This window comes from Zea mays, chromosome 2 (assembly GCF_902167145.1).
Source record: "Zea mays cultivar B73 chromosome 2, Zm-B73-REFERENCE-NAM-5.0, whole genome shotgun sequence".
Classification (NCBI taxonomy): domain Eukaryota; kingdom Viridiplantae; phylum Streptophyta; class Magnoliopsida; order Poales; family Poaceae; genus Zea; species Zea mays.
The window spans coordinates 61,761,692-61,833,780 of NC_050097.1; the positions used below are offsets into that span (position 1 = coordinate 61,761,692).

Below are 72,089 nucleotides of genomic sequence, written 5' to 3' on the forward strand. Positions count from 1 at the left end.
TTATCATTTTTATGTGGGGACTTGATATTATATTTGAATAGAATGTTTATTTATTTGGTAAGTTTTTTTTTGCAATTTTGGGTCAAAACTAGTTTATTTTATGAATTTTAATTATATTTTGATGATTTTATGTAGAAAGAAATTAATAATATACAAATAACTTCAGAAATCCATGAAATTATATGAAGGTACAACATATGACCACATATAGTCATAAAAAATAATGGGACCATAAAATCCACATGATGTCAATGTTTCTTCTATTTTATTTCCACTTATTGCGTGAGTTACACGAGAAATCATTTTATGTATCGAAGTTTCAAAATAATCAATATTTCACTTATCATTTTTATGTGGGGACTTGATATTATATTTGAATAGAATGTTTATTTATTTGGTAAGCTTTTTGCAATTTTGGGTCAAAACTAGTTTATTTTATGAATTTTAATTATATTTTGATGATTTTATGTAGAAAGAAATTAATAATGTACAAATAACTTCAGAAATTCATGAAATTATACGAAGGTACAACAAATGGTCACATATAGTCATAAAAAATAATGAGACCATAAAATCCACATGGTGTCAATGTTTCTTATATTTTATTTCCACTTATTGCGTGAGTTACACGAGAAATCACTCTAAGTATTCAAGTTTCAACATAATCAATACTTCACGTTACCATTTTTATGCGGGAACTTGAGATTATCTTCTATTAAATGTTTATTAGTATTGATAATTTACTTGCAATTTCGTGGTCGAACAAGAATATTTTACGATAACCAATTAATGCATTATCCGACAAGTATCTGATATTCGATAAAATAATATCTGTATCCGTCACTTATCCGCCCGGATAAATATCCGGTCCATATATCCGTATCCGTTCCGTTTCAACTATCCGTATCCGATCTCGAATCCGTTTTAAATACATTAGGGTAGGATACATGATAAATTACTATCCGTCCATATCCACCAGTTTTCACCCCTAACACGTATATCGTAGCATTTTCGGCCTACTGCCTTTGAAAAAACATTTGCGCGCCAGCCGGGCTTCGGAGGAAACAATCCGGAGCTGAATCCCAAAATAATGGCCGCCACTTCGCAGCTCTCACAACCCGACAATGGCCTTGCCCTATGAGACCGAGGGGCATCTGAACACAGAGATGCCCGTCGACAGAACAATGACATCGCCCGTCTTACTTGCTTAGCATCTGCTGCACTGCTGTATAAAAATATCAACTACTCCCAACAAAGTTGCTCCAGGCCGGTGTGCAAGGAAGTCGTAGAAACTAGACCCTCGTCTTCGCAGCAGAGCAGACTCCAGAGGGTAGAGCCATGGCAGACAGCTCCGATCAAGTTCCTCCCGCTGCAAGAAAGTAAGAAACACTGCTAGTTACCTCCCGTATTATCCTGTCATAGGGCTAGTTCGGAAACACCATTTTTTAAGGGATTTCAATTTTTCAAGAAAAAATAGTTTACTTTTCTTTAGAAAAATAGAACTCCCTTAAAAAAAGAGTTCTCAAACTAGTACATACTGATTCAATCATCTGACTATTTTTCTTTCCAATCTGTAAGCTAGACCCTTATGTGACTACCGAAAAAAATAAAAAATAATAATACCATAATAATTGAAGTTTGGACCAATATTATACTGTTACCAAAACATGATACTTGTGAGTGTACATTCACAATGTTTCATTTGTAGCCAATCATCAATATTGAAGCGTGAATAATTACTTGTCAAAGGGGCGATATTATATGCAACAAGGTGTACACAAACAGAGAAATCCAACACATCACTTGTCAAAAAAAAAAATAAGAACCATCCATTATAGTAGTCTCCAGCTGGAATGCCAACCATAATGGATAAGCGGCTAAGGGCAACTCCACGTCTCCATCAACCTTAATCGGAGTTCAAATGATACAAGTGCCAATCTTCCAAACAAGGAAACAACTGAGAATCTAATAATCACCATTAAACTCTGGTGACACACATACGTAAGCTAGTAAATGGAATCCCCAAACTTCTTGCGCTACTCCTGTACTCCACAGTAATTCATCATTCTAGGGAAATATCAGTGCCTTATCCTGGACAAGGTCCTTGAACAACCTCTTCGTGGTAATATGATAGAAACACAAAAAGTACTAAACAAAGTCAATAATATTTCATTTAGCTAGTGGCTGAGCAACGAGCCAAACATCAACAAAGAACTGAGAGGAGAAAGAACAAGAGCTTGTTTGGATTCCCTCCCTTAAACTTTAGAGCTCTAAAATTATTTTAGCTCCGTTTTAAGGTCAAAAGCTCTAACGTGAGGTTGGCTAAAATTTAGAGCTAACTTTAGACAACACATGTCTAAAAACTTTAGCTCTAAAGTATAGAGAAGGAGATCCAAACAGGTCCTGTTAATATACACCTTGCATCTTACAATCAAAAGAAACATGGGGCATCTATAAGGAGATTGTATTGATGCAAGCCAAATAATCAGCCTGACCTGATGATCTTGCTGTTGTACCTGCAAAGCTCCAGTTAACCAGGATCAAACAGCATAGAGGCATAAAGCAGCACAGCAAGGGGGGCTGCCGCAGCCCACCTGAAAGTAGCAGTTCTGATCATAAGAAAACAGACGAAGCTAACATGGCTCTTCTGGAAACGCAAGAGATCGTTAAGAAAACACATGAAGAAGGGAAAAAATGTCTCAGGGAAAGCATACTCAAAAGAATCTACACACCAATGAGCACACGAACTAGAATCTCTAAGAACCAAGAAGGTAAGCTAATTTACCACAGATTTTGGAAAGTCGGAAGCATGATACCTTTTGACACTAGATGGATATGTGGTCTAGTGCCGATTTCCACAAGAGCAAAAAGTGAAAAAACAAATGCCAGTCAACAAGTAACTGGTGTGATTAGCTTGAGAAATTGCTAAAACTTTCTCACATCCCCAAATCATAAGCAAATCAAAACCTTTCTTCAGATATTTAAACACCAACTAACAGAGTAGAAAAAAAAAAACAGGAAGGCCAGTCCATCAATAAGTGCAGCACATTTGCATTCAAATTTTCAAACTAAACTTGTCGGACAGAAAAATCAACCCACTAAAATCATTATTGCACCAGCCACAAGTAACTATTTTCAAAACTCGATGCTGAAGTGTCAAAAGGCTGCTTATCATTTTGCTTGTAATAAAGCGCAATCTATCAGAAGAGGAACTTCTCACTTCGCTACCAGGAACCGTGTCCTCTCCAGATAGAAAGATGCCAAAAAAGTACTTATTATTGATTGAATGTCATTAGCTAACGACCATGCTTATGCAATTCACAAACAATTTGCAGCTCTATGTGGTCACAAACATTGCAAAAAGTCATTAGTGTTATATTCAACTGGAGTGAACATTTAATTAGATCATGCTGCTCAACCATGGGTTAACAAAGTAGGTCAACCATCGAATCGAAGCTTATACATGTCAAATTCTAGAGTATTATTCCATCCGTTTTTTTTATTTGTCGCGGTTTAGTTAAAAAATGAACTAGTGGACGACAAATATTCGAGAACGGAGGTAGTATGATGTTATACACTTTTCTACCAAATATAATACATTTTTTGTAGGAATATTACATGTTTGCCTTATAATATATGCTAGAGACCTTTTGACATAAATTTAACCAGTAGCAGTAATAAAAAATAGGAGACTCTGAACCATGCAGATAAAAGGGGAGCAGATAAAAATCATCATTTCACTATAATACATATGTTGCTACCAGTGTTCTGTTTTACTTGTTTCAGATTTGAGCTGTGTCTAAAAGATGCAGGGAAAATGCATGTACAATTGGACATTATGAGGCTGTCTCCAGCAACGTCCCCTAAATTCTATCCCCTAAAGGAATATTCTCTGTCCTTTACAGAACTCTCTAAAAAGTTTCGTCCTCTATATCTTCGCCAACTCCAGCAACGTCCTCTAAATTCGGTACTCTATATCTACAGTGATAACAGAATTCATATACTCATTTTTAATACTCATTTTTTGATATTAATACAATTTGAACTTATGTGCGTAATGGAAAAATAAAGTTATTTATTTCTAGAAATTTTATAAAAATGAATTAGGAACTAATTATAATAATTACATTTTGCAACCGACATTACTAATCGTTTTTTATAACGTCGTCTACGTACATATCTATATATATATTGGACATAAACTGATAATACTAATCTAATATTCCCAATTAGCAAAAATCCTGCTACTATTAGGTTTACACGCAAAAAAAATAATAGAATTAATCGGCCAGCGGAGGTAGCTGTAGACGAATGACCACATTGAAGAGCGGGCCCAGTGCTGACCAGGCGGATAGCGCACGCAAAGACTCCTCTATGTTTAGAGTTCACCGTACGTCCTCTATATTTTAGAGTTTCTTTTAGAGTTTCTTGTTGGACGGTGTAGAGAACGTTTCGTACTCTAAATTTAGAGTACATAACTATTTAGGGTGTATTGCTGGAGGCAGTCTGACAAAACAGCGTTACCAGCAACAAAACCGCTTGACACGTCAAAGGCATGGGATCATTAAACTTAACAAAATAATTAAAAACTGAAGCAAAACTGTAGTCAATTCCCATCAGATTAAGGAACATGATATAAATATTAACATTCAGGCATCAAGAGAAACCTTTCTATTTCATACATGTGGGTGCTGGAGGGTAGTGCAGAGCTATAGACGCCTCGCGGTGACGCTAAAATTCATACATGTGGGTGCTGGAGAGGTTGTGGGAGAGCCGACGAAATTGGGGGAGGGTGTGGTGGAGCGGAAGAATGAAAGAGAGGCGACGTTGGTTCATGGATGGGGGAGAGGAGAAGCGGCGGCGGCAGTCTAGGGATGGAAAGAGGAGGCACGTGAAGGCTGGGTTGGGCCGCCGAATCTTTGCCCGGTCTCACCTGTCGGCGCGGTGTTTTGGTTGCAGGAGCAGTCGAGCGGGGCGTGTTTGATCTGCCGGGCGCAGCGACTGCGGGGGAACGATTGCTTTAGAGATGTTTTAGTTGTATAGGTTACACGACGGCTGGTCAATTTCTTACCAACGGGTTTACGCGCGCAGGCTGGACGGCAAGGTAGCGCTGATCACCGGCGGCGCCAGCGGCATCGGGGAGTGCACGGCGCGGCTCTTCGTGAAGCACGGCGCGCGCGTCGTTGTGGCGGACATCCAGGACGAGCCTGGCTCCCGCCTCTGCGCCGAGCTGGGAGCCGACGCCGCCAGCTACGTGCACTGCGACGTCACCGTCGAGGACGACGTCGCGGCGGCCGTGGACCATGCCGTGGCCCGGTTCGGTGCGCTGGACATCATGTTCAACAACGCCGGCATCGGCGGAGCGGCGTGCCACAACATCCGAGAGAACACCAAGGAGGACTTCGAGCGCGTGCTGTCCGTCAACCTCGTCGGCCCGTTCCTGGGCACCAAGCACGCGGCGCGGGTCATGGTGCCCGCCGGCCGCGGTGGCTGCATCATCGGCACGTCCAGCCTGGCATCCGCGGTGGCCGGCGCCGCGTCGCACGCGTACACGTGCGCCAAGCGCGCGCTCGTGGCGCTCACGGAGAACGCCGCGGCGGAGCTGGGGCGCCATGGGATCCGGGTCAACTGCGTCTCACCCGCCGCGGCCGCCACACCCCTCGCCACGGGGTATGTGGGACTGGAGGGGGAATCGTTCGAGCAAGCCATGGAGGCCGTTGCCAACCTCAAGGGTGTGCGCCTGCGGGTGGCGGACATTTCAGCCGCCGTGCTCTACCTCGCCAGCGACGACGCACGGTACATTAGCGGACACAACCTGCTCCTCGACGGGGGTTTCTCCATCGTCAACCCGTCCTTTGGGATCTTCAAAGACTGAGCTCGAGCGGTGGACAGAGTCACAGATATCTCTGTGATTGCTTGGCAGTGTGTGTTTGCTCTGTGATTGATCGGCAGAGATCTGCTCCAGTTCCATGCTTTCGTACAGAGCTATTGATTGTGACGGCCTCAATTTTAGTTTTTATTCGGACTATGGTTATTACGTACTACCTCACTCGCTCCGTTCACAAATGTATAACACCGTAATTATTTTTCGAGAACTCTATCACTCGTTTATTTAAAATATTTATTCATAAATATAAAATTTTAAATCAGACACAAACTAGCTTTAGTGATAAAATAAATCAAAAAATGACAATTCATTAATTTTTGAATAAGATGAGTGATTAAAGTTTTTTTAAAAAGTAACGGTGTCATATATTTATAAACAGATATATTTATAAACAGAGTGAGTATATTTTATATTGTTATGATTTTGGTAACTATAAGCTGTTAGTTTTTCTGAAAATAAAAATCTGTTAGATAAAATTATAAATCCAATGAAATCTTTGCGTTGTAAAAACATGAATTATAAATATTTCTATAATCAGTTAAGAATAAATTTAATATGCCACGGCATAAAAATAATAAATTATAAAAATAACAATTTATTTATACTAGTTAGTGTTATAAAAGTATTATCTAAAATTATTTTAAATTTCAGCCACCTCAAAAATAAAAAGATAAAAAGACAGGCGAAGCAATTATCGATTTGTATCCGTGAGCTCCCTGTATCGCATGATGCAGAAGCCTGATGTATTTGGTCCTATTCTATATTGCTCACGCTTTGCGTAAATCGTTCACGTATATATGTAGGAGGAATAATATATATATATATATATATATATATATATATATATATATATATATATATATATATATTAATATTAGGTGAGTGCCCGTACATTGTAACGAATACATATAATTATCACGATAACTTATGTATACGGGCATGTTCCCATTTTTCATTCCCTTAGCAGGATTCAGAATCTCCAATGCAAACAATCTGCACAACTCATATTTATCCTACTACTACATATTCCCTCTGTCCTAAAATAAATACACATCTCGTTTCTTCAAAAAAAAAAAAAACTATACACAACAACTGAAGTCTAGTTGCATTTGTCCTTGTTGTCTGCAGTCTTAGCAGGTCGGCTGAGCGCAAGGATCATGCACCCAGAGAAGAGGATGGCGTGCCAACTGCGACCCTGTGTGTTGAATGCGTCGAACACTACGAGAGGAGGGAAGCATCGGACGTGAGAGCGAAAGCAGCAGGCACCAATCTCACGCTGACGTTCTTCCCTGGCTGGCCGCATGCGGACGAGCCCCAGACGTCGCACAAGGTACAACAATGATAAACAGGATTACAAAAATTCCAGTCGAGGTTTTTGCTGGCCAGATCTACCTATGGAATGTGAGTCGATCAGCAGCCCATTCGTAACGCTAAAAAGGTCTAGCCCACCCGACTATCAGCAGCCCATTCGTGACGCTAAAAAGGTCTAGCCGTCATCTGTTTCCTCCAATTGCTAAGGGCTAAAAAAGTCGACAAAATTACCAAGGCGCGCGTCGCGGGACTTGCTTAGTATGACATGCGGGCCCGAAGCCGCTACTGGCTGTGAGGAAGGGGGCGAGGGCATGGTGTAGGGGTGTACACGCCCACACTATACCGTCATATAATAGTAGAGATTTGATATCACCAAATTGTTGAGTAAACATTTCTTGTGATTAGCTTGAAATCCTAACAAACGATTTGAGAAACTGATTCCAATTCAGCACAAGAAACATTTCTAAGAAACTGAACCCAAAATGTTTGTGAGAGAATATGGATTCATCACAAGAAACGTTTCTATAAATATCACATAGACAGACATTATGGCTTGTCGCATCAGCTCATTTGAGAAATTGATTCCGATTCAGCACAAGAAACATTTCTAATATATCTATTTTTCATGGGAAAAACTCGTCTAGGAAAATACACATCATATAGAAAGTTTCTGGTACAAGTGGAAGCATAGGAACGGACACTGAGATATGCCGTGTTACGACAATAAACTTACCCTGTCCTTTGAAAATAATGGCTCTAGAATCTCCAACATGTGCAACAAGCAAACTAATAGCTGCTGAGGCAGATGAACGTGTGTATCGAGTTTGACTGCTATCTGCTTTTAGAAAGCTTCACCACGATAGACGGTGGGCTCTTTTTCATAACATTTCTTGTTGAGCTAGGCCTACTGGATGTAAGGTTGCTTCCCTTCACCTGCTCTGAACACTACTTGGAAAGGTTGCTTGTATCTAACAGGATATCCATGAGCTGATGAGAAACCACATTAAGTATACAAAAGATATCGTCATGAAAAATATAATAAGAATATGATTGTAATTTACACGGAAAACTTCACATAGAAAATACACTTACCAGAAGTCACCTTATGTGCAAGTTCTGAAGCAGGCTATATGCATCCTTGCAAGAGGTATGGGTCAGGGTTGTTCAAACTGAACCCACCTAGAAGACCAAATCAAACATGCTTATGAAGTAAATGCTGATGTCATATACATTAACCTATGGAGACACTTGAAAAGTACAAGTACATATTATTACCTTAGCTTTTGATTTGAAAACATCTTGCCCGACCACAAGCAAGCTAACTTGCTGGTCCATTATTAGTCCATCCATGTCAACTTGATTAAGATTCTCAAAATCAGAATCATATATTTTTTTATAGACAGAGAGAATATTTTTTCCAGAAAGGTGGAACATTTTAAAACAAATAAGTTACGAACTATACATACCACATACACATATTGGTACATCTAAAAATGACCCTGTTTTCTTTGACACCGACTATAGAATGCAGACGCATTCACCATGTCCACGTGAGTTTCAAGGATCTACTAAGCATGTAGCACATTTGTTTCTTCGCATCCAGTAAATGTAAAAAATAGAATATCAATGCTTGTAAGTGGGTGGGGTTTTGTTACTCGCCAGACATATATTCTATTCACATATCGTGAATGTATCCGCCTCCATCTGCCAAGAAACCATAGAAACATAAACGAAAAATATTCTATTCACATATCCAAATGTGCTACCACACATCTCACGATTCTATCAAACTCAGTCATAAGAATGAGATGACGCGAAGAACATTAAACAGAAGAGGAAGCGTGCATAGACGGAGAGGTCGTGGTGGTGGCATTGCTTACCAGGAAGTTATGGTAGACGACTGCACGTCGCGCTCTCCCAGCCCCTCCCTGCTTGCAACCAACCAACCAGCCCGGTGGCAATTAGGATCAGCAACAGATGGTGCAAATTTTAAGGAGCGATAGTAGGTGGGGTAGGAAATGTGGGGACCCAACAAAGAGGAAGAATCACATCCTTCATCTGCGAGGAAACCACAGAAAAAGAAACGGCAATATTCTATTCACAGATCTAACAGATCCAAATGTACAGACAGAGAGACAGTGTGTGGCGTGACTGCCGGATCTAGGCGAGGAGGACGATGCTCGAAGAGGAAGGGAGAGAAGGTGAAACGTGGAGGGAGAACTGAGAGGAGGAGCGGAGTCGGGAGCCATCGCCGGTGAGACAACTCCTAGAAGGGAGCTATAGACGGTGCGCGAGGCCGGCGCCGAGATGGACGTCGCTGCGGACGTGTGCTGCGGCATGGCGAGAGGACAACGCCGAGGCAAGATGGAGATGTGCGTGGATGTCGGAGCCAGGCAGGAGTATGCCTCGACGACTCGGGCATGTGGGGTGGGACGTCTTGGGGAGGAGGAAATATCTGCGTGACGGACACGACGGTGGGGGCGTCTTGGGGAGGAGGAAATCTCTGCGTGTGGTGGGGGAGTCTCGGAGAGTAGGAAATCTCTGCGTGACGGATGGGGGCGGGGACGGGTGGCACGGCGATCATACCATTTATAGATTCTGAATACTAAATCCAATAATAGTGGGAATTCTTGTGGTTGAATGTGATAATCAACTCTTCCAAGTTTTGCTGATGGTGTAATGCAAAGTGTCAACACAGTAAATACTAAATAATAACAAGTGTAGACATCTCAAACAATTGTAATCATAACAGTAAGTAATAGCCATTTCAAATTTGAGAAAGTATATAGATGTAGTTCTTATAATTCCCTCATCAAAGATTAAAAACAACTGATCTCATATCTTTGCTCATCGTTGTTCCATTCAAACATTGAAAATTTGTCACCCAAAGAACTGAATGTGCATACTGACAAAATATAGAAAATGGAAAGGTAAATGTTAGGAGTATGAAGCACAAACAGAATCATCATAAATAAATAGTGAATGATGGCAAAGAACAACATTTCATCGATGTGTCATGAGCAATGGACAAAGGATATCAACAACATGGATTCCTCAATTTGTGACTCTGTATATGCGCTCTAGCTATATTCTGGTTAGCTAATGATTGTTTACCCACTCGCTCACCTTGCCGTCGCTGTCGCAGGTGAGGATAGAGAGGACTCCGTTCACGGCGGGTCGCTCGAGCAGCCGCTGGATCTAGATTTAAGGGGAACTACTGCCGATGGCCCACATGTCCGGCAGGGAGGTGAGCCGGTCCAAGCCACCGCGGTGCCCCCTCCATGGCGCTGGCGTCGAGGGCTCGAGCCCATCACCGGTCGCCTCAGTCGTGGCCCCCGTGGTGTTCCTCGCCAAGGCCGCCCGCCCGCCCTGGACTGCCCCACCTGCTCCCGTCGTCCCACACTGGAACCACCTGCACGACCTCCGGTCAGATCATCTGTCACGTCCTCGAGTTTTCGGCCGACAGGCACGCCTTCCCGCACCTTACGCTCCTCCGCCTTCAATGGCACCCTCCCGCCCTAGAACCACCAGCAGAGCAAGTCGATGATGCGCATGTCCGCGCCGAGGCGGGCGAGCAGGGTAGTGTGAAGAGGAGGCTAGGGTTTGCGCGAGGAGGAGCGAGCGTCGCGAGGGGGAGGGAGGTGCAGGGGTGGCAGTTGGGGGAGTATGCGCACGGCGGCAGGGATGGGGAGGGGTGCGGTGGCATGGGCGGGATCTGCGTCGGAGCTTGGATGGCGGTTGCATGGGCGTGTGGTCGGAGGGGAGGGGGACCTCGGCTGTGGCGATGGGGGATGCAGGCACGGGCATGGATGAGGACGGGTGGCTGAGGGGTGCGGTGGCACGGGCGTTGCTGGAGCGGGGACTGCGGGCGAGGACGGCGGCGGGGACTGCGGGCGCGAGCGAGGACGGCGGCGGCGACTGCGGGCGTGGGGAGGGGAATCGGACGTGATGGCAGAACCAACAACTGTGGACGCCTACACTAAAGACATAAGGAGTAGTAGATATATATATACTAGGAACGTGCCCGTGCGATGCCACGGAACACAAATTGCGACCCTTTAATGGACTTAGGGCCCTGGCGACGGGCGGCGTGAGTACAATAGTGACGGCAAAATATGTGATTATTAAATATAGATACAGAACGTTATAAATATGTCTACCCAAATAGATTAAAATGGAATCACACAAATAATTTCTAAAGAGTAAATATATAATGCTTAATCATAAGTAAATATGTTGACACCTTGTACACTAATCTAATCTTTTTTAACAATATTGTTAACTCTCTGTTGTATATTTGCTGGGATGGCATATCTGCACGAATTTTCCTCGTAACTTAACAGTTCGATAATAAAGTTCCTCCGAAGAATCTTTGCATTCTACACATAAGACATATAAGAGAACAAAAACGTCAATTTTTTATTATGTAACTGGAATGTATGTTTGAATATGAAAGGAACGTACTCCACTCACCCTAACAAATTTCATTCGATTATCATTGCCCCACATGGCCATAGCTTGTAGGATAAGGTAGCTGGTGTTAAGCCTATAGAATAATGTTTTGCCAACTAAGTTATATACAATAGAAATCGTAGAAAAAATTGAAATTGCTAAGAAGATGGTACGGAGAAAATACTCTTTTAAGTCAATTGGAACACCAGGTTGAATTGTATGTTTCCACTTAAAATATCCTTTGTCCATCCAGTACGTTTCTTGCTATAGGCAATCTTATATTTCTTTGAGGCGATGATAATCGCTTCTGCGAACCTCTTGTATGGCATGTGCTTACACCAATCTTAAATCCAAGCCAAAGCCTTGTACGACAGAGGTAGATTGATTTGATGAGTGTCTCATGCAGTTCATAGCAGTCAAACCAAACCGAGCGCTTCAACCTACATGATGTACTCCGTAGCTGACAACACCGATACAACATTCGGAGACGATCCAGTTCCCCACAAATTGATACACTATACTCATTCCAACAACAAAGTATCATTACATGATACAAGCCAAAGTATTAACAACTGCTGCACCGTGTCGCAATTCTAGATATGGCACTGGACGATTGTATAACTCGTCTCTGACTTACAGATGAACAAATTCAAGTGCAGTGTCAAAGCAAACACAAGTCTCAGAACTAGCAGGGGCAGAACATAACTTCGCCTTTTGACGAATGCATGCCTAGGCTATACTCCCTAACAAACTCTAGTTATTGCAATTGATTCGACGAGTTATTATACATTAATACCACCTTCCTGTGGCATGACCGCATGACTCTCCCAGTCAAGAAGCAACTTGACAGAACGAGCCCATGCCTACTGGAGCTAGAAACCCTCGTCCCTTTGGAACAGTATGGAGCCGATCATAACTGCTATTCCAGTGACGGCGATTGTGAAGAGGAGCCGCTTGTGTGGTGAAGCGTGGGCACGACGTGATGGTCGCGCCTATCGCACTGGCGGCGGCGACGATCATTGTTCTCTCTCTGGAATTGCTCTGGCACTTGAAAGACATCGATCCGATTAGCTCTGAACTTGGTTCAAAATACTAAATGACAACATGATTTCTAAAAACACTAAGAAGCGAAATCATTGATTGAAATTTGGTACAGATCAAATGCCAGCTTCTTTTTTATTTAGGCAGCCATGTGTATATAATCTGCAAACAATACGAATAAATAAAAACTCAATGAAATTATTGAGCAAAAATATATTGTTGCAAAATGCATATCGCAAATAACACATTTTGAAAATAGAAAAATTAAACTTGAGCTCAAATCAACTTACAGATAGGGGTCGTCAGCTTTAGAGTTCGGAAGCAAATGTCAAAAAGTGCTTCGTTGTCAAGAACCATGCATTCGTCAGCGTTCTCAACCAGTTGATGGACAGACAGGGTTGCATTGTATGGCTCAACAACAGTGTCTGACACCTTGGGCGAGGGAAAGACAGATAATGTTAGCATCATCTGATCAGGGTACTCCTCTCTGATCTTTGAAATGAGAAGCGTGCCCATTCCAGATCCAGTGCCTCCTCCAAGGGAATGACAGACTTGGAAGCCTGATTACAGCAAGTTAAGAAAATTAGTGAGACTAAGGACACCTGAATGTTACCATCATAGTAAACATGTGCACAAACCAAATAGAGACAACCTAAATGTGTTCTATCACAAAAGAGTAGGGAAATGTGTAGTCCAATTTCACATAAGAAAATACCTATTGCGGGTGTCAATCACATATCCCTCATGACACTTTTGATGTCTTTCAGATATGAAATCAATCAAACAACATACATGGGTCAGACTATAACAATATGTGTAGAAAACCTAATCCTTGTCGATGCAGTTCATTTGTAGTTAAAACTAATAAAAATCAATATTGGTGAAGAAACTCATGTGTCATGTCATCATGTGACATGCAGCTAACAGTAAAAATAACAATCTGGTGGCATAAAATGATGAATCCTACAATTACCGTAGTCAACAACACAAAGACAAGGGATAATTGGAAAATTATATTCAACAATATAGAATACAAAGGCTTATAGTCAATGAGCTCTGCGCCCTCGTATACCCCTGTGACTCATAACTCTTATCATGACACTGTTCGTAGAGTATAAGCTGTTGAAGATGACCTAAGCGGCTTGTATTGCTTGAGTTTGGTTCAGCCCATAACCACTTGCGCTGCGGAAACCCAGGTATCTCAGATGAAACAAGCTTAGAATGCAGTCAGGTTAGTCGATCCTCAGATCACGGCATCCCTCTAGATCTAATACTTGAAGGACAGGTAAGTCTAGAACAGTAGGCACGAGCCAGTCTCCAATGTTGCATATTCTAACTGACCGGAGATGGGACAGATTCATGGTTGCTCTAGAGACTGCCAGTGCGTGTTCTGCACTGTCCCAGACAGAGAGCCGGTGAACATGATTCTCTGAGAACATCTCTGAGAACATGATTTAAGGACACCCCAAGAAATCAGCAACAATAACACATCATCAGTAAATAAATCTCTAGAACCTCACCTAGAAATAGTGCTTGCCTTCGTCCTTCATTTTATCGCTTCAGGATAGATCAGGGAGGCTGACACCACTACCAACATTAGCAATTGTCTGGATATATAAAAGAATAAGTAGGTTATAAAAAAATAAGTAGGTTACATCATTAAGAACACAGGAACCTGATGAAAAAGTTAACTTGTCTATGGTGGTGAAAGCTCAGAGACTGCATCGGGAATCCAGATTCGACATCGACAACACAATATCCACGCTTCAGAAAAGGTATCCAATAATTGAAAGACCAACCAACCTGCTTCCTCTCATCTTCCACGACCCATGAACAGGGTGCGGCTAGAGCTTCGAGATGCTGGAGCTGATCAAAGCATTCTGAGCTCTGTGCCGATTGGTCCATGGAAGAATAAGATAGACACCATGCGGCCACTCCACTGCCACTCCTCACAGAACAACAACAGAGCAGCAGGTGGACCATGGTCGGCACGATCGCTTGCTCTTGCTCTTGCTCTGCTGCCACTGCTCTCTCTGCTCTCTCCCACCGGCTGTGCGAGCAGCACGGAGCAGGACGGGGTCTCCCTCCTCAAGTTTCTCCAGGGGCTCTCGCAGGACTCCGACCTCGCCACTTCTTGGAGGAACGACACAGATTGGTGCACGTGGAAGGGCATCACCTGCGACATCGACGGTGCCGTCATAGAAGTCTCGCTGGTTTCTCGCTGGTTTCCCTGGGCCTCGAGGGCCACATCTCGTCGGCGCTCGGTGAGATGCCTAGCCTGCTACGCCTCAACCTGTCGCTCAACTCACTCTCTGATGGCCTCTTCGCGGAGCTACTGCTGTCCAGAAGCGTACTCGTCCTCGACGTCAGCTTCAACAACCTGAATGGTGATCTCCCCGAGCTACCATCTACGTCCACCAGACAGGGACGACAGCCTATCAAGTTACTCAACGTCTCAACTCTCAAGCAACCAGCTCACAGGGCAAATCCCGCCGCTCACACTAGCGGGCATGACCAACCTCGTCGCTCTCAACGTGAGCAACGACAGCCTCACCGAAGAGATTCCCAGCACCATCTGCGCCAGAATGCCATTCCTGTCGGTGCTCGACCTCAGCTTCAACCAGCTCAACGGAAGCATGCCCATGGACCTCAACCGTTGCTCCGCGCTACAAGTGCTCAAGGCCAACCACAATGAACTCCACGGGACTCTGTCGGACGAGCTCCAAGATGCGACCTCTCTCGAGCACATCTCCTTCCCAAACAACCATCTGCAGGGAGCGCTCAGCACCGAGCGTTTAGCCGAGCTCAGGAGTCTGGTCGTCCTCGACCTCGCGGAGAACAAACTCATCACGGGCGGCATCCCGGACTCTATCGAGTGGCTCGAGAGGCTGGAGGAGCTTCTCCTAGAGCACAACAGCATGTCCGACGAGCTACCACCAGGTCTGAGCAGGTGCTCGAGTCTCAGAACCGTCATTCTCCAGAGCAATGGTTTCCATGGAGACCTGAAAGTTGCCTAGAGGGGGGGGGTGAATAGGCAAGTTAAAACTTTTTCAACAAAAACTAGAAGCAAACTGGGTAAAACTGAATTGATCTCAAAATTCACCCAGTTAACTTTGGAAATGAGATGTTCTAAATGATCCACAGGGTTCAAAGTAGTAAATCTGAGAAGGGCACTTCTCAAAATCCACACACCAAAAGATATAAACAAATCTTTCACGGAATGGTGAGAGAACAAAGAACACAAACACACAATGAGCAAGAACACAAGGGACACAAGATTTATCCCGAGGTTCGGTCACACCACCAAGGTGCCCTACTTCCTCGTTGAGGCGCCCACAAAGAGCCGGGTCTCTTTCAACCCTAATCCTCCCTTTGCCGACCACAAAGGTCAAGCCCACACAATAATCTTTGCTCAAGCGAGCGGGTAATACAAACTTTCTTGTGGTCTTCCACAAGATTTGAAGACTCACAAGAGACACCTAGTCGTCTAGGAGCTAGAAGCTCCAAGAGTAATGAATCCACAAAGAACTCGATGTAGTACCAAAGCTCGAATCAAGAGGAGCAAGAGAGATTTGGAGATGAAGCACAAAAACCGCAGCTCTTAAACTCACTCAAAGATTTCTCTCCAAAGATTTGAAATGGGAGAGGCAAGAGGTGTGTGAGAGAGAGTGGGAGGTGTTTCTCAGGTTAGGAATGGAGTCCAAGTCGAGTTGTTCTATGGGGAGAGAGGTAGGAGTGAGTATATATAGGTGGGGCTCCAAAACTAGCCGTTTTTGACTTTTCTGCCCAAAAACCGGTTGAACCGGTCCCAAAACCGGTTGAACCGGTTTTTCAAAAAGCTGCGCACAACTTTTTGGCTGACACAGCAGACTGGCAGAAAAAAGTGAACAGTGCAAAAACCGGTTGAACCTATTTTAAAACCGGTTGAACCTGTTTCCACCAGACAAAAACCGGTTGAGTGTCCGGTTGAGTGTCCGGCTGAACCAGTATTTTCCAAAAAGGTGAACAGTGCAAAAACCGGTTGAACCTGTTTTCCCAAAAATCAATTTTGACCAAGATAGACTTAAAAAGGTTGTACTACATACTTTTACTAAGGATTAACAAGGGTAAAATGGAAGTTTTAGATCAAGGATTTTGAGCTTTAGTACCAACACCAACCTTCTTTATGGATCCCCCTTGATAGTACGACGATTCCTATACTCAAGTCAAATAAAATATAATTAAGTAAACTCCTTGAGTCATTGGTGTCTCAAGTGTGATTTCTCCATGATGTTGCTTCATAAGGATCACAAACATCTTTGTCTCACCTTTTGAAGCAAACACAAATCTAGCCTGTGACTTGTGCCATTTCACCATATATGAGTTCAAATCATGGCTTCAAGTCACCTTACTGATGCATCAACATGTTGTAACTCTTCATAGCTATTAGTTCATCGACTTAGTGCAAGTACTCTCTTCTTCACCTTAGCCATGGTACCTCGGTCTACAAGCTGTCGCTTGGCCTTCACCTTCGCTTAGTTCCTCCAAGCCCTTTCCTTGCTATCTTCACCCTATCAAGCCATTCTTAAGTCACATCCTATTGAGCATCCATTGAGAGAATCATTTCTTCAATATTGTGAACCTTGCTTGAATGTCATCTAGATATAACTGCTAAGATCAATCAAGCTCTAGTTTGATCTCATATATTCATATATAGACTAACAGTAATATGGTCAAGCCAATTCACGATTCCTCATATCTTATTCACTTTGGCTTGACCAATCCTCTTAATCACTTCATCCTCTATTATGATCATATTTATGCATAGTGATTTCTCAGGACTTGTCCATATATTCAAACCAATATAGAGACCATATTATATCCATTTGCATTGTCTCACTGGTTATTTGACCTTGTGTTGAACCTTGTTCACTGATCATTATACACTATTCAAGTATGTTCATCATACTGAATTTCCTGTTCAACACTTAGCAAACTTGTTAGACCTTTAAATGTGTTGTTATCCAAATCACCAAAACTCACAAAAGGGATGAATGCACTTTCAATCTCCCCCTTTTTGGTGATTGATGACAACATATTTAAAGCTTACATAAGATTTGATAAATAAGATTTTGAATCCTATAATATAGTTTCCTCCCCCTAAATATGTGCATTTCAGAAAATACCAATTTTGTACTCAAATGACAAAACCACATATTTGGGTCAAAGAGTGAAGACAACTTATATCATACTATTCATAGGGTGCTTTGTGTCATAAATAAACGTGATGCTCATGACATATTATGCACTCATCAATTTCCTTCATCTTATGTTTTACTTATGATTCAACCCCCTTTTGTCAATTATTTCTCCCCCTTTTCAAAAGTCTTCTTACACTTAGTTACATAAGACTAAAGGTAAGCTTTAATGCACAATTTCTCCCCCTTTGTCATAAATCTCCAAAAAAATAAAAAGAATATAAAGGGTAGAAATTATGATTAATCAAGATTTGAACACACTATCATACAAAGGGTCCTTATGTAGCACAAAGGTAATGGAGAAGTGTCATAAGTGATGTACCTTTGCGTTTTACCTTTTCAAAGGGGTGTTCCACACTTGTGTTGTATTTAGAGTTCATTTTGCAATCTCTTGTTGGCATAATTGTGACATAGGTCCAAGATATCAAATGAATATTGTCATACTAATTGAAAGATAAATCTTGATACCTGGAGTCTAGATGTCACCTAGCATTTTCTTATAACAAGAGGCAGCATGAAAATTGCACAAGTATGGATTATACAACTAGTGATTATGTACGAAAAATATCAATTGAAAACCACCAATTGATACAATTTGATAGATAATCAGATCACTAATTGCATATTACACTAAGTTCTCCTCAAGTTTTAGTGCACACATATATATGAATTCAATTGATACCTGTTGAGAGTACTTATTTGCAACTTAAAGTACCATTGGCATAAAAGGAGTATCAATTGAACATAATCATGCAACATAAGAAACATGTGCATTATTTAATCAATTAAGTTCTAGACAGGAGAATCTATAAGCTATGCTACTTCAGATATTTGTAATCCAAAAAGATGTGATACATATTTACCAATTTTAGATGATGTTGGAGTGGCATATACAAGAGAAACTCATTCTCTTATGAAATGTATAGAAGATACATTTATTAGAGCAAAGAATCTTTGATACCCATCAAAATTTGCAGTGGAAGCGATTGTCTTTGCTTGAAGATTCCTTTCTAATTTGAGACTACACACATAATAGACTTGAAAATGAAGTTAGTCTCAAAGATTCAAATTATAGACCATTCTCCCCATAAATGTGTGCATACAAGTGATGAATACTTGTTTAGCTTATGCACTTGGACTTGTGAGGCCAGGGGATTAAGTTCTACAATTTGAACCTTGGTACAAATAAAGTATGAAAATATGAAATTGCACCAATTTAAGGAATTACTCATAATCAAACGGTATACTAATAGACATGATATGCAATATTTTAAGCCAGGATTCAAGTGCAACCTTATGATGTGACTTAAGATATTGCATATACATGCATACACTAACTTGTAAGAGCCTAGATACACAAATGTAATACAATAGTACATGGAGTGACACACCTTTGTTCCATGCCATATGGTCTTCATTATAATCATGAATTTCTATCTTAGCTTTTGATAGGCTTGACATTTCAAAGAGAAACTTATCCTCTTTAAACGATCAAGAGAAACTCATTCTCTTCAAAGAACTACACAAATTCACTAAAAGAAAATGTTAGTCTTTAAGGACACAAGATATAGAATGAGCTCCCCCTAAATGTATGCATCAAGTACTCGAATTACTTGTAACATGCACTTGATTCAATTAAGATTCTTAGAGGAGTTCACCATATATCTTGGTCAAGGCATAATATATTTGAAACAATTGAATTTATGCTAGAGAACACATATCGTTCCCCAATAGAACTAATCCATGGGTGACATGTGGTAAATATTTGATCATTTCCTTGGAACCACTCATCCTCATTTGATGTTCTCCAAGGTGTGAGACTACAAAACATGAACTTGAAGAAATCATTAGCCTCACAAGATATAGGCTAAACTCTTCCTCAATTTGTGCATGCAAGAGTACACAAAGTACACTTATGCACATCAACAATACGAGGTTAAAGGAGATGTTTGCACTATATCTTGGTTTAACATAACATGCTTTACATAGATGATGAAAATCAAACCAATTGAAAGTTTAAGAACTGAAAGTATATCAATTGAAATCCTAAAGGGTAAAACATGCTAATATGAACCTCAAACCTCATAATGAAGGATATCACATAAATATGTCACTACATCTTCATTATTTGGTTGACAAAAAGTGTAACTCTCTTCTTGAATGACTGTGCTTTCTTTTCTTTTATGATTTCATCCAACCAAGTGATCTTGAACTTTATTCATCTTTTCTTGGTTCGATCATACTTGATATGATATCAATTGAAACTCAATGATTGAAACAACCAAGACTCTTATATTTGTAGATTTTGAATTCATCTTCAAAGAACTTGGGAGAACCTTGTTGAAACACTTAGAAAAGAGAGCATTAGAAACACAAGAGCGGGTTTCACAAATGATGATCCTTATATGTGGATGGCAAATGAATCATCATTACTGAAACCCAAAAGGATAGACTAAATTCCTTTAAATTAGTGCACACATATAGTTGATGTCAAAGTTATATGCACTATTGAACATTTTATATTGCAAGGAATTTAACCTATACTATGGTACATCCCACTAAGGATAGAATACTAAAACAACTGAAGGAGAGGAAGTTTTCATACCTTGGCTTCTTATCAACTTCTTCTTACTTTAGTTGAATAGTATCCTTTAAGCTTGTGATTTATCCAATTTTAAAATAAGCACCATCTCTCAACATAGATTTTCTATGGATAAACTCAACACAAGAGATGGCATTAGTAGCACAAGCACTAGTTTCTTATTTAGCAACCATTTATATGTGAAAGTCAAACGAGTTGCTAAAATAGAGAAACCTCATAATATGGACTAAATTTCCCTTGAGCCCTCATGCACAATATATTTTGAATGACATGGATAATATGCATGGTTGTTCAATGAAGTTTAAAGGGCTGACTTAATCCATATTATGGTGAGTGTCTAATATGGAAGAATAAAATCCAAATTAACTAGATAGAAAATACGTCACATAATTTTGGATTGTTGACCATATGATAATATTCATTAATCTTCCAATTGGACCTTTATTTCATAATCAACAACTGATGTGTATCCTCAAGTGCTTCTTCTTCCTTAGTGGCTACACAAGTCACAAAAGAGATAAGATTTGAAAATAATATGCACTTGAGATTCAGTTGTTACCACCCTTGCTACTATCTCCAAATATGATTTATACATCCATTATCAAGCACCCAACTTGATTCATTTAAGGAGTGATCCTGCAAAACAAGATTAAGCTTCGTATTTTGGTACCCAATTTGAATTGGGTCCTTTGAGATTAGTAGTAAGAGCCTTGGGTACCCACACATTCCTTATTGTGGCCTTTCTCTTTTTGTAGGCATCCACATATACTTGACATCCATCTTACATGGTTTCAAGTCAATATTTAATCACACAAAAAAACTAGAGTTAAGAATAGGAGTCTTTTCTCCTTTTCTTGATACATCGTTGTGTTGCCTTCTCGATGATGAACCTATCTTGACCTTGGGTGCACCTAGCTTATCAAGGTTAGTCGCACAAGCATTCATAACATGAAGACAAGTTATGCATGGAATTTACAACTTAGTGATCCAATTCAATGTGAAGCATATGGATACCGATTTAAGTAGATTTCTAAGATATGAAAATATGGGTTTCCAAATTTTAGAGAGTATGGATCACTAATTGTACCTTTTATAGTTTAAAAATCATATCCATGTTAGTGCATATGTATGTCATGAATATCAATAAAAAGATTCTTATGCACTTTTAGATTTAACGATAAGGGAATTTTAAACTGCATCAAGAGTAGCTATTTAGAAAACAAAGATTACAATCCATATGAATGAGATACAAATTTATCATTTTGGATTGTCTTAGTATAGCTTACTCAAGGGAAACTTATTCTCTACGACACAAGATATATATAATGTGCTCCCACTAGATATGTGCATCAAGTATTTGAATGACTTATCAAATGCACTTTCAATTCAATGAAGATTCTCAAGAGGAGTACATTACATATATTGGTCAAGGCATGAAAAATTTGCAATGAATTAACTTATGCCTAAGAATACTTACCACCATATAGAATGTACCATTTGTTATATCAATTGAAAGATCTTACTATATGAGATGGTGTCATCTAAGTATTCTTCTTTTCTTCAATTGTGGAGACTTCCTTCTTTAGCTTGTTATCTCTTTTCCTTTTAAAACTAGTAAAAAAAGCACTTTGAAAAGAGGTATTAGTAGTACAATGAAGTATTTAATGAATGATGATATTTATATATGAATGTCAAATAAATCATCATTTATGAGGCATAAAGGCATAAATTAAATTCCTTTTAAGTTAATGCACATGGATGAGTGAATTAACAATATGCACCAATTTACAAATTTAATCCAAAAGGAATTTAACCTTCATATTGACATTTCTTTTCATAAAATAGATTATTACTAATTGAAAGTATGCCACTTGAAAGGAACTACTATTGATCAACTACCAATTGAAGCAATTAGTTCCATACCTTTGCCTTGAGCATTCCTAATCTTTCTTTTAGGTGAAGATTAACCTTTAAAGCTTGTGATTTTACTAATTTAAAGAGCACAATCTCTACTTATGAATTTCATGAAATAGCTTAAAAGAGATTGCATTAGTAACACAAGCAATAGTTTCCTATTTAGCAACCTCTAGTATATGAATGACAAGAAGATTACTAAAATAAGGAAACCTCATGATATGAACTAAATTACCCTTACAAGCATCATGCATAACATCAATTGAAAAAAGATGAAAGTAGCATGATTATTTAATTAAGTTTATAGGGCAACTCTAATTCATAACATGGTGAGTGATTAATGTAGAAGACTCAAAACCAATTTAAACAAGAATGAATACATCACATAGTATTGGTTCGATCTTCTTTGAATGTTGAATGGCACACTCCATTTGGGAAACACATTTTCATGTTGTGAGACTACATAAACACTTAGATAGAAACATTAGTCTCACAACTCTAGTCATATAGAGAATTCCCCATTTGGTAAGTGCTATAAGAATTTGAATTTCTTACTTAGCACTCTATTCATTTAAGAACATGGGATAATACTCTTTATGTCTAGGTCATGGCAATAATATAATGATTAACTTGAAATATGCCACAAGATACGTACAATCAATTTAAAGCATGTAGATTGTCACAATATAAAAATATGAACTTGCAATCTACCATATAATTAGATCCTTTCCAAAGCAAGGTAAAATCTTTTAAGTTCATTCTCAAGTGCTTCATTTTTCCTATGTGGCTACAAAAGACACAAAGGAATATAATAAATAAAAGCAATGTGCACCTAAGATTTAATTTTTACCATCCTTTGGATATCACTTAGTTGTAGGCATTTTGCTTGATTCCCACAAAGGTTAATCCTTATTCCCTACAACACAAGTTCTTGCTAGAGATGAATATGAAGTTAGTGATATAACAACTCAATTCATCTTTGGGTCAATCTTAAAGGATAGACAATGTAAGATTGATAGCTTGAGATAAGAATTGAGTTGAACCGCTCAAGCACCCCAAAGCTTCATATCATCTCTGGGTACCTGCAAAACTTATTAAGTACATTTTGGTACCCATCTCATGATAGGTCTATCAAGGTTAGCCAATAAGGACTTAGGCACCCAAATAGCCTTGGCCCTAGAATATGGTGAACTCATCACCTTTCTAGCACAAGAGTCAAATTTGGGTCTCCTAAGCATATTTGAATGTATTAACAAGTTAGGCTTAGGAGTTTTACCCTTTGGACAAACCTTGAATAGATGACCTTTTTCACGGCAATTGTAGCAAATGCGATGCTTGTCCTTGCAATGCATTTGCCTTTTGCTTTCATCCTTTTTGATGGTCATCTTTCTTGATCGTGCAAGGTCTTAATTCTTCATGTGGGGGCATGAATCAATTTCATGGCCCTTCTCCTTGCATCCATAGCACCTCCTATCGCTTCTCTTTGATCTTTCTTTGTTTAAGCACATAGGTACATTGTTAGAGCAAATCATATGAGCATTAATTTTCTCACCATAGATTTTGCTCATGCCCTTCTTGGAAAGCTTGGTATTCTTTTGAAGGGGTTTTGTGCATGCTACGGTTGTCCCCTTCTCAAGCTTTTTCACCATATTATCACGGTTATCTTGAGAAGGTTGAGCATGACACTTTCCCTTCAAAAGAGTTAAGCTCCTTCTTAGCCTTCCAACTTCTTCCTTGAGCTCTTTATTTTCTTGTGTCATAGAAATATCACTAATTCCTGAAATTTCTAGCTCAATGGAAGATTGGCTTTCTTGAGAGCAACATTTGTTAGCACATGATAATATAGTTTGTACTTGAGTACATGTGCATATGTGAGGTTGGTATGATTTCAAATTAGTTAACACAACCTCATGAGCCATTTCTAACATGATATGTGAATCCATAAATTTATTATGAGAGCACACAAGCATATCATGTTTTTCTTGCAAACCTAGATTTTCAATATTTAGCCTTTCTATCGTGTTCTTGAACATAGCATTTTTATTTTCTAATTGAGCAATATATGATGAATGATTAACAACTTTAATTTGCTCAATTGAAATGTCTTCATACCTTTGGACCAAATAATCATGAGAGCACTTTAGCTTCTCATGCTCTTTGGTCAACTTCTCTAAGTCTTCAATTTTTCTGATGAGGAAGTCTTCTTGCTTATGAAGCATTTCTTTTTGTTCTTCCGCTCTTTTCATGAGTTTGAGCAAGCTCATCCGATGTTTCTTGCTTAGCTGAGCGAAGAATTGTTGAAGATCATCCTCATCTTCACTATCACTTTCTTGCTCCTCCTCATCCTCACTTTCGCTTTCACTGTCACTCCCATTAGCAATAAAGCACATATGAGAAGTGGATTTGAAAGACGAACCTTGTGAAGAGGTGGATTCGTTGTTTGGTCTCCATCGATCATTTTCTTCTTCAATTTTGTTCTTCGCCTCATCTTCCTTCATTTTAAGGAACATCCTTTCGGCGATTCTCATGGCAAGATCTATTGCCCTAGGATCAACATCTGCACCAAAAGATAAAGTCGAGGCAACCTCAACTTTTTCAAGCTTAGAAGCACTTTCGTTTCTTAGTCCCCCCGACATGATCTCTTCCTCACGCGGTTAAGCGTTAGAACGAGGATTAGGCTCTGATACCAATTGAAAGTTGCCTAGAGGGGGGGTGAATAGGCAAGTTAAAACTTTTTCAACAAAAACTAGAAGCAAACTGGGTAAAACTGAATTGATCTCAAAATTCACCCAGTTAACTTTGGAAATGAGATGTTCTAAATGATCCACAGGGTTCAAAGTAGTAAATCTGAGAAGGGCACTTCTCAAAATCCACACACCAAAAGATATAAACAAATCTTTCACGGAATGGTGAGAGAACGAAGAACACAAACACACAATGAGCAAGAACACAAGGGACACAAGATTTATCCCGAGGTTCGGTCACACCACCAAGGTACCCTACTTCCTCGTTGAGGCGCCCACAAAGAGCCGGGTCTCTTTCAACCCTAATCCTCCCTTTGCTGACCACAAAGGTCAAGCCCACACAATAATCTTTGCTCAAGCGAGCGGGTAATACAAACTTTCTTGTGGTCTTCCACAAGACTTGGAGACTCACAAGAGACACCTAGTCGTCTAGGAGCTAGAAGCTCCAAGAGTAATGAATCCACAAAGAACTCGATGTAGTACCAAAGCTCGAATCAAGAGGAGCAAGAGAGATTTGGAGATGAAGCACAAAAACCGCAGCTCTTAAACTCACTCAAAGATTTCTCTCCAAAGATTTGAAATGGGAGAGGCAAGAGGTGTGTGAGAGAGAGTGGGAGGTGTTTCTCAGGTTAGGAATGGAGTCCAAGTCGAGTTGTTCTATGGGGAGAGAGGTAGGAGTGAGTATATATAGGTGGGGCTCCAAAACTAGCCGTTTTTGACTTTTCTGCCCAAAAACCGGTTGAACCGGTCCTAAAACCGGTTGAACCGGTTTTTCAAAAAGCTGCGCACAACTTTTTGGCTGACACAGCAGACTGGCAGAAAAAAGTGAACAGTGCAAAAACCAGTTGAACCTGTTTCCACCAGACAAAAACCGGTTGAGTGTCCGGTTGTGTGTCCGGCTGAACCAGTATTTTCCAAAAAGGTGAACAGTGCAAAAACCGGTTGAACCTGTTTTTCCAAAAATCAATTTTGACCAAGATAGACTTAAAAAGGCTGTGCTACGTACTTTCACTAAGGATTAACAAGGGTAAAATGGAAGTTTTAGATCAAGGATTTTGAGCTTTAGTACCAACACCAACCTTCTTTATGGATCCCCCTTGATAGTACGACGATTCCTATACTCAAGTCAAATAAAATATAATTAAGTAAACTCCTTGAGTCATTGGTGTCTCAAGTGTGATTTCTCCATGATGTTGCTTCATAAGGATCACAAACATCTTTGTCTCACCTTTTGAAGCAAACACAAATCTAGCCTGTGACTTGTGCCATTTCACCATATATGAGTTCAAATCATGGCTTCAAGTCACCTTACTGATGCATCAACATGTTGTAACTCTTCATAGCTGATTAGTTCATCGACTTAGTGCAAGTACTCTCTTCTTCACCTTAGCCATGGTACCTCGGTCTACAAGCCGTCGCTTGGCCTTCACCTTCGCTTAGTTCCTCGAAGCCCTTTCCTTGCTATCTTCACCCTATCAAGCCATTCTTGAGTCACATCCTATTGAGCATTCATTGAGAGAATCATTTCTTCAATATTGTGAACCTTGCTTGAATGTCATCTAGATATAACTGCTAAGATCAATCAAACTCTAGTTTGATTCTCATATATTCATATATGGACTAATAGTAATATGGTCAAGCCAATTCACGATTCCTCATATCTTATTCACTTTGGCTTGACCAATCCTCTTAATCACTTCAACCTCTATTATGATCATATTTATGCATAGTGATTTCTCAGGACTTGTCCATATATTCAAACCAATATAGAGACCATATTATATCCATTTGCATTGTCTCACTGGTTATTTGACCTTGTGTTGAACCTTGTTCACTGATCATTATACACTATTCAAGTATGTTCATCATACTGAATTTCCTGTTCAACACTTAGCAAACTTGTTAGACCTTTAAATGTGTTGTTATCCAAATCACCAAAACTCACAAAAGGGATGAATGCACTTTCAAGACCTGAACAGCATCGACTTCTCCTCCTTGCCCAGGCTAAAAGTTCTAGATTTCATGGACAACAACTTCACCGGCATAGTCCCTGAGAGCCTGTACTCGTGCAACGACCTCATCACGCTCCGACTGTCCTCCAACGGCTTCCACGACCAGCTCTTGCCGGGGATTGGCAGGCTCAAGTCACTCAGGTTCCTGTCCCTGACAAACAACTTGTTCACGAACGTCACGAACGCGCTCCAGATCCTCAAGAGCGCTCCGAGCCTCACGACTCTGCTGATCGACACCAACTTCAGAGGCGAGGCAATGCCGGAGGACGAGACGATCGACGGCTACCGGAACCTCCAGGTCCTGTCCCTGGCGGACTGCTCGCTGTCATGAGAAATCCCTTGCTGGGTGTCAGGGCTCGAGAACCAGCGAGAGTTGTTCCTGTCTAGCAACCGGCTCACCGGCTCGATCCCGGCCTGGGTCAGCGGCCTGAGCCTCCTGTTTGTTCTGGACGTGTCCAACAACAGCCTCGCGGGGGAGATCCCGACAGCGCTGGTGGATCTACCGATGCTGAGGTCTGAGACGACCGTGGACGACGACGACGACGATGGGTCTTCGAGCCAGGCCGCGTTCCCGCTGCCCGTCTACATGGCCGCATCGCTCAAGTACCACAGGGCGAACTACTGCCCTAAGCTGCTAAACCTCGGCGATAACGGGCTCACCGGCACGGTGCCGCCGGAGATCGGCCGCCTGAAGGGACTCATGTAGCTCAACATGAGCTTGAACAGCCTGCGCGAGGAGGTTCCACAGGCCGTCGACAACCTCACGAACCTGGAGGTGCTGGACCTGCCAGCAACTGCCTGACGGGCGAGATCCCCTGGGCGCTGGAGAGCCTCCACTTCCTCTCCTACTTCAACGTCTCCAACAACGACTTGGACGGGCCTGTTCTGGCAGGAGGCCAGTTCTGCATGTTCCCGAGCTCTAGCTTCGCGGGGAACCCGGGGATGGAGGCGGCTGCGGGAGCGGGAGCGGGAGCGGATCCGGCGCTAGGCACGACTCGCGAGCGAGGATGGCATCGCAATCGGACGGTGGGAATGGACGCAATCGGACGGTCGAGATAGAGGCGGGGGCACGGTTGTGCCTGGTCTACGCTATCGTCTTAAGGATTAGTAGAGATATATATCGAAACAAAAAAATTATTAGTCTTAATAGACACAAGATAATGACATGTTCAAAGAAAGTTTGCAGTTAGTTTCTAAAGCTACACACTAAGAGCAAATCAACCATATGTAAAAATTCTTGAGGTAGCAAAATACTGCTCTTAATGACGGCGTGAAGCTACTAACTTTCGAGAACCTACTAACGTCCGAGAGGTTTCTTTGGCTGTAGGAAGTTAGCTAACTTCCTAGAGGGCTCTAGAAAGTTAAGCTAACTTCTGAAAAAAAATTTCCAAGAGCTAAACTTTCGACAGGATGACTTTACTTTCGAGAGTTTAGCTAACTTTCTAGAGTTTAGGGCTAACTTCCTAGGGTTTAGGCTCTAGGAAGTTCACTATTTTGGTGTAGTGGCTTTGTATGATCGTGTTTAATCAGGGTTGTTTCTGATTTTTGGGCCCTGGGACAAAATCCAATATAGAGTAGAGACCCATTCACCTGCATGTTTTTATATATATATATACTAGGTCCGTGCCCGTGCGTTGCTACGGAAATAAAAAATAGTATAAAATATAGATACGAAACGACAAACATCACTACGATATGTAAAATCCATGTAGTAAAATACCACCCTAAAACTATTATATTGGCGAGATAAATATGTAATTTTATTATAGCTAAGTGTCCGTGCATTGCTATGGTTTCTATATATCAGATGATTAGACTTTATTTTAACAAATCACAAAAATATGTGGGTTATGTTGGTTAGATGAATGTGGATGTAGAGCAAACAAATATTCAAACCACTACCTATTGATAGACTTTGTTTTAACAAAACACAAAAATATATGTTCTGTTGGTTAGATTGGTGTGGATTTAAAGCCAATAAAGGTCCAAACCACTATTATGTGTAATTTAACCTAAATTTTTTGCATAAAGTATTAATTTTATCTAATTTTTGCATAAAGTGGTAAAGATGATCTACGTTGAAACCAGAAAAACTAAGCATTCCTTTTGTCCTAGCCAAATCTGTCAGCACACATCACACGATTCGAGTCCACCGCGTATATACAGAACAATAGCTTGCTAGTAAACTCGTTTCTCGTGTGTTATTTCACACTCTTCTGTTTAAAATCTGATAGATCATTTGAGCTAATTCGAGCTCTGCTTGGGATGTTTTGTAGTTCAAATCTGACACGAGACATATATCATATGCAATGAGCACACGTTCTGAATCCTTCCATATGTTACACATTCTCACAGCAAAGCACAAAATACATGATGTACAGTGCATGTAGATCTCCCAGGTAGCTAATGACTGCAGAATTTATTCCTGCAACTAAAAGCAACCATCTGTCCATCTCGATGTGCAGCAAACTCGTCGACGGTGATGCCGCCCCTGACGACCTCGTAGGCATCCCGGTTGCACGACCACTTGATCTCGACCTTGGCGGCGACGGCCTTAACAATGGTGACCCTAGCTCAGACGAGCACCTTGGTCTTGATCCTGTCCACCTCTGCGTGAGGCGGCCCTCGCCCAACATACCTGACACCGTGGCATCAAACCACAGCTCGGAGCCAACGTGAACTCGTATAGTTGGTTGTCTTGCTTGGGAACAGGCCCACAGGGAGGTTGTGCTAAGTAGGTCCACTAATGGCTTCTGCATCTTGCCCTTCAGCTTGGTCACCAACCATTTCACTCCATCCCTGACGCTGGTCTAGAGTGACTGTATGTAGTTAGAGTTAGGAAACATCGGCGATGCGATCAGCAAAGAAGAGACAAGACAAGGGCACAAGCTTTTTTCCCTTTGTCCCCCCATCTGAAAATCTCTCACAAGTATCACAACTTTAATTAAACCTGCCATGATAAACGGATTACAGAGACTAAAGTTATTCATTCATGGATGCTCTAACTTTTAAAATCACTAACCGATCCATCCATGGATGTTCTAACTTTGAGCTGGTATATCCATTAGAGGGCGTAGGTACAAACATGCTATGTGTGAGAGCTAGACGATGCTAGAACAAAAAGAAACCAAACAAATGATGAGCTACAAGAAAGAATGGTTTTGTCTCACAGACTTCAAGGTCGTCGCCTGCCGAGGAGATCTCCTTGTTGACCGGCGGCTCCAGCCAGTAAGCACCCACCTTGTTCATGGTCTTGTCCATCTCTTGTTGCGTTCCTCTCTCCAGACAGGCGAGCGGCCCTGACGATCTTTCTACTGTTGTCGTTGCTACGGTGCTCCCTCCTTCGTGTAATCTCTTTGCTCTGATTCTAGGTTAGTTTCTTTGCTACGCAGAGACGGATAAGAAAAGAATCTAGGGTGAGCAGTACTACCTGATCTCATATGAACCTCAATGTTTCAAATAGATGAGTCAACAGGCAACCACAAATAGATATTGCAATAGTATAAACATACGAACATTAGCATTATTTTTGGAAGCAGATCTGGATAGGTCTTCTTTCACATATGAAGTTCCTTCTTGAGGGTTTTCTTCTCCCTTATTGAGCTTTTAGATAATCGATGCAAATTCCCTTCCATGTCTTTTATCAATTCCTTCGTGGATGATATTGATGATTTTGTACCGATCCTAGAACCGGTCTATTGGGTTGTACCTGCAGTAGCATGAAGCATGTCACTATTCATGTGCACTGATAAAAATATGATATTGACGAAGTGTAGTTTAAATATGGCTATAAACACTAATTCATAGATCTGACATAGGATTACCACCATGACATTGCATAATAAAAACACATGTTTTATGTTACCTCCACCCCGAGAAAGGGACAAAATGCACTGAAAGGAAACAACACCCTAACAAACATGAAGCATGATACTTGTTGTATCAACCCAAAGCACTTTCAATGTTATATATGATGCAATAGTAAATATGGCAGACATGAGGCAGTCAAGGCACTCCTGCATTGAAGTTCCTTGAAAGGAATAGATGGATATAACAAATGAAAAGATGCATATCATGTGTCAAAAGAGGGTTTCTACTAAAAAGAATATGGTAAAGGGTAAAAAGATAACCTCAAATTCATTTATTTTTATTACTTGACCACAATACGCTCCTGATAGTCACCCAACTCCTTTAGTAGTCATTCTTGTAATGCACTCTCCCACCCTTTGGTTGCTACCAATTCTCGCTCCATGTACTTAAGTTTATCCAGGAGCTGCATCCTTTTGTCCTCTACAACAATAAATTGTAGTTTGTTGATTCTACTTCTAGCAAAATAATGCTAAAATCTGAATCCAGGTTGCTTAGAACAAAAGGCAACATCAATACTACTTGTTGTCCCTAGTTTCCTACCTCATGCATGTAAATAACCTGTTGTAGATATATCTTTGAGGGTGGGTCACATTTGAGTGTTTGTAATATCTTGAAATGATAATTGTAATTCATATAGCTAATTAACACTTTACTGAAGTCGACCTTATTCATACAATGCACATAATGGTGAACCAACACACTACACTCTTAGATAATTGTTCCTCCAATGCAACAAGTTTGGTTTGATACTCCTGAACTTGTTTCTCTACGGTGTCCGGGGCCATCATGAACTCGGATTTCACCTTTCAGGATTCCGAAATGCACACATACAAAAAACATTAATATGCCTATGGCAACGGCAAGCAGTTACCATTAGTAATTGTTGTTAGATCTGAACAACCATGTATAATTGAGGAATTGCAGAAGAACTTATTTCCTGCCAGACTGAAACAAAGCAAAAATAAAAAGTTAGCTTTGGTGAATTGTCAGATGCAGTTATATATAAAAGGAAATGTGTAATATTAGAAATTCTTGCAAGCATACACCAACGGATTTCAAGGGTACATCAACAAGTATCATGAGTCATAATAAATAAGAAATGCCTTCAGATTGGTGCCCTAGCTTAATTAAATTAGACTTCAAGCAAGATCACAAATGTGAGTGGCAAGTCGTAGGAAATATGAGTGGCAAGTCATAGGAAATGTAAAAAACCAAACCAGTGGACAGGGAACAACGATTTTGACGAGGAGGCGAGGCGCTTGCCTCGAAGGCATCAAGCTCGGCGAGCGCGGCGTGGGATGGGGCATAGAGCTTGCCAGAGATGACGTGACCGAAGGAGGCGGAGGCGGAAGTGGGGAGGAGGAACGGTACTAAGTAGGGGCCGATGATGAGGGAGGCTGGCCCGGCCGTGGATGCGGCTCCCACGAATGGGATGGTGGAGGCCACGAGGAGCAAGTGGTTAGGGTGCGGATGGGGAGGCGGGTCCGCCATGCTTGGCATGCGGCTAGCTGTGCGAGGAGGGGGCCGAGTGGGATGAGAACGCAGGAGGGAGGCGGAATCCACGGCGCCCGAGAGCAGCGGGTCGAGGATGCGGCCACCATCCATGGCGGCGTTTGTGGGGGCGGGTGGCAGAATCCGCGAATGCGGCCGACATCCATGGCGGCGTTTGCGGGGGCGGGTGGCAGAATCCGCGGCGCCTGAGAGCGAGGGTTGGGGCGGCTGCGCGCATGGCCGGGTGCCCGTGGCGGCGGGTGCGGCTGCGGGAGCGGGAGCGAGGCAATCAGACGGTTTGGGATGGAGGCGGGGTTGGCAATCGGACGATCGAGATGGAGGCGGGGGCATGGTTGTGCCTAGTCTACACTATTGCCTTAAGGATTAGTAGAGAGTAGAGATTATTGGATATTCAATTTATAAAAGACTTTTATTTAATATTTAAAAGTTTATAAGATGAGAAGTATAAAATATAACCATAAACATTAACCGTTACTTGTGTCTTCTAAGAAATCACCATATCGAATGTATATTGTCCTCAAAACCCTACCCTGTCGTGCAAGCATGGCGAGGTTAAGGCCCTGTTTGGAATTGTAGTATTTTTGCAGTTTTGAAATAATACTATGGTATTTGATGATACTATAGTATTGGAGCTCAAAAGGTGTTTGGTTTGTACAGTCAAAACTCAGTTTTAAATACCATGGTTTACCCAAAACTGTAGTATTTTTGGAGTTTTCGAAACTCCACTCAAGACCTCAGTTTTCTTCTCTTCTCTCTACATATACTTTGTTTTTCCAATAAAACCAAACAGATCTCGGTTTTGAGCAATACTGCAGTTTTACTGTGGTAAAGCAATACCGTAGTATTTATGTCATGTACAATTGTAAACTATGGTATCTCAAAACTACAGTATTTTAAAACAGCATTTCCAAACAGGCCCTAAAAAGCTCAACGCCTCTAAAATCTAAATTGTCTATGCATTTTGATTGAGTCATTTATCACCGAGATACCCTGTAAGGTTTGCGCTTGCCACCAGAAATCATATATAAGATGATAACGAGCTCTAAATTTTACACTATAAAATTTAAGGATCGGATCGAATTAGGATAAACTTTATTTATATTCAATTTAACTAAAATTAATCAAGGGCTTAAATAATTTGTGAAAAAATTTGGATCATGGTTCATTACCACCTCTAGTCATATACTCTATCCTAAAATCTCTTAGGCTGCCTCCAACAAAAAGAAGCTAGGCATTCGATCTTTTGGCTGTTACTAATGATTTAGGTGGTCATCCAAATTGTGAGTGTATTCAACAGAGAAACCATTTTATCTTCTATATTTATACTAAATAGTACTGGTATTGGATTGGTGAATGGTGAGACTATTCTGTCATTGAAACAGGTATAAAATAGTTGCCCTCCTTGCTAGCATACAATTTAGGTTTTCTCTTTTATCTTATTCAAAATGGTTGCTCCTTTTGCCTTCCCTGGTGGACACGCTACACTACCTATGCGGCAACTATTTTGCTTTGGATGCCCATCTAGCTGACCTGTTGAAGTAAGCCTTATCAAAGAGTTAGAATTTTTAAAATTTAACTAAATATATACACAAAAGTACTAATATTTATCATATGAAGTAAGCATTGTCATATGATTATAAAGATCATGAAATTATTTTTATAATAAACTTATTTAGAGATATAAATATTGATATTATTTTTATATTAGCAGTTAAATTTAATAAAATCTATTTTTTGGGAAACGTAGTGTGCATTTATTTTGAAAGGATACAACATTGCTGATAGTTCGTCTCCCGATCCCGAATGCCGAATATGAGCATTTTCCTTTGATCGTGAAGGGATGTTCTTTAGTTCCCCGTCTGAACACGGGCCCGACGAATCGCTGGCCCAAACAAACCGGCCCATGTGATCCACACTCGCGATTTTGTGGGGTGGTTTGGTGGAACGGGAAAAAGGTCGAGTGCTGGTCAATTCAGGCGAGGCCGACGGGCTCGCAGCGCCCGCGGGGCATCCAAGAGCAGGAGGGGATAAAGCAGCCCTGCAGCAGCTCCCTCCTTCACAAGCGACGCGAAGCACCGAGGAGAGGCGGCGAGAGTTCTTGGTCGGCTAGATGGAAAAGGCGGGCCAGAAGCGGCGGCCGCTGACGGTGATGGCATCCTCATCGTCGCAGGTGGCAGCAGCGCGGGGCATGGGCATGACCAACCCACTGGCGGAGTGGACCGACCGCGTCAGGTCGCTGGAGGCCGGCGTGCGGGCGTGGCTAGCGAAGCAGCCCACCCACGTCGAGGCCGCCGTGGTCACGGCGGTCGGCGCCGTGCAGGGCGCCGCGCTCGGCGGGCTCATGGGCACGCTTGCGCCCGACGGCGGGGCCGCGCTTCCTGTGCCGCCGCCGCCGCCGGGGACCGACCCAAAGGTCTTGGCCTCCTTCAAGCAAGCGCAGGTACTGGCCTGAGGTCTCTATGCGCAACCGTTTTGCAGACTGAACTACCGAAACGCATCGTTTTAATTAATGTTATTATGAATTTCTTTAGAATCTTAAGAAATTGTTAACTGTTTTTTTCGTAATGGGGCACTGATAATCTCTGATATGAAATACGAACTGGCTTTATGGCATCTTTTTGTCGAGATGATATATTTTTAGTTTGCCCCGGAAGCAAGCAAACTCTATGTCTTTATTCAAAAACAAAAGCAAAATAGCTTCTTTTTTTTCTATGCATGTGATAACATTTTTCTTTAAGGACGAAAAGCGAATGCTCTTCTTTCGATATGAGTAAAAGTATCCCAGAGGGTCCCTTTGCACAGATTGGCCATTGCTTCTAAAGTCTAAACGCAATTGTCATACATCCAGGACAGACGAAAGGAAAATATCGTCCACTTCAAGCATTTTATTTAATGTTTAAATTTGAATTATAGGCTTTAGCGGGTGGACCCCTGGTGCAAGCACGAAACTTTGCGGTCATGACTGGTGCGAATGCTGGCATATCTTGTGTCATGAGAAGGATAAGAGGAGTGGAGGATGTCCAGGGCAGGTAAGCGTTTCTGGGTTCTGTTTAATTTACTCTTCTGTTATTATTTGCAAGTTTCCTTTATAAAAAAGAACAGTTGCAGGTCCCATGAGAGCTTTGATGTATGTTGTACATTGCACACCTTACTTCTATAGATGTTTAATATTCTCCCTGCCTGCCTCCAGTAGTCAATGACAACTAGCTTAACAATTAACCTTACTTATCTGTACTTTACAAGTTTTCTTTGTCCTGAGCTATGATGCAGCGCTAAGCATAGCAGGTCCCAAACCCTAGTAAAGGAAGAGGTTGTGATAGCTTTCAAACCAACGCTATACCTTGTCATCTTAATGGAGACGAAACCTGAAAGAAATCCGTTGGAGCGCAACTCTCCTAACGACGCGCCATATTGGAACCTGGATATGGTCTTAAATAAGAAAGGGTTGTGTCGCAACTTCCTTGGTGACGTGTCGTGTCATAATCTAAGCACTATGTCAAGTGAGCTGGGCACTATGTTAATTAGACGAGCCGGACTATGAAGTTATGTGAGAGAGTTAAAGCATTGTCTAGGAGAAATAATGGGAATCTCTATAAACCAATTTTGTTTTTATGTTCGGAAGGTCAACCATATAAGCTATTTTCTTAATAAGACAAGTGATTATATGGAACAAAAGAAGGACCTACACATGGTTTTTATTGATTTGGAGAAGGCTTACGACAAAATACCACAATACCAAGGAATGTTATGTGATGGGCTTTGGACAAACATAAAGTTTTAACAAAGTATATTAAACTCATTAAGGATATGCATACCAATGTTGTGACTAGCGTTTGAACAAGTTATGGAGACATGGATGACTTCTTGACTAGAATAGGACTATATCTAGGGTCTGTTTTGAGCCCTTAGATGATGAATGAGGTCACAAAGGATATACAAGGAGATATCTTTTGGTGAATGGTTTTTATGGATGATGTAATGCTAGTTGATGAAAATTGGACAGAACTAAATAGGATAGAGTTATGGCGGGGGAGACTCTAGAGTCCAAAGGTTTTAGACTCAATAGAACTTAAATCGAATATATGAGATGTTACTTTGGCACTACTACACAAAGGAAGAAGATGTTAATTTGAAAGGTCAAGTAGTGCCCCAAAAGGATACATTTTGGTATTTAGGATAATTGCTACAGAAAGACGAGGATATTAATGAAGATGTTAGCTATAGGATTAAAGAAGGGTGGATGAAGTGGCGTCAAACATCTAGCGTTTTATGTGACAAGAGCGTGCTACAAAAGTTAAAGACAAGTTTTATAGGACGACAATTAGACCTACAACGTTGTATGGTGTAGAATATTGGTCTACAAAAAGACGACATGTTCAATAGATAATTGTTGCGAAATACGTATGTTGCGTTGGATTTGTGGCCATACAAGAAGGGATCGAGTCTAGGACAATGACATACATGATAGGCTAGGAGGTGCACCAATTGAAGAAAAGCTTGTCCAACACTGGTTGAGATGGCTTAGACATATCCAACGAAGACCGTTCAAGACACCAATGCGTAGTGGAATCCTAAGACGTAACAGAAATGTGAAGAGAAGCAGGAGAAGACCGAAGTTGACATGGGAAGAGACAGTAAAGGAAGACTTAAAAGGATGAAATATATCCAAAGATTTAGCCTTCAATAGGAGTTCAAGGAAAATAACTATTCATGTGCTTTAACCTTGACTTATGGTTTGTGTTGGGTTTCAGCTATGGTCTACCCCAACTTGTTTGGGATTGGAAGGCTTTGTTGTTGTTGTTGTTGTTGTGAGCTATAATGCAGCAATCCATTCAGCTTAATCTTTTTCCAAGAAAAATAAATCAGATTGCACATTTAATTCCAGTTGAACTCGTTGTGCTCAAATTGCACTATTGCAGTTATCTTCAACAGGTTTGTTTAGATGTCTGTCTCAGTTATAGATCATTTTTTTATTTACATGATTGACGATTTCCTCTTCTGCATGTAGCATGGCAGCAGCTTTTGGTTCTGGGGCTCTATTCTCCATCGTGAGTGGAATGGGGACCCCAAATCCAGTAGCTAATGCAATTACAACTGGTGTTGGTTTTGCTGTATTTCAAGGTGGTTTTTTCATGGTAAGAATCTGGGGTCTGGGGATGTCTATTGCTGATGGAGTTGACTTGTTGCTTATTAAGTCTTGTCGTTGTTGTTGCTGTTTCCTCCGTGTTGGAAATGTTACCAGTCCTTGCCTTCTGTATCCTGTGTAGTACTGTAGCAAAATTTCTGCTTTATAAACTGTCACTTGGCTCTCGAGTAGATCATTCTAACCATTGCCAATTTGATCTGTTTTGTAGATCTCTCAAAAATTTTCACAGCCACAGAGTGGAGATACATACTATTCTCGTGGAAGAAGCATGCTGCAAAAGTTAGGCCTTCAGAACTATGAGAAGAACTTCAAGAAGGGTCTCCTAACTGATCAAACCTTGCCCCTTCTTACGGACAGGTAAATGTTTTCCTTTTAAAACCCTAAATTACAGAAATCGGAGCTGTGGCACAAAATGTAAAACTCTCAGGTATTTTGAATGGATTTTGAGGTTTGTGCTATTAATCTAGGGTCCTTTGCAACTTGTGCCAGAGTATCTAGGATTTATGCAGTTTATTATTATTTGGTCCATATAGGGGTGTTTGGTTTGAAGAATAAATCTATTCTAGATGAGATGGTGTATTATGAATCCATTCCACAAATTTAGTGGAATGAAACCATTCATATTATTACTAATTATTAGCCTATGAGAAATAAAATGATGATGGATCAACTCATTTAAATTCACAAACCAAATAAGAAAGTGAAGTGTGAGAAGATAGACTACCTCGTTCCTCAAACCAAACACCTAATAGTTTCCGCTCAACTCAGAGAAACAATTTGTGGGTTAAAAAAATGTTGCTGTGCTTATTGGAAATACATGTTTATCATGCCAGTGCTCTCAGAGATGTGAAGATCCCGCCTGGCCCCAGGCTCCTCATACTTGATCACATTAAAAGGTATGGAATGGTTTACAAAAGAAAATCTGGTTTTTTAGCATTTAGTGTTCCTTTTCTTGATCTCCTACTTTTTATACATTTTGCAGAGATCCAGAGTTGACAAAAGCAAATTAAGTGATCGGCACTGCGGCACTGCCTCACGGTGCCAGTTCTTTTCCCCCTCGAGTTGCAGAAATTGGACCAGGAGAACCGTTTAATTTAGCTATTCAGTGACGACCTCTTTGGAGCAGTATTTGGTTGTGCTTACTAGTATATGTTTTCTAGTCATCATTCACGCTTTTTTTTGAGCCGAAGTGTTTGCAAATCACTCTGATCTTGGAATGACAGAATTTTGTATTCTCAAAGGTTTATGCTGATCAATCCAGATTTTACTACTAGTTTAGGGATGTCAAACGAAGGGAAACTGCAATTCGCACATTTTATTTGGCTTCTGGATGGTAGTTTGGTTCTGATCTGTAACGTTTAGCCCTTTGCTAAGCTGTGTCCTGCATAAGGCTTTGCGGCCTGATTAATATAAGCACACATGTTGGAATTTCAAATGAATTGATCAGTTTCTGCGTTAGATGTGTGATTATCTAAATGTAGGAATAGAAGAACCACGGATTGGAGTTGTAGAAACAGGAATTCGAAATGCAGTGAAGTTTCTATTGTAGCCTTTAAATGCATCACATGTTCAGGCTCCTTTGGAATACAGGATTAAAAAATTAGGAATAGAAAAGACAAAAAGTATATGAAATATGATAGAAATACATGTGTGACATATAGGACTGAAAAATAGAGGAATTTAGAGAGTTGTTTGCCTCACGAGCCAAAAAATATAGGCCAAAGCCGATGAAAATTTGGTAAAAATTGTTTGCAATTATATTTTTTCATGCAGTCGTCTTGCAATTAAACTATTTAAAGTCATGTTTTTTAAATTATTTAGCCTATATTAAAAGGTATAAAAAAGAAAATTTTATCTAATATGAAAAATTAAAGATGATAAAATTTATTTTTTATATCATAGGATGAGTTAAAACTTAATATTTGATATATTAGTGAAGTGACTAATATTTCTCCGTCCTAATTTATAATTCGTTTAACTTTTTCTGCCAAGTTTGATCGGCTTATCTTATTCAAAGTTTTTCGAAAAAATGGAAATTCAAAGGCATACATAAAGTATACTATATGCTTAACTATATACAATAAAAATTAATAATAGTTATATTTTTTAATAAGACGACCTGGTCAAACTTGGGGTAAAAAAGTCAAATGAACTATAAATTTGAATGGAGTAAAATACATCTATAGATTTATTAAGAATTGTTCATGACTTTTGATAGTTTGGCTGCACCAAAAGCTCGATTGTATTACAGTTTTTGTCATATAATGTAGGAACTTTTCAAATGTTTTTTTTCTACGGAGCTTTCGCATGAACCAAACGCTTCCATGCATCAAGTAGGAACCTAAGAATTACTAGGGTTTCAATTCTTTTTCCAATGGGTCACATGGAAAATTTTCCTATAACACTAACCCACATCAATCCATTTATACATAGAGGCAACACACAAACCAATGACGCCCACCACATGTCAGTTGATCACAAGCAGCTCAATTTCCCATGATGAACAACAGCCAAAGGCTCTAACATGCTCCCATAGAACCTTGGTTTTGTAGACAATGGTGCTTCTAGTATCTATGACAAGATTATATACTAGGTCACTCCCCACACCGTCATTTAGTCCTATCTATAACAATTTTCCCTAGCATGGCTTGAAGAGTCCCCGAGCAAAACAGACGGTGACGGTGCAAGAAAGCATTATATGGTGCAAGAAAGCATTATATGGCCGCCGAGTGCCACTAGAGCCTTTGTGAAATGGTTAGACAATGAACCTTTAAAGAGGTTGATATAGCGCAGCATGGTCATCCCCAGAGTTTCGCTTCCTTTTATCGGACGCCCAACCACTTCATGAGCACTTGCATTGCTCTGCTCTATGTGTCACCACTTGGACAAGCAATTGTTGCTAGACGCGCAATGATGGCTTACTCAGCCTCCTTTTCTCCATGGCTTTACTAGGTCTGTGGAGGAATCAAGAGTTGTTGGACAAGCTTGGTTATTAACTAGATGAAGTTTGCCAGCGTTATCTCACGTGCAGACTTACCACCGTCCCCTGGTGAAGGTAGCATAGTGTCTCCTTATCCTCCAATAAAGGCTCACCGGCAACAACCCTGAAAGTATCTAGCCCCCGATTGGTTTTAGTGATTAATGACAACATAAGATTATATATGACTAATGTGTGTTTTGCAGAGCAAATGGTAAGTTAGCTCGCATTACAGAAGGTTGCGTTGCAACGGTGAAAACAATCCCTCACATGAAAACTTAAAGCGACGGCTGAAAAAGACAAATCAAAAGATGAAAGTCTTCATATTCCGAGTGTCGAAGGAGTTATAGACACTTGGTATAGAATTAGGTCTTCTATTTTTATTTTAGTCGTACTATAAAGATGGGTTGTGGATGACTAGTTTGACCAAGAGAATTCTAGTGTAATGTTGGTGCATGTTCACACTCACAACTAGTGCTAGGTGTCACTCTATAACACACTCACAAGTTAGAACGAGATCGGGTTAGAGAAACCAAAGGAAAAGAAGTTGGTTTTGCTGTCTTAGGGGCACTGGACTGTCCGGTGCGACCCCTAACAGTGGGGCCAGCCCTCTGCCCCGAGAAACCTGAGAGCAACAAGTTCGCGAAGCCGAATTTTAGTGCGTGCGCTGGACTGTCCGGTGCACACCGGACTGTCACTGTTCACTGTCCGGTGTGCTGTCAGAGCAACGGCTAACTGTTAGAACTAGCCGTTGCAGCGCACCGTTTGGCTCCCCGGTGGCGCACCAGACTGTCCGGTGCGCTAATGCGCAGCAGCCTACAGTAACGCCTAGTTTTGATGGTTGGGGCTATTTATACCCCCTCCACCCGCCACATTAAGAGTCTTGCTGCCCACATTCAATTGTATTCATTGCTAGTGCATTGCAAGCACCACAAAGCCTAGTGAGGTGATTAGAAAATCATAATCCCGTGTTAGGACCACATTAGTGTCGTGCGCATGAGAGCCACCTAGAACACACACCACATGCATTAGGCTTCTCTTGTTCAAGTAAAAGTCTATAGCTTGTTACTCTTGGTGATCGGCATCACCTAGACAGCTTGGTGGCGATTGGAGTGCGGTGATCACCCCGGAGGACTTGTTGGTGACTCGGCTCAAGTTTGTATGCGGTCGTGAGGGATCTACCGCGTTGGAGTGGCAAAGGATCATCTTATAGAGAGCACTTGGTTCTTGCAAGGACCAAGGGAGAGCGATACCCTTACGCGGGTGCTCCAACGAGGACTAGGGAAGAGTGCCGACTCTTCGATATCTCGGCAAAAAATGGAGGAGTCTTCTTACCCTTACTTTACATTCCATTCTTTGAGCATTTTACTTTGTGCAATTGCATAACTAGTATTTGTAGTAATGACCTAGGGTTGTTGTTTTTCTAGTAGTATTTACTTATTGCTAGTAGTTGGGTGAAGTTGGGCTCATGCTTAGGGTTTAACTTTTGTTGGAATTTTAGAGAAGCCCAATTCACCCCCCCTCTTGGGCATCGTGATCCTTTCAATCCCTAAAACCATGATGGGGGCACTCAAACCCATAGCACAGACACCTGGTATACACATAGTCTGCAAGTAACCAACACCTCAACCTGAGCCTTGTCATCGTCTCTGATGTTGCCTTTGTCCATACGAGGCTCACTAGCAGCATCCCTAAAGCCACGACGAGTCACTCGGACCTACATACCAACACCCATTGTAAACACAACCTAGGCAAAAATGACACCTCAACCTGAGCCTCGTGAGAACACAACACCTCAACCTGAGCCACATCATCACCTCCAATGTCGCCTTTGCCAGTTTTGTATCCTCGAGTTGATGGCATATTGGCACACGAGACAATACAACAATGTGTAGTGTGGAGATAGTAGACTCAATAGTCACTATGATTTGAGATGACAAACCTATTATCTATTTCTATAATTGTATAGCAAGACAGAAAGGCTTAACACTTGTTGAGGCCAGAGAGAGAATAATTGGTTGACATGTTGGAACATACAAACTTATGTGTATCGATACCCAGATAATGTAAAGAATGTACATACGAACATAAGGACGATGCTGATGATACCAGCCTAGATTCAACCAATGAGAGGGATGAGAGGGGGAGGTCACCCTAGGGGAGGAGAAGGGCATGCCAACCATATATGAGAGGGTTGGTGTCGGTGGCCAAATAATGAGACAGACGGTGACAACCAGAGATCAACCAAGGAGAGAGGAGATGAGAGAGAGAAACCTTCGTAGGAGAGGAGACAGGCGCACCTGCCATGTGGTGGTGACCAAAGAGGAGTGACAGCCAGGAAGGTAGGGCTAACAGTGGCGCCTAAGGAGAGATCGGCAACTAGAGAAAGGAGAGGGAGCGTTAGAAGGGAAGGTTAGGCTATCTTCACCAGCTTACTCATCTCTATATCCTATTTAAAACTTTACTTTGTGTTTTGCCCAACCATATTGTAAACCCTAAAACAGAGCTAAAAGTTTGGGTATTCCTTCTATGTCTTTTATAGGAAGTAATACTAAGAAATCGAGTAAACATAAGATAAAATAGGAATATCTTCAATCTAGTAGGACAAGTTATTATCCGCAAGAAATTTAAAGAATCCTCTTAAATGTATTCAAGATAAAGTGGCTCTTGGTAAAAGAGAATACATTGTTTTCCGCTAAATAAGTAAGGTAATGGATATTTTTACTTGACATTTGATCAAATACTCAAAAGTAATATTTTTCCTAAAATAAAATAAAAATGTGTGCATGTCATTTGTTGGCCTAAACAAAGGATTAAAATAATCAATATATATATATATATATTTCATTTATGTTGAGTTTCTGATTGTTGCATCTAAATTTGGATCTGAAATTTGAATTTCAAATTCGAAAGGGAGATAAAACTAAAAATAGAAATTAGATAAAGAAAAGGACAAAACCTACCAGCTTCTCTAGGCCGAATACCTAGCTCGACCCAATCTCTTGCACGGCCCAACTCCACTTCTCATCCCGCACGACCCACTCCATTCTCTTCCCCTTTTCTTTTATTTTGGTCACTTATGTGCGGGCCCGACTTGTCATACTTCCACCGCGCGTGGCTGCCCTGTTTCCCAAACCAGCTGGGCAGACCAAGTCCCCGCGCGCGCGATCATGTTTGGCTCACCGACCTGTGGACCCCGCGCGCCAACACCCCCACATCCGCATCTCGCGCGCATTGCATCGCCGACATGTGGGCCCGGTTCATTAGCATTATCCCCTCCATCGCTCCCGCAACAAACACTGCGAGCTCCGCGGGGCTGGTGCCGACCATGGCCTAGTCCGCGCCTCAACATAACCGACCTCCCGGTCTCTCGCACTCCTCGGTATATAATGGGGAACCAAGCCTCGCCTCCCTCAATCCATAGCCGAACACCATCATCGCCGTGAACTAGAGCAAAGAGGGAGAGAGATCTGCCGTCATTGAATCACGCGTCCACCCTCGTCGAGGTCCTGTTGTAGGGTCTAGGAGAGCCTTGGGAAGGTTGGGATGGCATCGCGAATGTGGATGGGACCACGGTGTGCCCTGAATTGCTCGCCGATGCGCGTAGATCACCTCCGACCGCCGCTTGCCATGGCCAGGACCTTCTGTGACACATCAAGGGTATGTAATGGTTCATTGCATTCATATAGTGTAGAGCATCATGTAGCACTCTTCGAATCAGAGATTGGTGCGATGTACCGGGATTCGGGGCAACTCCGGCCATGGTGCCACCGCGGCGGTCCGTGCGCCACCGTCTTGGGTTGGGCGGGGTGAGTGAAGAGAACGGGGGGAAATCCTGGCCGTTGATTCGAGTTTGGGCGACTGCGAAAATCCCAGGTGTACCAGTTTAGCTCAGCTCCTTGCGGCCGTTGATCTTGGATCCATCAGCCGTGGCTCTCGCGCCAGTGTTTTAAAGGGAGACCGTGGGATCAGGATCCGACCGCTGTCGCTGGGCATCCGTTCAGTGTTTAATCCAACCCATCAGATCAAGATTGGGTAGTTCAGAGCGTATACCGGTTCGATGAGGATACAATCTAATCTCGCGCGTCCAACCTTGATCGCACAACACAACGTTACCCGTACCCCTTCGTGCGCGTCATTTTGCAAAATAAACCCTGAAGTTCATTGAAATCAACCCGTCATCCACCATATGTAAAGACCATTACATACAGACCCTGATATTTTGCATGTTAGACTCCGAGGAATTTACAAATAGTGGTCGCCATCCATATCACATGAATATCTATAAAATTAGAATTCGAAAATGATTTTAAGGATAAAAGTAATCCTAGAAGCTTAGATAATTCATATTTGGATCATGTTAACTTCGATTTAACCCATTTAAATTGCGTTGGTTCCGGTATAAATTACCTACTTCATCACAATGTTATATTTATCATATCATACATTTTTATAATTAGATGTTTATTTAACATGGATGTAGTAGATTAACTGAAAGGGAAATAGGGTTTAAACTTTTCCTATAAATGATTTTAGTGGTTGAATGCCCAACACAAATAATTGGACTAACTAGTTTGCTCTAGATTATATTCCACAGGTGCATAAAGGTTAAACACAAACCAATAAAAAGATCAAGTTAGGGTTCAAAAGAAAGGAGCAAAAGAAACCGAAGAGCACCCTGGTCTGGCGCACCAGACTGTCTGGTGCACCAGGGCCGTACGACTCTAAACTCTTCATCTTCAGGTTTTAGAAGCGCCGCTCCGCTATAATTTACCGGACTGTCCGGTGCACCAGCGGAGCAACGGCTAGCCAGGGCAACGGTCGCCTGCAACGGTCGCCTGCAACGCTATAGTGCGCGGACGGTTCACGCAGAAGTCAGAGCAGCCGCAGAAGGCACACCGGACAGTAAACAGTGCATGTCTGGTGCGGCACCGGACTGTCCGGTGCCCCCAGAAGACAAAGCTCCAACGGTCGAATTCGCCAGAACCCTAACGGTTGAGTGATGTGGCTGGCGCACCGGATAGTGTCTGGTGGCGTACCGGACTGTCCGGTACGCCCATCGACAGCAGCCACCCCCAACGGTTGTTTTGATGGTTAGGGGCTATAAATACCCCACAACCACCACCACTTCAACCATCCAAGCATTCATCACACTCCATTCAATACAAGAGCAAAACACAACACTCCAAAACACAAATCAAAGCCTTCGATCCAATCAAAGTCCCTAAATCAATTCTAGTCTTTAGGACTTGTGAGAGGATCATTCTTATGTTTCTTTGTTGCTCTTGTTGCTTGGTTGGCTTTCTTCTTCCTCATTCTTGTTCTCTAAGTGACTTGTAATCAAAGCAAGAGACACCAAGTGTGTGGTGGTCCTTGTGGGGTCTAAGTGACCCGTTTGATTAAGGAGAAAGCTCACTCGGTCTAATTGACCGTTTGAGAGAGGGAAAGGGTTGAAAGAGACCAGGTCTTTGTGACCACCTCAACAGGGACTAGGTTCACTGGAACCGAACCTCGCTAAAACAAATCACTGTGTCATCCGCTTTACTTTCTTGATTGATTTGTTTTCCCCTCTCTCCCGGACTCGGATTTTATTTTAATGCTAACCCTGGCTTGAAGTGTGCTTAAAGTTTGTAAATTTCAGTTTCCGCCTATCCACCCCTCTAGGCGACTTTCAATTGGTATCAGAGCCCGGTACTTCATTAGAGTCTAACCACTCGAAATGATGTCGGGAGGATCCGCTAAGAGGGAGATGGAAATGGCCACAAGCCACGGGAAGGCTCCATCAAGAGAGTCCGGCGCCAAAGGAAGGGAGGAATCACCTCCCCGCATCAAGTCGCATCAGAGTGGCGACAAGAAAAAGAAGATGAAGAAAGTGGTCTACTACGAGACCGACTCTTCGTCACCCTCCACCTCCAGCTCTGATGCTCCGTCCGTCACTTCTAAGCGACATGAGCGCAAGAAGTTTAGTAAGATCCCCCTACGCTATCCTCGCATTTCTAAACGCACTCCTTTACTTTTCGTCCAATTAGGCAAACCACCGGTTTTTATGGTGAAGATTATTGTATGTGGAGTAATAAAATGAGGCATCATCTAACCTCACTCCACGCAAGCATATGAGATATTGTTGAGTTTGGAGCGCAGGTACCATCCGTAGGGGATGAAGGATATGATTCGGACGAGGTCACCCAAATCCGGCACTTTGACTCCCAAGCAACCACTATACTCCTCGCCTCCTTGTGTCGAGAGGAATATAATAAGGTGCAAGGGCTAAAAAGTGCCAAAGAGATTTGGGATGTACTAAAGACCGCGCACGAAGGGGATGAGGTGACCAAGATCACCAAGCGGGAGACGATCGAGGGGGAGCTCGGTCGATTCGTCCTTAACCAAGGAGAGGAGCCGCAAGCGATGTACAACCGGCTCAAGACCTTGGTCAACCAAGTGCACAATCTCGGGAGAATAAAATAGGATGACCATGAAATGGTCAAGGTTATTCTTAGATCACTCGTATTTCGTAATCCTACTCAAGTTCAATTAATATGTGGTGATCCTAGATATAAGCTAATGTCTCCCGAGGAGGTAATAGGGAAGTTTGTGAGCTTTGAATTGATGATCAAAGACTCCAAACAAATTGTCAACTTGGAGCAAGGTGGCACCTCCACACCCAAGGTGCAACCCATCGCATTCAAAGCGACAGAGGAAAAGAAAGAAGAGTCTACATCAAGTAGGCTCCCCATCGACGCCTCTAAGCTCGACAATGAGGAGATGGCGCTCATCATCAAGAGCTTCCGTCAAATCCTCAAGCAAAGGAGGGGGAAAGACTACAAACCCCGCTCCAAGAGGGTGTGCTACAAGTGTGGTAAACCCGGTCATTTTATCGCTAAATGCCCTATGTCTAGTGATAGTGACAGGGACAACGACAAGAAGGGGAGGAAGAAGGAAAAGAAGAAGTACTACAAGAAGAAGGGCGGCGATGCCCACGTGTGTCGGGAATGAGATTCCGACATGAGCTCCACCGACTCCTCCTCCGATGAGGATGCCGCAAACATCGCCGTCAACAAGGGACTTCTCTTCCCCAACGTCGGCCACAAATGCTTCATGGCAAAGGACGACAAGAAAAATAAGGTACAAACTAGAACCACCCCCAAGTATACTACATCTAGTGATGAGGGTAGTTCTAGTGAAGATGAAGATGACTTGCTTAGTCTTTTTGCCAACCTTAACATGCAACAAAAGGAAAAATTAAATGAATTGATAGGTGTCATTCATGAGAAGGATGGACTCTTGGACAGCCAGGAGGAATTCCTTATTAAAGAAAATAAAAAGCATGTTAAGGTGAAGAATGCTTACGCTCAGGAAATAGAGAAAAATGAAAATTTGACTAAGGAGCTTAGCATATGTCATGATTCAATTACCAATCTTAGAAATGAAAATGCTAGTTTAATTGCTAAGATTGATAAATTGAATGAATCTATTTCTAGCCTTAGAACAGATAATGATAATTTAATTTCTAAGGCTAAAGACTTAAATGTTTGCAATGATTCTATTTCCAGTCTTAGAAATGAGAATGCTATCTTACATACTAAGATTGATGAACTAAAATCTTGCAAACCCTCTACATCTACTGTTGAACATGTTGCTATTTGTACTAGATGTAGAGACATTAATGTTGATGCTATTCATGATCACCTTGCTTTAATTAAACAACAAAATGATCATATAGCACAACTAACTAGTAAATTTAATGAGCATGAGATAGAAAATGAAAATTTTAAATTTGCTAGAAGCATGCTCTATAATGGGAGACGCCCTGGCATTAAGGATGGCATTGGTTTCCAACAGGGAAGCAATGTCAAGCTTAATGCCCCTAAAAAATTGTCTAACTTTGTTAAGGTCAAAGCTCCCATGGCTCAGGATAACGAGGGTTACATTTTATATCCTGCTGGTTATCCTGAGCATAAGATTAGGAGAATTCATGCTAGGAAGTCTCATTCTGTTTCCCATCATGCTTTTATGTACAAGAATGAGGCATCTAGCTCTAGGCATTCTACCCATGTTAAAATGCCTAAAAAGAAAACTCCTACTGCATCAAATGAACCTAATATTTCATTTAAGACTTTTGATGCTTCTTATGTGCTTACTAACAAATCAGGCAAAATAGTTGCCAAATATGTTGGGGGCAAACACAAGGGCTCCAAGACTTATGTTTGGATACCCAAGGTGCTTGTTTCTAATGTGAAAGGACCCAAGACCGTTTGGGTACCTAAGAACAAGGCCTAAATTGTTTTGCAGGTTTATGCATCCGGGGGCTCAAGTTGGATCATTGATAGCGGATGCACAAACCACATGACAGGGGAGAAAAGGATGTTCTCCTCCTACGAGAAAAACGAAGATCCCCAAAGAGCTATCACATTCGGGGATGGAAATCAAGGTTTGGTCAAAGGACTTGGTAAAATTGCTATATCACCTGGCCATTCCATTTCCAATGTTTTTCTTGTAGATTCTTTAGATTATAACTTGCTTTCAGTTTCTCAATTATGTAAAATGGGCTACAACTGTCTTTTTACGGATATAGGTGTTACTGTCTTTAGAAGAAGTGATGATTCAGTAGCATTTAAGGGAGTATTAGAGGGTCAGCTATACTTAGTTGATTTTAATAGAGCTGAACTCGATACTTGCTTAATTGCTAAGACTAATATGGGTTGGCTCTGGCATCGCCGACTAGCCCATGTTGGGATGAAGAATCTTCACAAACTTCTAAAGGGAGAACACATTTTGGGACTAACAAATGTTCATTTTGAGAAAGATAGGGTTTGTTGTGCATGTCAAGCAGGAAATCAAGTTGGCTCCCATCATCCTCACAAGAACATCATGACGACCGACAGGCCGCTTGAGCTACTCCACATGGATTTGTTCGGCCCAATCGCTTACATAAGCATCGGTGGGAGTAAGTATTGTCTTATAATTGTGGATGATTATTCTCGCTTCACTTGGGTGTTCTTTTTGCAGGAAAAATCACAAACCCAAAGACTTTAAAGGGATTCTTGAGACGGGCTCAAAATGAGTTCGGATTGAGAATAAAAAAGATAAGAAGTGACAACGGGACAGAGTTCAAGAACTCTCAAATTGAAGGCTTTATTGAGGAGGAGGGCATCAAGCATGAGTTCTCTTCTCCCTACACACCTCAACAAAATGGTGTAGTGGAGAGAAAGAATAGAACTCTACTGGACATGGCGAGGACCATGCTTGATGAGTACAAGACTCCGGACCGGTTTTGGGCAGAGGCGATTAACACCGCCTGCTACTCCATCAACCGGCTCTACCTTCACCGAATCCTCAAGAAGACATCATATGAACTCCTCACCGGTACAAAGCCCAATGTTTCATATTTTAGAGTTTTTGGTAGCAAATGTTTTATACTTGTTAAAAGAGGTAGAAAATCTAAATTTGCTCCTAAGGCTGTAGAAGGCTTTTTACTTGGTTATGACTCAAACACAAGGGCATATAGAGTCTTCAACAAATCCACTGGATTAGTTGAGGTTTCTTGTGACATTGTGTTTGATGAAACTAATGGCTCACAAGTGGAGCAAGTTGATCTTGATGAATTAGATGACGAAGAGGCTCCGTGCGTCGCGCTAAGGAACATGTCTATAGGGGATGTGTGTCCTAAGGAAACCGAAGAGCCCACTCATGCACAAGATCAACCGACATCTTCCAATCAAGCATCTCCACCAACTCAAGATGAGGATCAGGCTCATGACAATGAAGATGAAGATCAAGAGGATGAGCCACCTTAAGAGGAGGACAATGATCAAGGGGGAGATGACAATGATCAAGACAAGGAAGATGATCAAGAAGTACAGGGTCAAAGACCGCCACACCCAAGAGTCCACCAAGCGATTCAAAGAGATCACCCCATGAACTCAATTCTCAGTGACATTCATAAGGGGGTAACAACTCGATCTCGAGTCGCTCATTTTTGTGAACATTACTCTTTTGTGTCCTCTATTGAGCCATATAGGGTGGAGGATGCACTAAGAGATTCGGATTGGCTGCTGGCAATGCAAGAGGAGCTCAACAACTTCACGAGGAATGAGGTATGACATTTGGTTCCACGTCCTAACCAAAATGTTGTAGGAACCAAGTGGGTATTCCGCAACAAGCAAGATGAGCATGGTGTGGTGACAAGGAACAAAGCCCGACTTGTTGCCAAGGGATATTCACAAGTCGAAGGTTTGGATTTCGGTGAAACATATGCACCTGTAGCTAGGCTTGAGTCAATTCGTATATTACTTGCCTATGCTACTCACCATGGCTTTAAGATTTACCAAATGGACGTGAAAAGTTCCTTCCTCAATGGACCAATCAAGGAAGAGGTCTATGTTGAGCAACCTCCCGGCTTTGAATATAGTGAGTACCCTAACCATGTTGCTCTCAAAGGCGCTTTTTGGGCTCAAGCAAGCCCCAAGAGCATGGTATGAATGCCTAAGAGATTTCCTTATCACTAATGGCTTCAAAGTCGGTAAAGCCGATCCTACTCTCTTTACTAAAACAATTGCAAAGGATTTGTTTGTATGCCAAATTTATGTTGATGATATCATATTTGGGTCTACTAACAAATCTACTTGTGAAGAGTTTAGTAGGATCATGATACAGAAATTCGAGATGTGTATGATGGGGGAGTTGAAGTATTTTCTAGGATTTCAAGTCAAGCAACTCCAAGAAGGCACCTTCATCAGCCAAACCAAGTATATTCAAGACATACTTACCAAGTTTGGAATGAAGGATGCCAAGCCCATCAAGACACCCATGGGAACAAATGGGCATCTCGACCTCGACACAGGAGGTAAATCCGTAGATCAAAAGGTATACCGGTCGATGATAGGATCTTTACTCTATTTATGTGCATCTCGACCGGATATTATGCTTTCTGTATGCATGTGTGCAAGGTTCCAAGCCGATCCTAAGGAAGTTCACTTTAGGGTTGTGAAAAGAATCATGAGATATTTAGTTTATACTCCTAAGTTTGGACTTTGGTACCCCAAGGGATCCACTTCTGATTTAATAGGATATTCAGATGCTGATTGGGCAGGGTGTAAAATTGATAGGAAGAGCACATCAGGGACTTGCCAGTTTCTGGGGAGATCCCTGGTGTCTTGGGCTTCAAAGAAACAAAACTAGTAGCTCTTTCTACAGTCGAAGCCGAGTATATTGCCGCAGGCCATTGTTGTGTGCAATTACTTTGGATGAGGCAAATCCTCAGGGACTATGGCTACAAATTGAGCAAAGTCCCTCTCCTATGTGACAATGAGAGTGCAATCTGCATGGCAGATAATCCCGTTGAACACAGCCGCACTAAGTACATAGACATTCGGTATCACTTTTTGAGGGATCACCAACAAAGGGGGATATCGAGATTGCTTATGTTAGCACCAAAGAACAATTAGCCGATATCTTTACCAAGCCTTTAGATGAGAAAACCTTTAGCAAACTTAGGAATGAGCTAAACATACTTGATTCTCGAAACTTTGATTGAAACATTGCACACATAGCTCATTTATATACCTTTGATCATATCTCTTTTATGTCTACGACTAATGTGCTTTCAAGTGTATTTCTATGCTAAGTCGTAGAGTGAAAGGGAAATGGAGTCTTCGGCGAAGACAAGGCTTCCACTCCACTCTATCGGTATCATTTACCCTTCGCCATCACTCCACTTCACTCTCAAATTGGTATAATCTTTCACTCATATTACTTGTACCAATGGGGGAGAAAGTAACAAGGGCTCACAAAGTCTCTATTTTTGGCGATTAATGCCAAAGGGGGATAGAGTATTAGCCCAAAGCAAAAGGACCGCACCACCAAACTTCAAAAAAATTCGAAATGATGATTTATGTTTGTCTCTTCAATTGGTATCTTATGATGAAAACTTTTAGTTGATATATTTCAAATTGGTATGATGATTCTCAATTGGTATATTTTCAAAATTAGTACCTAAGTATAAGTTCCAATTGATATCTATTAAAACCCTCTTGAAAACTAAGAGGATAATTTTATTTAGGGGGAGTTTTGTTTAAGTCAAAGGAAAAGCATTTGAAACAGGGGGAGAAAATTTCAAACCTTGAAAATGCTTCTCGAAATCTTATTCATATTCCGTTGACTATTTGCAAAAAGACTTTGAAATGATTTTCCAAAAGCATTTGCAAAAACAAAATAAGTGGTGCAAACGTGGTCCAAAATGTTAAAATAAAGAAACCAACCATGCATATCTAGTAGAAGGTAAATATTGGTTTAATTCCAAGCAACTTATGCACTTACCTTATGCAAACTAGTTCAATTATGCACTTACATATTTGCTTTGGTTTGTGTTGGCATCAATCACCAAAAAGGGGGAGATTGAAAGGGAAATAGGGTTTAACCTTTTCCTATAAATGATTTTGGTGGTTGAATGTCCAACACAAATAATTGGACTAACTAGTTTGCTCTAGATTATATTTCACAGGTGCATAAAGGTTCAACACAAACCAATAAAAAGATCAAGTTAGGGTTCAAAAGAAAGGAGCAAAAGAAACCGAAGATCACCCTGGTCTGGCACACCGGACTGTCCAGTGTGCCACCGGATAGTGTTTGGTGCACCAGGGTCGTACGACTCTGAACTCTTCACCTTCGGGTTTCAGAAGCGCCGCTCCGCTATAATTCACCGGACTGTCCGGTGCACCAGCGGAGCAACGGCTAGCCAGAGCAACGGTCGACTGCAACGGTCGCCTGCAACGCTACAGTGCGCGGACAGTTCGCGCAGAAGTCAAAGCAGCCACAGAAGGCGCACCTGACAGTGAATAGTGCCTGCCCGGTGCTGCAACGGACTATCTGGTGCCCCCAGAAGACAAAGCTCCAACGGTCGAATTCGCCAGAACCCTAACAGTTGAGTGATATGGCTGGCGCACCAGACAGTGTCCGGTGGCGCACCGGACTGTCCGGTGTGCCCATCGACAGCAGCCACCCCCAACGGTTGTTTTAGTGGTTGGGGGCTATAAATACCCCACAACCACCACCACTCCAACCATCCAAGCATTCATCACACTCCATTCAATACAAGAGCAAAACACAACACTCCAAGACACAAATCAAAGCCTTCGATCCGATCAAAGTCCCTAAATCAATTCTAGTCTTTAGGACTTGTGAGAGGATCATTCTTGTGTTTCTTTGTTTCTCTTGTTGTTTGGTTGGCTTTATTCTTCCTCATTCTTGTTCTCTAAGTGACTTGTAATCAATGAAAGAGACACCAAGTGTGTGGTGGTCCTTGTGGGGTCTAAGTGAGCCGTTTGATTAAGGAGAAATCTCACTCGGTCTAAGTGATCGTTTGAGAGAGGGAAAGGGTTGAAAGAGACCCGGTCTTTGTGACCACCTCAACGGGGACTAGGTTCATTGGAACCGAACCTCAATAAAACAAATCACCATGTCATCCACTTTACTTTCTTGATTGATCTGTTTTCCCCTCTCTCCCGGACTCGGATTTTATTTTAACGCTAACCTCGGCTTGAAGTGTGCTTAAAGTTTGTAAATTTCAGTTTTCGCCTATCCACCCCCTCTAGGCGACTTTCATTAACCATACTAATCAAAATTAAAGATGTCCATAATTATGAACTGACCAAGATATAATCTCTAATCGGATTGTAACTTGGGTTAAAATGAGATTGATTATTTATTTGTAGTATTTCCTCACATGATTTATATTAATCTACATAGAATATAATTTTATTGGTTAATCACCTAAAACTTCATAAAACCATATCTTTTTAACCATAACTCCGATTTTAGTGGTTCCCCAATCTACGATCTCGTAGCATCACGTAGAATATTATTACGTTGTTTGTTCTCATGTTTGGTGTGCTGTTATTTTTATGTACTTCTTGTTTATTTGTATGTATTGCTACGAATAACGGTGAGGTCACGAGAATCTGAAGTTCATCCTGGTACCTGGAATCTCGTGTCTCAGGCAAGTTGTGCCCTTGATCACTTTTCTTTACCCAATAATGTTCCTGTTAATCCCTGTGACATGCTCAGGTTAATCTGATGGGGCCTAATAGGTTTCCCTAGACTTGTTCATCCCACACCTTGCTTACCACTGAACTTTTGGATAGTTTTGCTATTGCTCTACCTAATTTTGGGATTAATATTACATTATAAACATGTTCTAGTTATACTATTGTTTTAATTATTGTTCATGACAAGATCATTGTGTTAATTGGAACATGGAGCTTAACTTGAGATATCCGTGCTACCACAAGGGTGGAATGGGACGCCCTTGGCTGGCTAATTAGGAAAGCTAGTGCAGGACTACCTTACCCGAAAGGGGCAAGGGCAGTAGGGGAGTTGTAGGTATAGGGAGGTGCTTGGGTCGATCATGCTGCGATGGCTTTTCGGTCGGGGGATTCTTATACTGCGCTCCCTAGAAACTGTAGCGGGTTTTCTGAAGCTAGTGGAACTTTGTAAAGACCTCATAGTGGATCCCTAGCCATTCACCTCGGAAGTGTCTAAGGGTCTAGCTAACCCTGCTAGACGGGATACACGACTTATGGGTAAAGGGCGCAACCTCCGCAGAGTGTAAAACTGGTATATCAGCTATGCTCGTAGTCATGAGCAGCTTAGAACTCTCGCATGATTAATTTATGGAACTAAATGTAATCTGTCAAATGCATTGCATCGCGGGTGTTATTATCACTTGTGATATCTTACTTAATTGGGTTGGTATCCACCCATACTTAGTAACTACTAATAAAATTTTGACCAACTTTAAAAGCAATGCTCAGCTTTAACCACCTCCTTTGGTAAGCCTTACACTTCACATGAGCTCCCACCTTTGGTGAGTTCATGCACATTATTTCCCACAACTTATTGAGCGATGAACGTATGTGAGCTCACCCATGATGTACTCACATTCCCCCTAGGTCAAGAACACGTACCACTAGATGAGGCGCATGAAGGATGATGTGATGAGTTCGTGAGTGGTCTAGGCCGTCGTCTCCCAGTCAACTAGGGTTGCTGGATCGATGTCTTCGTATGATGTAATTATTTAACTATTTTGTGTGAGACTTGATCCTAGCACACTTGGTGATTATTTCGCGCCTGGGTTTTGGATCCCTAGAACCTGGGTGTGACACATATGCATGATCTGTTGACAATAGTCTTAGAAGCGACAAGAGGGGTAAGCTAACGACAGCTAGGGAGAGAGGCCTAGCGACATCATCGACTAGGGAGTGACCAATAGCTAGAGAAAGGAAGGGCGATGACCACAAAAAAGGTGATGGCTCCTTTAGAACATAGGAATTTCATGAGAATGATATAGGAATTTGAGAGGAATTAGTTTAAAAACACAGGATTCAGGAAATTATCCTTTGATCCAAAGGAGGCCTTAGAGTTGACCTCATACCATGATAGAGGAGAGTAGCTAGATATCAAAAAGAGTACAATGTATACACTACATATGAGCTAGGACTAAGGCCATCTTCAGCAGACCGTATAAATGGTCATCCTTGTTTTAAAGGCGTCGCCTAGGCGTCCAGGCGCCCGAATGATCCAAGGCGTCCCCGTCGCCTAGGTAAGAATCAACAAGAGGGTATAGGGCAGAGGGGAAGGGAAAGGGGTGGCGCCGTTACAGAGTGGCAACGCCGAATCGGGAGCGGCGGAGCCCAAATCCAAGGCGGCGGAGGCTGAATCGTTGGCGGCAGCGTCCAAATCGACGGCGACGGCGAATCTGTGGTGGCGGCGGCTCAATCGGGGGCAGCAACAGCTGAATGGTGGGGGAGAGAGGCAACCTAGGGTTGCCAGAGGAAGGACTATATGGGCTGGCTGGTGGGCTGGGCCTCCTACCCCTTCCTTCTCCTTTTTTCTTTTTCTTTTTTTTCTTTTTCTTCCTCCTCAATGGCACTATTTTGCTGATTCTCAGGTTGATAAGGCATCGGCTTGCTCGCCTTAGGCATCGCCTAGGCGTCTAGGCGGTGGTCCAACGCCTTATCTCGCCTTACCGCCTTAAGAACCATGATGGTCATGTAAAGTACTATTTTGCACTATAGATTTCACAGTTTGTAGAGTAGATTTTGAAATAGGGAATAAGATAGGGGTGTGATAAAGAGTTTGTTGGAGATAGTCTAAAGCCCATAGACAAACACAATCTAACATTAATAAGAAAAATATGTACGATTGGACTTAAGGATCAAATTTACATTATAATGTTGGGGAGACAAACCAACATCTGGAAGGTTATGTCCATGTTTAGATTGGAATTCTATGTACAGAATAAATGTGTAATCTGCCACTATATACACAGGGTGCTAACATGTTCACATTGTTAGAGCAGTGTCGGACAATTGGACGACGGTTATAGGCAGCTCCACATGGTGGCGGCGACGGTGGTTACAGGCGACTCCACACGGCAGCGGCGGCGGGGAAAGAAGCATTATACGATGTCCACAAATGGGAGGAGGGAATATGATGGCTAAGGTAAAAGGAGAATAGAGGCAGGGGCATGGAGGGCAAGTCGATGTTGATAATGGCGATCAGGAGTAGGCGATGCCATTTCTTTAGTTCGGCCAAGATTATAATGCCAAGTTTGCAATCGGTGTGATGGGGATGCCAATAGTCCGAAGCCCACGGAAGGCGATGCCATGAATGCAAACATCTCACCTTTGAAGAGGTTGACATAGCACAACAAGGTCATCTCTAGACACGCGTTGATGGCTTGCTTGATCTATTTTTCTCCCTTCACTGCTTTACTAGGCCTATGGAGGAAGCAAGAGTTGTTGGACAAGCTTGGTTATTGACTAGATGAAGTTTATTGTCCTCTGCGAAGGTAGCATAGTGTTTCCTTATACTCTAATGCCATACAAGTAGGGTGGTAATGGATCATGATCCAAATGTTTCTTCGCAATTGCTTAGGGCCCTAAATTAATTTTAGTTCAAAAATGAATATAGTAGAGTCCAATTCTAATTCAATTTGATCCTTAAATTTTATAAAGTAAAACTTAGATCCCATTGACACCTCTACGTACAAGGCTCACTGGCGACAGCCCTAAAGCCATGATGGGGGCACTCGGACCCATAACATGGACGCCTGGTATACACATTGTCTGCACTAAAATGACACCTCAATCTGAGCCTTATCATCGCCTTCGATGTTGCATTTGTCCATACGAGGTTCACTAGGACATCCCCAAAGCCATGACGGGGCACTTGAACCTACAGCGCGAATACCAATGTATACACAGTCTAGGACAAAATGAAACCTCAACCCGAGCCTCGTGCAAAAACAACACCTCAACCCGAGCCTTGTTGTCGCATCCAATGTCACCTTGGCTAGTTTTGTATCCTCGAGCTGACATATTGGCACACGAGACGATACAACGCTATGCAATGTGGAGATAGTAAACTCAACAATTGCTATGATTTGAGCCGACAAACCAATTATCTGCTTCTCTGATTGTATAGGCAAAAGGACATAACATTGGTTGAGGCCAAAGAGAGCCGAACTGGATGACATGTTGGAACATACAAAATTATGGGGGTGTTTGGTTTGAAGAGTCAATACATTCTAGATGAGGTGGCATCATGAGTCCATTCCACAAATTTGGCACAATGAACTCATTCTTCATATTATTACTAATTATTAGCCTATAAGGAATGAAATGGTGATGGAGCAACTCATTCCATTCTAAAAACCAAACAGGAAAGTGAGGAGTGAGAAGATGATGGACTACCTCATTCCTCAAACCAAATACGCTAAATATGTATTGTTACCTAGACAATGTAGATAATGTACGATATCAACGAACACAATGGCGATGCTGATGATACCAGCCCAGAAACGACCAATGAGAGGGATGAGAAGGGGGAGGTCTCCCTGTGGGAAAAAGGCATGTCGACCATTGATGGCTTTGTTTGTTAGGAGTGGATTTAAGAGAATTTGAGAGGATTAAATGAAGGATCGGTGAGGCAACCAGAGGGGGGGGGGTGAATGGGAGCCAATCAATTTTTTGCTGCCAAATACGAAAATGAGCACTTCACTTCAATTGAAATGAAGTAAGCGCTTAAACCAAACTCACATCAGCAAACCAGTGATTTCAAAATGTTCTAATACTCACACGAGACTAGCAAAACAAACGGATCGCGAAGCGGACACCGAAAAGTCCGAATCGGTCCAAAACCGTGTCATGAACAAGTGTTGATTTCAGCAACACGAAATTATGTTCTTGGATGAGAAACTGAAGCAAACGAATGCCGATTGAGATGAAATTTTACACATACCTATAGAAATATGTTTTCAAGGTCTCCACAAATTTTGAGCCCAATCAAACTTTTGAATCAACCGCAGATCTGAAAATACGAACAAAATTGGGGTTTTGGTGGGGTTCTCTAGAACGAACTTAAAACTAGATCAGCAAAGATCAGAACCACAAATTGCACCAATAGGTCATAAGTAGTGATCTTAGGAGTATATTTCACCCACAAACAAATCCCCAAACCAAATATTTTCAAGTGATTCAAGGGTTTTCCACAAAAACACAAGAGAGGCCAAAGGAAGAACAAGAGAACAAAACAACTCTAAATTTCAGCTAGGATGCAAAACTGATATGGAGAAGTGAACGAACACTATGGCTATATTGGCGACCCTTCCTCTGATTAAACTTGCAGATAAAAAAACAATTGTCGATTACAAAATCGTTGTGGATCCCTCGGCTCAACAGGTGTCTACCTAGAGAGAAAACTAGGAGCTCTAAAATGTGAAGTCCCAACAAAATGGCAACCAGGAGATGACTGTAACAACACCCCCTCTATTTCTAGAGGGTTATTTTCATTTACTAAACTATCCCTATTTACATAGAGCTTATCTACTCCACCGGAGGCAAAATGGACCAATTCCTAGGTTTTCGATCCGACGACCACACGCTCCACAAAAGTTGCTTCGCCTTGGCGCACCTTTCGCTGTGATGCCACGTGTCGCTGCCGATTCCCACTGGAACCGCCGCCGTCGAGTTTTGAGGCCCAAATTCAGTAAAACCCGCTATCCGTAGTGTTGAGTGGTTTTGAGGCTCAAACCACCAAACCGTCGTGAGTATCGCATCGCGTGCGCGTTCCCCACGTCCTGGACACGTGTCCCATCAGTCCTCAACCGCACCGGCAACAAGGCTCGCTCCGCCAAGTCCTTGCGCGAGTGTGTCCCAGGTGTCAGCCACCACGGCTAGTCACCCGGCTAATTCGGTCTGTCAGCCAAGACACAACACTTGTCCTTCACCGCTCTCGTTCCATCAGCATGAGCTCGCATGCCTTCACCTTAGCCGTCGACCACCGTCCCTGTGCTCCACACCTGCACACCACAAGTCGACCTACATGGTTGCATAAACATAATCTCAAACTTTGGTCAACCCACTAACTACCCCAGAGAGTTACCCATTGACAATCACTCATCATCAACCCGAACTATAAGGGATAAGTCAACATTTGTTTGCATTAAATCCTTTGCTAGTCAAAATTGAATGGAAATGGATTTAATCCCCCTCAACCCCTCCAATCTCCCTGTAACCAAACAAGGCCTAAGAGGGTGGTGTCGGTGGCCAGAGAGGGGATGGGTGGCAGTGGCTAAAGATCAACCAAGGAGAGAGGAGGGGATGAGAGAAAGAAAGGCCTCCATAAGACGAGACTAGCACACTGACCATGAGAGGGCAGACAACGACAAGCAGAGAGGGAGGGTTGGTGGCAGCAGCCAGAGAGGAGCCAATAGCCAAGAAGAGAGGGTTCACAGCGGTAGTTAAGGTTGTGTCCAACAGATCGTTTATATAGTTGTGCAAAACATTGTTTTGCATTATAGATAGCACTGTTTATATAGTGAAGTTTGAAATAAAAGGTAAAATAGAAAAATAGGATAAGAAAGCTATTGAAAATAGCTTTGGAGGCCAACAACCAGAGGAAGGAGAGGGATGGCTAGCGACGACTAGAGGGGCGAGCTAGCGACAACCATAGAGGCTTAGGTGTTGTTTGATTCATGAAATGTAACATAAATAGCAACAACAAGGATTCACACTCGAGCACAAGTAGTAACAAGTTTTGTCGGCGTTTCGAGATAGGGGGGTCCCTAAGCCGACGAGTGAGTGTGCTGCGTGCCCCAGCCCAGATGGGTCGAGCGCGTGGGCGAGCGCGAAGGGGGGAGAGGCGAGGTGGCCGAAGTCGAGCGTGAGAGAGGTGGAAGTCCCGCGGCCTTCGTGTTCATCCCGCGCCCAGGTCGGGTGCGCTTGCAGTAGGGGGGTTACAAGCGTCCACGCGGGTGAGGGAAGCGAGCGGCCCCAAGAGAGCGCCTGTCCCGTCCTCGGTCCCGCGCGGCCAACCTTCTCTGAGAAGGCCCTGGTCCTCCCTTTTATAGTCGTAAGGAGAGGATCCAGGTGTACAATGGGGGGTGTAGCAGAGTGCTACGTGTCTAGCGGAGGGAGAGCTAGCGCCCTAGGTACATGCCAATGTGGCAGCCGGAGAGATCTGGGCACCCTGCTGGCGTGATGTCGTGGCTGTCGGAGGTGCGGCGGAGCCTGGCGGAGGGACAGCTGTTGGAGCGGTCGAGTCCCCGCTGACGTCGTCCTGCTTCCGTAAGAGAGCTGGGGGCCGCCGTCGTCATAGAGCTTGTGGAGCGCCATCATTGCCCCTCCGACGGAGCTGGCCGGATGAGACGCCGGTCTTGTTCTCCGTGACCCGAGTCGATTCGGGGTAGGATGATGATGGCGCCTCCTGTTGACGTGGCGGTCTGTGCCCTAGGCAGGGCGACGTGGGGGTTCCTCCGAAGCCGAGGTTGAGTCTGCCTTCTGTTGCCGTGGCCGAGCCCGAGCCATGGGGTCGGGCGAGGCGGAAGTCGTTCGGCCGAGGCCAGGGCGGAGTCCGAGCCCTGGGGTCGGGCGAAGCGGAGTTTCGTGTCTTCCGGGTCTTAGCCCGAGTCCGAGCCCTGGGGTCGGGCGGAGCGGAGTTCGCCGTCTTCCGGGTCTTAGCCCGAGTCCGAGCCCTGGGGTCGGGCGGAGCGGAGTTCGCTGTCTTCCGGGTCTTAGCCCGAGTCCGAGCCCTGGGGTCGGGCGGAGCGGAGTTCGCCGTCTTCCGGGTCTTAGCCCGAGTCCGAGCCCTGGGGTCGGGCGGAGCGGAGTTCGCCGTCTTCCGGGTCTTAGCCCGAGTCTAAGCCCTGGGGTCGGGCGGGGCGGAGTTCGCCGTGGCGCCTTTGGCAAGGCCTGTCTGCCTGTCAGACTCACTCTGTCGAGTGGCACTGCAGTCGGAGTGGCGCAGGCGGCGCTGTCCTTCTGTCAGACTGGCTAGTGGAGCGGTGGAGTGACGGCGGTCACTTCGGCTCTGCCGGGGGCGCGTGTCAGGATAAAGGTGTCAGGCCACCTTTGCGTTAAATGCCCCTGCAATTTGGTCAGTCGGTGTGGCGATTTAGTCAAGGTTGCTTCTGAGCGAAGCCAAGGCCTCGGGCGAGCCGGTGATGTGTCCGCCATAAAAAGGGGGCCTCGGGCGAGACGGAAGTCTCTCGAGGTCGGCTGCCCTTGGCCGAGGCTAGGCTCGGGTGAAGCGTGATCGAGTCACTCGTGTGGACTGATCCCTGACTTAATCGTACCCATCAGGCATTTGCAGCTTTATGCTGATGGGGGTTACCAGCTGAGAATTAGGCGTCTTGAGGGTACCCCTAATTATGGTCCCCGACAGTAGCCCCCGAGCCTCGAAGGGAGTGTTAGCACTCGCTTGGAGGCTTTTGTCGCACTTTTTTGCAAGGGGACCAGCCTTTCTCGGTTGCATTTCGTTCCGGTGGGTGCGCGCGAGCGCACCCGCCGGGTGTAGCCCCCGAGGCCTCGGAGGAGTGGTTACACTCCTTCGAGGTCTTAATACTTCGCTTAACGCTTCGGCTGGTCTGGTCGTTCCCTCATGCGAACTGGCCGTAGCCCGGGTGCACGGTCGGGGCCCAAGCTCTCGGGCTGGTATGTTGACGCTGTCAACGATTTGGCCGGAGCCGGTTTTTGCGAGAGCAGCCCCCGAGCCTCTGCACAGGGCGAGAGGACGGTCAGGGACAGACTCGACTTTTTACATACGCCCCTACGTCGCCTTTCCGCAAGGAGGAGGGGGGGAGTGCGCCATGTTACCCTCGATGGGCACCGAACATGGTGTCTCCGGTGAGCTGCAAGCGGGTAATCCGAGTGGACGTCCGTGCCCCGTTCGTTGGGGGTCGGCTAGGGGCCCAGAGGCACGCCCAAAAGTACCTGCGGGTGATTTGCCGAACCCGGTCCCCTGGCGATGGGGTCCGAGGGCTCGATGCCTCCCTCCGATGGGATTCCGTTACAAGATCGTTCCCGCTGGTCTCGGAAATGTCCTAGGGTACCTCGGGAGCGCAGCCCGAGCCTCGGTTATGTATCGAACGTACCCCTGGTCATCCCTCGCTCGGCGTCTGAGGCGACTGTGAACCCTTCGGGGGCCAGCCTTCGAACCCCTGATCAGTAATGGGCGCGGAGCCTGAGTAGCCTGAGGCGGCCATGGAGCCCTTCGGGGGGCTGGCCTTCGAACCCCTGACCAGTAGTGGGTGTCGGGCCCACGCGATCTGAGGCGACTGTTGAACCCTTCGGAGGGCCAGCCTTCGAACCCCTGATCAGTAACGGGGGGCTCGGAGCCCGGTTCCTTCGCGGAGAAGGATCCCTTTCGGGGTATCCCCCTTTCCCGGTCCCTGTTGCAAGAGATAGAGAAAGAGGAAAACGGAAAAGGATATGAAATCGGTCGACGTGGCGTACCTTTTCTGACGCGGTTATTATGGCGAAGGTGAAGCGTCGCGCGCTCTTCCCGTCAGAGACGCCGCCTGTCCCGCCGCGGAGTAAATGCGACGGGGCGAGTGGTTGGCGGGGCGGCCGTTGCGCGTGTGCGATCCGTTCGAGGAACGGGTCACGGGTGCACCGTCTCCACGCCGTGAGAGAAGGCTCTCTTGCTGTCCCGGGATGGGACGTGAGCCTGGCTGAGGACGTGACCGCTGCGCCCGCCCGCCTGCCACCGCTATTACTGCCGGCCCACTTTTGGTCGCTTTGACCGACGTGCCAGGCTGGCACTGTTGGGTCGCCTCGAGTCGCGGCATAGGCTCCGCAACCGAAGAGGCGCGATGGTGGCACGAGTGGCGGTGCGGTTGCTGGCATGCAGCAACCGGCGCGCCGGTTGCTTGACGCGTGGGCCTGGGCTCCCGAGCTGGCGTGTCAGAAGTCAGAGAAGCGCGTCCATCTGGCGCGGCTGCATGCCGCCTGCATGGCTGCCCGCCCCTTCTGCCCGTTGGTCTGGGCGAAAATGGGGGGTCGCTTGTAACCGCTGGACGGTCGTGCGCACCACGCGCGGCGGTTTGGCTTCTTCTGCCTTGAGCCGGCTTGCATGACATGCGGGACCCAGCCCCCGAGTCGCAGGGGAGGGCCTTGGAGCGTGTTGGAGAAGACTCGGCCCGCGGCGCCTGGGGGCGCACGTAGGGAGTGTTGCCTTTAAAAGGAGGGAGACTCCTTTCGGAAGGCAACCATGTCTTCTTCCTCCCTTAAGCGTCGTGTCTTCCCATCTTCCAAGCCCCCGGATGGGGGGTATCCGCCGCCTTTCCGCCTCCTCGTTGGAGGAACGCAACTCCATGGGAGTTGGTACCTCTCAGCCATCGTTCGGCTTCAAGGATTTTCATCACGCAGCCTGGCCATACCCCGCCACCGGCGGTCACCCAAGATGGTGACCACTAGTCCGACGGCGGGGAAGGCGGGCCAGGCCGCGGCCTCTACTCCTCCCTCGGCCTCAAGGATTTTCGTCATCCAGGCCAAGATGGAAGATGAGGCGAGTCGGGGGGCCGCCCCCGCGTGGGTCGGCTGCCCTTTTCTTCCCCCCGTGCCCGGGGGTAAAGGGCGTCCTTGAGCCCCACGGAGACTTCCTCCAGCCATGCCGGGATATGCAGGGCGCTAGTGGCCCTGGGTCTCCGTCTCCCTGCCTGAATGGCTGGTTCTCGTCCTCAGCGGGGGGGAGCCCTCCTGCCGTGACACCTGCCCCGAAGCTGCTGCCTAAGCCGCTTCGCTGTCTAGGGCAGGGGTGGTTGTCGTCGCGGTTGGAACGGGCGGCAGCGAGCCGCTCATCGTCCTTTAGTTACTCCGCAGGCCTTCCCCCTCGGAGGGGGGTTGTTCGTACCTGCGGAGGTGGGAACCGGAGTTCCGTTGTTAGTGGCACTTCGAATGCCAGTGCTTTTTGTTCATTGCGGCTGTCGGGGCCTGAACATGTATGTAATTTCGGCACAGAGCCGTGTTTTTTCCTCATTTTCGAGCACTAAGTCTCGCCTATTGATTATCTGAACCGCTTTACCAAGCATGAGTCGCCCCGTGTCAAGGTGACGGGTGAGGTATCCGTATCCCGGAGGCGTAGGGATCCCTCGGCCCATTCGGCCTTGTTGTCTGGGGCTCCTCCAGCTTAGTTAGAGAGACCCCTCGGCCTCCCTTCGGTGGACCGAGGCCAGGGGTAGCGATATCAGTATGAACAGAGGCGGAGTTGGCTCGAGAATGGGAACCTGGTTGGCCGGAGCCTAGCTGTGTTGTCCGTCAGCGGAGCCGACGCCAAAGCCGATCAGTCGAGGCCTCGGGTCGGGCTGGCGCCCTTGGAAGTCGATTGACCGAGGCCCCAGGGGTTACCGGTTGAGCCGCCTGCTCGGGCCGGATTCCCGGAGGAGCCCTTGGACCGCGTCGCCGCCCGAGGTCGGGTCGGATTTTGCTGAAGACGTCGTCGATGCCGAGGGTGCTACGGCTCCCTTCAGCGTGAAGACCCGAGCCTGCAGGATCAGATCATCTTGTAGCGTGTGCTTTCCGCGGCCGCCGAGGCCAGAAAAACACACCCTCGCCGCGCTTGCGAAGCTGCGTCTTTTTTTCCCTTGTTTCGAGCATCTAGACTCTGTCGGTAACAGGGATGTTTGTGTGAGCGAGAGTTGCTTTTCGCGGAAGGGACGAGTGAGGTATCCGTATCCTAGAGGCGTGGGAATCCCTCGGCTCGGTCGGCCTTGCCGCTTACGCGTACTTTCACCCGTCCATGAGGCCCTGTCCCCGACTTGGTCGAGAAAGCTTGAAGGACTGCTTCGGCAGGAGAGCTTCCGAACGTGATGACTTGTTCGGTCCACGGAGTCGCTTTATCCGAGCGCAAGTTACTTATCGCAGAAGGTGATGAGTGAGGTATCTGTATCCCGGAGGCGTAGGAGTCCCTCGGCTCGGTCAGCCTTGGCTGCTTACGTGTACCTCGTCGTTTCCAGGATCCGCTTTCCGAAGTAGTCAAGAAGCACGAAATAAATCCTGCTAAAAAGAGATCCTTTTTCGAGGAAAAATTCGACGCAGAGGGGGTCTCCCCCCTTTTAGCCCCCGAGGGAGGGTCGGGCTTTGCCGAGGCTAGGCCGACCCTTCCTTGACGACTAAACTTTGCGTAGGTGCGAGGTATATGAACAACTTGAAAACATCTTAAGGGTAGAAGCGACGTAGCTGTTTGATGTTCCAAGCGTTGCCGTAGATCTCGCCTTGATTGTTGGCCAGCTTGTATGTTCCGGGCTTTAGAACTTTGGCGATGACGAATGGCCCTTCCCAGGGGGGCGTGAGCTTGTGCCTCCCTCGGGCGTCTTGTCGCAGCCGAAGCACCAGGTCGCCCACCTGGAGTTCTCGGGACCGGACCCCTCGGGCGTGGTAGCGTCGCAGGTACCGCGCCGAGTGTAGTAAGGCCCTGTCCCGAGCTTCCTCAAGCTGGTCCAGCGATTCCTCTCGGCTAGCTTGGTTGCTTTGTTCGGTGTAGGCCCTCGCCCTCGGGGAGCCGTATTCCAGGTCAGTGGGCAAGATAGCTTCAGCCCCGTAGACCAGGAAAAACGGCGTGAAGCCCGTGGCACGACTCGGCGTCGTCCTTAGGCTCCAGACCACCGAGGGGAGTTCCTTCATCCATCGCTTGCCGAACTTGTTGAGGTCGTTGCAGATCCGAGGCTTGAGCCCTTGTAGAATCATGTCGTTGGCATGCTCTACTTGCCCATTCGACATGGGATGAGCCACGGCGGCCCAGTCCACCCGGATATGGTGATCCTCGCAAAAATCCAAGAATTTTTTGCCGGTGAACTGGGTGCCGTTGTCGGTGATGATGGAGTTCGGGACCCCGAAGCGATGGATGATGTTGGTGAAGAACGCCACCGCCTGCTCGGACCTGATGCTGTTCAGAGGTCGGACCTCGATCCACTTGGAGAATTTGTCGATGGCGACCAGCAGGTGCGTGTAGCCCCCGGGCGCCTTCTGCAAGGGACCGACGAGGTCCAGACCCCATACAGCGAAGGGCCAGGTGATGGGTATTGTCTGTAGAGCCTGAGCGGGCAGGTGTGTCTGCTTCGCATAGAATTGGCACCCTTCGCAGGTGCGGACAATTCTAGTGGCGTCAGCCACCGCCGTTGGCCAGTAGAAGCCTTGCCGGAAAGCATTTCCGACAAGGGCTCGGGGCGCTGCGTGGTGGCCGCAAGCCCCCGAGTGCACTTCTTGCAGCAGTTCCCGACCTTCGGCGATGGAGATGCATCGCTGGAGGATGCCCGAGGGGCTGCGATGGTAGAGCTCCTCTTCGTCGCCCAGCAAGACGAATGACTTGGCGCGTCGCGCTACCCGCCGAGCCTCGACTTGGTCGAGGGGTAGCTCTCCTCGACGGAGATATTGCAGGTACGGGGCCTGCCAATCTTGATCTGGCGTGGCCCCGCTCTGCCCTTCCTCGACGTTCAGTGCCTCGCCCTCGGGGGCCGAGGGTACCTCGGGCTGTGCCGAGGGTACCTCGGGCTGAGCCGAGGGTACCTCGGGCTCGGGCGTGTCGTCGAGCTTGACGGAGGGTTGATGCAGATCCCGGGAGAAGACGTCCGGGGGGACTGTCGTTCGCCCCGAGGCTATCTTAGCCAGCTCGTCTGCGGTTTCGTTGTAGCTCCGAGCGATGTGGTTGAGCTCGAGCCCGAAGAACTTGTCTTCCAGGCGCTGAACCTCGTCGCAGTAGGCCTCCATCTTCGGGTCGCGGCAGTGGGAGTTCTTCATGACTTGGTCGATGACGAGCTGCGAATCACCGCGGGCGTCGAGGCGTCTGACCCCTAGCTCGATGGCGATCCGCAATCCGTTGACCAGAGCTTCGTACTCGGCCACATTGTTGGACGCCGGGAAATGGAGGCGCAGCACGTAGCGCAAGTGCTTTCCGAGGGGCGAGATGAAGAGCAGGCCCGCGCCGGCCCCTGTCTTCATCAGCGACCCGTCGAAAAACATGGTCTAGAGCTCCGGTTGGATCGGAGTCGTTGGCAGCTGGGTGTCGACCCATTCGGCCACGAAATCCGCCAACACCTCGGACTTGATGGCCTTCCGAGGGGCGAACGAGATCGTTTCGCCCATGATTTCCACTGCCCACTTTGCGATCCTACCCGAGGCTTCTCGGCACTGGATGATCTCCCCCAGGGGGAAGGATGACACCACAGTTACCGGATGGGACTCGAAGTAGTGTCGCAGCTTCCGCCTTGTCAGGATCACAGCATACAGCAGCTTTTGAACTTGTGGGTAGCGGATCTTAGTCTCGGACAGCACTTCGCTGATGAAGTAGACCGGTCTCTGAACGGGCAATGCATGCCCTTCCTCTTGCCTTTCGACCACAATCGCGGCGCTAACCACCTGAGTGGTCGCGGCGACGTAGACCAAAAGGGCTTCTCCGTCCGCTGGAGGCACCAAGATAGGCGCCTTTGTAAGGAGCGCCTTCAGGTTGCCGAGGGCTTCCTCGGCCTCAGGGGTCCAAGCGAAACACTCGGCCTTCCTTAAGAGACGGTACAGAGGCAGACCTCTTTCGCCGAGGCGTGAGATGAAGCGGCTCAGGGCCGCGAGACATCCCATGACCCTCTGTACCCCTTTTAAGTCCTTGATGGGTCCCATGCTGGTGATGGCCGTGATCTTCTCCGGGTTGGCTTCGATGCCTCGCTCGGAGACGATGAACCCTAGGAGCATGCCTCGGGGCACCCCGAAGACACACTTCTCAGGATTAAGCTTGACTCCTTTCGCCTTGAGACACCGGAATGTCACTTCAAGGTCGGAGAGGAGGTCGGAAGCCTTCCTTGTCTTGACTACAATGTCATCGACGTAGGCCTCGACTGTGCGACCGATGTGTTCGCCGAACACATGGTTCATGCACCGCTGGTACGTCGCGCCCGCATTCCTCAATCCGAACGGCATGGTGACATAGCAGTACATGCCGAACGGCGTGATGAAAGAAGTCGCGAGCTGGTAGGACTCTTTCATCCGGATCTGGTGATACCCTGAGTAGGCATCGAGGAAGGACAGGGTTTCGCACCCAGCGGTGGAATCCACGATTTGGTCGATGCGAGGCAGAGGGTAGGGAACCTTCGGACATGCTTTGTTGAGACCAGTGTAGTCTACACACATCCGCCATTTCCCCCCTTTCTTCCTCACAAGCACAGGGTTGGCAAGCCATTCGGGATGGAATACCTCTTTGATGAACCCTGCTGCCATTAGCTTGTGGATCTCTTCGCCAATCGCTCTGCGCTTCTCCTCGTCGAATCGGCGCAGAGGCTGCCTGACGGGTCGGGCTCCGGCCCGAATATCCAGCGAGTGCTCGGCGACATCCCTCGGTATGCCGGGCATGTCCGAGGGACTCCACGCAAAGACGTCGGCGTTTGCGCGGAGAAAGTCGACGAGCACTGCTTCCTATTTGGGGTCGAGCCCGGAACCGATCCGGACCTGCTTGGTGGTGTTGCCACTGGGGTCGAGAGGGACGGCCTTGACCGTCTCCGCTGGCTCGAAGTTGCCGGCGTGGCGCTTCACGTCTGGCACCTCCTTGGAGAGGTTCTCCAGGTCGGTGATGAGGGCCTCGGACTCGGCGAGGGCCTCGGCGTACTCCACGCACTCCACGTCGCATTCGAACGCGTGTTTGTACGTGGGGCCGACGGTGATGACCCCGTTGGGGCCCGGCATCTTGAGCTTCAGGTAGGTGTAGTTGGGGACGGCCATGAACTTCGCGTAGCAAGGCCTCCCTAGCACGGCGTGGTAGGTTCCTCGGAACCCGACCACCTCGAACGCCAGGGTCTCCCTTCGGAAGTTGGAGGGTGTCCCGAAGCAGACGGGGAGGTCGAGTCGCCCGAGGGGCTGGACGCGCTTCCCAGGGATGATCCCGTGGAAGGGCGCAGCGCCTGCTCGGACGGAGGACAGATCGACGCGCAGGAGCTTGAGGGTCTCGGCGTAGATGATGTTGAGGCAGCTGCCCCCATCCATCAGGACCTTGGTGAGCCTGACATCGCCGATGACGGGGTCGACGACGAGCGGGTATTTCCCCGGGCTCGGCACATGGTCGGGGTGGTCGGCCCGGTCGAAAGTGATGGGCTTGTCGGACCAGTCTAGGTAGACTGGCGCCGCCACCTTCACCGAGCAGACCTCCCGGCGCTCTTGCTTGCGGTGCCGAGCCGAGGTATTCGCCGCATGCCCTCCATAGATCATGAAGCAGTCGCGGACCTCGGGGAACTCTCCTGCTGGGTGATCTTCGTTCTTGTCGTCGTCGCGGGCCCTGCCACCCTCGGCGGGTGGCCCGGCCCTGTGGAAATGACGCCGAAGCATAACGCACTCCTCGAGGGTGTGCTTGACGGGCCCCTGATGGTAGGGGCACGGCTCCTTGAGCATCTTGTCGAAGAGGTTTGCACCTTCGGGGGGCTTCCGAGGGTTCTTATACTCGGCGGCGGCGACAAGGTCCGCGTCAGCGGCGTCGCGTTTCGATTGCGACTTCTTGCCTTTCTTCTTGGCGCCGCGCGGAGCAGACGCCTCGGGAGCCTCTTCCGATGGGTGGCCCTGGGGCTGCTTGTCCTTTCGGAAGATAGCCTCGACCGCCTCCTGGCCAGAGGCGAACTTGGTGGCGATGTCCATCAGCTCGCTCGCCCTGGTGGGGGTTTTGCGACCCAGCTTGCTCACCAGGTCGCGGCAAGTGGTGCCGGCGAGGAACGCGCCGATGACATCCGAGTCGGTGATGTTGGGCAGCTCGGTGCGCTGCTTCGAGAATCGCCGGATGTAGTCCCGGAGCGACTCCCCCGGCTGTTGCCGGCAGCTTCGAAGGTCCCAGGAATTCCCGGGGCGCACGTATGTGCCCTGGAAATTGCCAGCGAAGGCTTGGACCAAGTCGTCCCAGTTGGAAATCTGCCCCGGAGGCAGGTGCTCCAACCAGGCGCGAGCAGTGTCGGAGAGGAACAGGGGGAGGTTGCGGATGATGAGGTTGTCGTCGTCCGTTCCACCCAGTTGGCAGGCAAGGCGGTAGTCCGCGAGCCACAGTTCCGGTCTCGTTTCCCCTGAGTACTTCGTGATAGTAGTCGGGGGTCGGAACCGGGTCGGGAATGGCGCCCGTCGGATGGCCCGACCGAAGGCCTGCGGACCGGGTGGTTCGGGCGAGGGACTCCGATCCTCCCCGCTGTCGTAGCGCCCCCCACGCCTGGGGTGGTAGCCTCGGCGCACCCTTTCGTCGAGGTGAGCCCGACGGTCGCGTCGATGGTGCTCGTTGCCGAGGTGGCCCGGGGCCGCAGGCGCGGTGTTGCGCGTGCGCCCGGTGTAGACCGAGGCTTCCCGCATGAATCGGGAAGTCGCGACATGAGGTTCCGAGGGATAACCTTGCCTTCGGGAGGCAGTGCTCTCGGCCCGCCGGGCCGCAGCGCCTTCCAGGAGATTCTTGAGTTCTCCCTGGATTCGCCGACCCTCGGTGGTTGACGGCTCCGGCATCGCGCGGATGAGCATTGCTGCGGTTGCCAGGTTCTGACCAACCCCGCTGGACGCGGGCGGCGGCCTGATCCTGACATCGTTGGCGACGCGGTGCTGGAGACCTTGGGGCAGATGACGTATTTCTCCGGCCAGGGGTTGGCCCACCCATGCCTGTCCGACGTCCCGACGGATCGGCTCAAGCGCTCCTGTTCCCTCGTTGAGCCTGGCCTGCGCCTCGCGGACTTGCTCGAGTTGTGGGTCGTAACCCCCCGCCGGAGCGGGGACCACAGCTAGCTCCCGTGGGTTGTCGGCGCGAGGCACCGGCCTAAGGAGATCACCGTCCTCCGGCATGCCAAGATGGTTGCCTTCGGAGGGATCCCCTAGCTCGATGTGGAAACATTCGCGGCTTGGGCCGCAGCTCTCGTCGCCAAGGCTGCGGCTTCCATCGGAACAGTCGGATAGGCAGTAGTCACATGCGGTCATGAAGTCCCGCACGGCACTGGGGTTGCCAAGTCCGGAGAAATCCCAACCTATGCTGGGATCATCATCTTCCTCGGACCCAGAGGGCCCGTAGGTCGAGACGTCCGTCAGTCGGTCCCAAGGCGACCGCATACGGAACCTCAGTG

General features: G+C 45.1%; 3 protein-coding genes and 2 pseudogenes across 3 annotated transcripts; 3 read left to right on the forward strand and 2 right to left on the reverse strand.

Annotated features, from left to right (window-relative positions):
- The first annotated feature begins 1,151 nt into the window (after positions 1-1,151).
- LOC100284523 (momilactone A synthase) lies at positions 1,152-6,098 on the forward strand. The gene is made up of 2 exons (XM_020548311.2): positions 1,152-1,379; positions 5,092-6,098. The coding sequence occupies exons 1-2, from the start codon at positions 1,339-1,341 to the stop codon at positions 5,873-5,875; spliced, it is 825 nt and encodes a 274-aa protein (XP_020403900.1). The 5' UTR covers positions 1,152-1,338; the 3' UTR covers positions 5,876-6,098.
- Positions 6,099-7,805: 1,707 nt separating this feature from the next.
- Positions 7,806-9,750, reverse strand: LOC100383363 (uncharacterized). Its single transcript, NM_001176019.1, is given in 2 exon segments — positions 7,806-8,185; positions 8,291-9,750. A coding segment is annotated over 1 exon segment (285 nt). The 5' UTR covers positions 9,538-9,750; the 3' UTR covers positions 7,806-8,185; positions 8,291-9,252.
- A 4,866-nt stretch (positions 9,751-14,616) lies between these two features.
- On the forward strand, positions 14,617-28,259 carry LOC109939300 (receptor-like protein 2; annotated as a pseudogene).
- A 1,344-nt stretch (positions 28,260-29,603) lies between these two features.
- LOC103648683 (uncharacterized protein At5g01610-like) lies at positions 29,604-30,461 on the reverse strand (annotated as a pseudogene).
- Positions 30,462-34,551: 4,090 nt separating this feature from the next.
- Positions 34,552-39,163, forward strand: LOC100284326 (uncharacterized). The gene is made up of 6 exons (NM_001367185.1): positions 34,552-35,022; positions 35,496-35,611; positions 37,591-37,717; positions 37,937-38,085; positions 38,562-38,624; positions 38,711-39,163. The coding sequence occupies exons 1-6, from the start codon at positions 34,693-34,695 to the stop codon at positions 38,736-38,738; spliced, it is 813 nt and encodes a 270-aa protein (NP_001354114.1). The 5' UTR covers positions 34,552-34,692; the 3' UTR covers positions 38,739-39,163.
- Positions 39,164-72,089: the final 32,926 nt, after the last annotated feature.

Coding starts and splice junctions, on each gene's coding strand:
- LOC100284523 (XM_020548311.2), top strand. CDS start 1,339: ATGGCAGACAGCTCCGATCAAGTTCCTCCCGCTGCAAGAAA. Junction 1,380..5,091: donor GTTCCTCCCGCTGCAAGAAA/GTAAGAAACACT, acceptor TTACGCGCGCAG/GCTGGACGGCAAGGTAGCGC.
- LOC100284326 (NM_001367185.1), top strand. CDS start 34,693: ATGGAAAAGGCGGGCCAGAAGCGGCGGCCGCTGACGGTGATGGCATCC. Junction 38,086..38,561: donor TTGCCCCTTCTTACGGACAG/GTAAATGTTTTC, acceptor TTATCATGCCAG/TGCTCTCAGAGATGTGAAGA. Junction 38,625..38,710: donor ATACTTGATCACATTAAAAG/GTATGGAATGGT, acceptor TACATTTTGCAG/AGATCCAGAGTTGACAAAAG.